We start from the raw sequence: 72,089 nt of genomic DNA on the forward strand, positions 1-72,089 counted from the left end.
AGATGGTTTGGTTTGGTTTAAAAAATGCTCAATTATTGACGGACTAAACTCATAAAATATTATGTTTATAATAAAAATACTACTTTAACATTCGACTTATGGTTGACAATACAGGTGAAACTATGACCTTAATGTCATCTTAAACAATAAGTCATATTCAATTAACTTACCAATTTTCGACGAAATCATTGTCCGGGATGGATCACTGGTAGACGTGGCATCAACTCACCTCAATATTATGTTATTATATTACAGTTTACATTTAAGTAAACACATCTGAAATCTCAATTAATTACATGTGGACACTGTGTAAAGAGGGTGAAATAGTGCCTGTGGACGTTTAAGACAGTAACAGACCAAAACACTATAATTTAAAAACATCCTTTCTAATTTATCTCTTCTTACAAACCTGATAGGTAGTAACTATGCATTAGAACCCACTGATACAAGCCTACTAGCATTACATTTTACCGAGATCCTGTTTAATCTTATTCTCAGCATATGATTTAGCGTGCTTTTTTTTAGATGGCCCAACGGTAGGACCCACTACAACGACGCCACAGACACAATCTTCTTATTCGGAATCAGGTTATAACTTTACGATTTTATACAGTATAAAGTATGAACACATTACGTACCGAACATCTTCAAAACGTTTGATACACTATTAAGAGTAAATATCACGTTCAGCTCTTCAATCAATATATAACACGAACTCCGTTATTAAAATAAATATATGCTTTCCGCTGGTTTGTAGAGATTTACCTGTAAGTCAAAATTTATATTTTACTGTTTGAAAAAGTGAAGATATCAATTTGATATTGTTCACTGGTTTGAAATTATAACGTTTTCTAGTCTAAATCAACTCTAATGCACATAGGGCTGGGACACATGTTTAACAGCGTCATATCCGAAATGAGGTTATGTCCGCATGTAATTTGGTGCTATTTCTATAAAACTACGAATTCATGTTATTTTATATCCTTTTAAAGCATATACGAGAATTGTTTATTTCAGTGTAAGGTTGCAAAATAGTTCACCTCGTGAACACCAAAAATGAATATTCTCGTGAAATATAACTTTTGGTGCTCATTCGATGATATATATTGCAATCTTACACTGAAACAAAAAATATCATATTAATTATAAAACCAAAATAAGGATTAAACGTTTGATTTTGCTGGAATAGTCTCAATCAAGCAGAAACATGAAATAAAATTGTTTACAAGTAGTGATACATTTTCTGACCAATAGAAAAAGAGCAATGTTATATTCCATATGTGTAATACTAAGACATACGTGATAGTTATATTAAAGCGGAAACAAGGTTTAACATATGATAAAATCTTACCTGTGATAACAAAACTATTTTAAAGTATAAATGCAATGTTAACTACATGATTCAAACCAAGTAACCTTACATTTAATCAAGATCCAACTTAGAGGGACAAGAATACAGGCCAAGTTTTTACACAGTATATGATTCCAAACTGATGCAATTTATGTTATTTTTGTACCAATTTATTATAAATAAATCACAACACCCGTCAATATATATAAATTATTTTGAAGTCATATGTAGAGCAAGCAAGTATTTTTTAAAATGGACATGTCTTCGCCGAGTTAAAAATAAGTCAGTGGTTTTGTTAATACGGCCGAGATTCTTAATTAACTATATATCATGATACATTTGAAGTATAATGGACGCCCTAAGAATTCACATATGGGAAATTGTTATACATTTTTTATATAAACAATGCAATGTATATACAGAAACAATAGTCATACTTTAAACTATTCTTATGCAACAAATTTAAACGAAACATTTAGTGTGGTGTTTTTTTCAAAACTCGAAATGTTAAGGTAAAAAGGATTTTTGAGCGTTACATTCGATCACTTTACTTAACGAAGTTATTCCAAAAGCAATGGTTAAGTTTGTACAACAATTAAACGGCATTTAAATACCTAGTAAAGTGTCCAGCAATGAGAGGCAATACATATATGTCGGCTTTGTATAGGTCCATTAAAACGCCTCCGAAAATCATTGACAACACAATTGAATACGGGGCGCGATATACCATTCTGTAACAGGCATTCAATCTGTATGACATTTTAAATGTATTATTAACTTTTGAATTTTTCTATCTAAGACGCTTTAGCACGTTAGAAAAGCAATTGAATTGGGTGAATTCAAGTGAGTGTTTTGAATATCAAAATCTGAGTTCACGAATATGTATAAAAATAATGTTCTAAAATATAAATAAAAGAGAAACAACCGACATGTGAAACAAAAGATATGCTAGATTCATGAGCACTCCGCATTTGCTGAGTCTACTTTTGGTATGAATCGAATGTATATTGAGCTAATCACACATCAAGCATTTTGAATGCATCATTATTATTTTTGAATACAACTCTATATTTATATATTGTTTCCTAAAACCAACAATAAAGAAACAAAAGGAGCAAAAAGAAAATATGGTATTTTAAATTTGAGTTGATTGTGCACGATTTAACTCGCACACTTGCAATCACAAATGATTGTGATAACATAAACGCCCAAAGATATTTTATATTTAACAGGATCAATGGCAGGTCTTGCTGCTGGTTTGTCCGTATCTCTGGTAGTGCTTGTTGTTGTGACGATCATTGTGCTGGTGTTCTTGAAACGAAGGTAGGTTTATTTAGTATATTTGTAAATATATATATATATTTTAACCAGATGAATTAAAACGCGAAAGTTTAAAATATTGTTTCAAAACACCACGGATTATAGCTCAAGACTTCTCTACAGTTAAAGCGACATGTCTTTATCTTGCTGCTTATATGTTTTAAAGGTCCTAATCCCTTGCACTTTTCTAAATGTTGCACTAGGAAGAACGTAAACATCTTTCTCTTAGTTGGCACACGGTTATAATTGAATGAACAATTTTTTTAAACATAATGCAATGAACATGGATTTAAATCTTGTTAAATGATCCAACGTATATTTGTTTAATTTCCATGCTATAGGCAAATTATTTCCCTCGTTTAATTTTCGAAGAAAAAGACGTGTCTTAAGTATCTTTGATGTCGTCGTCCGCAGCCGCGTTGTTATCGTAACCTTCGGTCATAACTCAAAAAGAGACTAGAAGTCGTCAGATGTCATGAAATAGTCTATATGATTGCTAAAATAAATTTATGTATCCGACTGATACCATATACAATCATAAATGATAAGTAAATGCTGACTTCGTTTGACTTTAAAGGGGACTTCTAACAAAGTGCTACACACCAAAGGATGAAAAAGACAACCACAACGAAGACACAAGAACAGAAATTTCATTCGTGTCAACACCGACATTTGAATCTACTACAAACACAATGAATGAATTAACAGACTCAATTCATTCTTATTTTGTGCTTGAAAAAACATTTAATAGGGAAACCAAGGAGGAGACCGAACACTATGCAGAGCCACATGCGACCGATGTTGACCATTATGATTTGACCGAAATGTCGCAGAAAGATAGTAATAATGATTACGACACAACCGATGGCAAAAAGGGACCAGCCAAGTCTGGAATGGCTAAGCCAAATAACAATTATAACAAAGTCACGTTATATCAGACTAATGAGTACGATCATATTAGTGGAAGACCGCCAAAGTCGGACAGACAAACTGAAAATGAATACGACATATCGAATAACCTGATCGACGGAAAACGGAATGATAATTTCGGAGATGACAGTGATACATACAACCACCTGAACAAACATGAATCGGAGAGCTCTGGCACCGATAACGTCTATGGAAAGTCACTAACGGATGGAGATAGTGGATATGATACTTCCAGTGCTCTAAAACCTAGTAGGAATAAAGATGCAAACGATCAGCAAGCTGATTATGCCGTGATAAAAAAGAAATGGTAGAATTATGTGCCAGTTAAAAGCTATGTATGTACATGACATAATCAGATTACATGAAATATGAAAGAAATCAACATTGTCAACTTAACCAGAACATATGTTTCCGACATATACTAACCAAAATGGGCTCCTAATGCCTGTTTGGAACGAAGAGACAGTCAATTTTTATCGCCTTAATAACAGCTTCAGGCATTCAGTTTCAACTCTTCAAAGCGTTTCGTTTTATACCACGCGGATATTGTGAGCGTATTTTAACGTTTCGGTTAAACTATTGGCCTGAAGTAAAACCAATGCAACATGGTCATGTATGGACACCTTATGTTGTAATGAGTCGTTTCTTTAGTTGTAGATTCCGCGTTATAGGTAACAGAGTATGCCAAATTGCTGACGGCGGCAGCCACTGTTTATTTGATGTTGATAAACATGCCGTATATGTTGCACTTGTATAGAAGTTCACATCCTGATTTTCGGCGGAGATAAATTTGCGATCATTTAATGCTTTAGACGTTCTAAGTTTATTTGTAAAGAGTATTGCATCGCTTTTACATAATTGAGATTAATGCTTTATCATTTTATCCAATTTTGCATTTGTGTTTTTTATCGCATGTGTGCATTCTGTGTTTTAATAACTGTTTCTTATAGCCATAAACACTTACGTCAATTAATAGCAAATAAAGTAATAAAATTGTTTGTTGGATTTAACCATGTTGCTGCCAAGTTAAAACCATCAACGATGAACCCATTCGTCACCATCTTTGTATAAGGTTTTAATGTGAATGACTTATTGGTGTCATTTCTGATAAATATACGAATTAGATTTCTTTCTTTGGTCACCGTACATATTTAAGTGACACTCTTATTCAAAATCATTACATACACATGTATTACGAACATAAATTTTAACTTATAACCCTTTAACTATTTACTAAATAATGCAGTTATGGAAAATATTAATTACTGATAACAAGATTGTAACCGTGTATTCAATAGCAGACAGCGCAAATATATTAAATGATTGGTGAATGCTAAAAGATTTACTGTGGTCTACTGTAGTCCCATAAGATAGTAATTCTGTGTTTGCTCATTTCTTTCAAATTAAACTCGATATCCGTCATAAGAACCATTGATATTTGACATTGATTCATCCTTTTTGGAATATTAAAAGAATATTATTCATTGTGGTAAATCTTATTTGGGAGTAAGTGTTCATCTCTAACTATTAGCGCCTATGTAACTATGCCAAAACGAAATGTCCTGGCCCTGTTTCTATAAGTTACCTTAATCATATACCTTACTCTGCTTTAGCGTGCTCGGGAACACCCGTTACGTTACAGGTAGATTCTACACGATGACTGTTTTATTGAAACGCAGTTTACGCCAAAAACGGGTTGCGTCTAGAAATTTGCGATCTTAAACCATATGATCTACGTACTACAGGTCATGATCGTAATGTCCTCATTCTGATTGGAAACAGGCATAATTAGATGGAGAGCGGCCGGACGGAGTTTAAAAAAAACAAATGTTAGTTTCTTATTGATATTCCGTTATCAGTTTGCTTTGTATTATTAACTTTATTATTCATTGTTTTCAAGTCGATGTTGTCTCTGATAAGGCATATAACATTGAAATATGGATAAATAGAGAATACTAGGTTAATGCCTTGGATGGAGGAAGTTTATCTGGCAAGGCAGAAGAATTTACATTACATTACAATGCGCTTCTAAAAGGTTTTTTTTTATTATTATTTTTCGACTATCTGGATTATCCCTGTATCATTGTATTATTAAGTTGGGCAGAACATATTAACAGGAGTCATCCTAATTGGGTCTAAGCACTTTAAAAACAAAAAATAATATCATGAACTGGATAATCCATGTGACCTAGATTAAAGGGCTAGGAAAAACTCTGCCTACCAATAATTTAAGGATTGACATATAATGTTTAGATAGCCTAAAAATATTTTCCTTAAGAGCCTTCATAAACACAACTGTTTCAGATGAATGGGTTACCATTACCTCAAGACTCAATAACCTCCAACGTACTAGGTATTCATATTGTGTCAGATTTAAGATGATGAACAAACTGAATTTAATGTCCAAAAATTGTCTTTATTTTTTTTATCTACATTGCAAAGTATTAGATATAGGAAAAAAACTGATAATCATCCGTATGAACCGATCGGCGCTATTTCGGATTTTCTTTTTTTCATTTCATTGCTCCATTCTTATTGGACAAGCTCGAAATAATTCGGCAAATGGTAAACAATCCACTATCAGTCTAAGCCAGAGATAGTGGCGTGATTTCCACAACGCCGAGGAGGCCCTGTATCTGAAGTTATTTGCCAAACATATTTGCATTCTTGGTTTCGACATGACCGTTTGGAAGGATATATATTTTTTGCTGATAAAAAAAAAACTGCAGCACAAGAACAATCCCAATCAAATCCTTAAGCACAGTTTAATCGAAGTTTCAACGGCTGTTTTATAAAAAAAAGGCACATTAGAGTTCATCTTGTCCCACGAAATAATACTTTAAAGAAGAAATGATTTTTTTTCTGGGTATTCCTGTATAAACAAACAACCAAAATGGCGTCGTAGATTTGTCTAAGAAACGTGACGATCCTTTGTTGTGCTGACGGCGAATGTTTGGTTGGCACTGAAGACGATATCTGCGTTATATTGTACTCGTTGTTAAGAGAGTAATCAGAGGTTAAATTGCGGCAACCAGAAGGGGATTGTGTATTCGTGGGCAGGAAAAATAACTCGGGGCGTAGGATCAAGCGTCGGTAACTTTGCAGTGCTGGCTGGTGGTGATAAAGGGTTCTGAGCGACATTGTCTTTTGATGTTGGCAGTTGGCACACACGAGTAGATACAGTTATGTGCTTCGAAGACGCATTTTCACGCTCAATCTTTGAACGCGGTGATTTGTGAACAGTGACGTATAATCAAAGATTTTCTTCTGTTACGCAGAGGAACGCAACCAGACCGATCAGCCCTGGCGACATAGTCATCAGACTGACGTTCTACTGTGATGATATCTGTCTTGTCCTATTTAAGTGGGTGGGGGACAACATTCTTCTAGATACGTAAATAGTCCCCAACACAGGGAAAAGAGCCGTTTTGTGTGTTCAGACAAGCGTTCAGACTTTCTTATGTGACGATGTCGTATTGCTTCTTCACAATCTGCCATTGTTTTCCAAAATTTAAGTATCGTGACGAATTCCTTTAAGGACAACATGTCTCTTACGTAACAAACACACTTACTATTTAAAAATGAATTTAATTAATTGAGTACATTGTAGCACTCGGACGTTGACTTATACATATATGTCGATTTACAATACTGTTTATCATTAATAATATTCAAACATCATATTAAATAAATATATGAGTTAATAAACGTCAACATGTTCTTCCATGAATATTATTCTGTGACATAATCAATTCAAGAAGCAAGTAAAATTTGCTTATACTAATTGACACACACGTTCACAAAAACGATAATTTTAAATAATACATTTTGCTGACACAGACAATATACAATATCGAAATTACTACAACAGTATAATTTATAAAATTATATCATAAATTTCGACCCATTCAGTCAAACATTCTGACACTGAATGACTATTTAGCGCCTAAAACCACCCGTGTAGAACCAATTATGAAAAATACATTATATTCTATGAAAATGATAAAGGAGACGCCTTGACGGACACCGTACTGAGATTCAAAGACTGCAATTTGTATTGGTGTTTAACTCTTGAATACACATTTTTATACGAAACCTTTATTACTGAAAAAATCTCTTAATCTTTATCTATACAGTTTATTCCACATATTGTCTGGTACTATAAAGCCAAACGTTTTTTTGTAAAATCAACAAAACACAAAATAACAGCTTGTTTTCATTAAGAACATGGTAAATTAAATTTTGCAATACAAAACTATTATATTATCACGGTAACATTTTAGCTCTGAATCCAGCTAGTGCCTCGATATATATATATATGGTCATATCCGGCCAAAGTTAAAATCCGACTATTAATTATAGTTATGAATAGTTTTCCAACAACACTTAATAATATGATTACTCGGAAATTCCCAACTTCATTTAATATATAACCCTCGGTCCACTTTTCCGGAATAAACCCGGTTATCAATGCTGAAACTAAAGCTAATTTACAAACTCCAATAATCAGATAATTGAAGTTTTCCATGATCCCGTCAGAGAGAGTAGTATGTGTTGGTTCTATGTCTTGTAAAAAAATAAACGGATGCTGTAGTTTTTAATTCATGAAAATGAGATATTTTAACCATCTTCCACCATTATATCTGTATTTATCTATTTTGTATAAAGGTTTCAATTCCCTTGTTTGTGTTCAACTTTTAGCAAAGAATAACCGCTGTGTGTTGATTAAAGTTTGTCTGATATAGAAGTAGTTATTTTTATGTTTCAGAACAAAGCCACCAGCTCATTATACGATGATGTCATAAACCGAAACGCATAAACTAACGCGTTGTTAAAAACTGCATCTTTTTGGGGTCGTATAAAGACGATTGCGTAATTTTCTGCTAGTTGTATTTCGATTTTCAAAAATAAACATTATATTCCTATCCTTTCTTCATTTTTAGCCAAAAATATTATCGCATTTGATACATGCATATTCATATTAGGTTCCGTACTTAATGTTAAACAATATAGTGCCATGTATAGGTGATTTAGATTCATCATTAAAGTAAAATGTTTTTCCTCTATTATTGTATTAAAATATATTCATAGTGCGTATTAAGATTTTCTGAAACGATCTATATGTTCCATATATAGAAGTTTCAGAATAAACAGATTCCTACTGAAATTGAGAGAACGATCTGGTCCAGAACGACCATTTCTTATATTCTAGTCAACCTGGTCCAGACCCCACAGAAGCACCATTTTACATAGTACATGCATAAATCAAAAAATGAAACTCATACTTAAACCAAACATTGCATTTACGGTATAATTGCATTCGCCTACTGATACATGCACAAACGAACTATACTTGACTGATTTCAGCTTGCTTATTAGCCATAGTTAATGCAATGTGCAAACAAATCGTTATTCCTTATACATGTGATTATACGAAACAAATTAGGCACAAACAAAAACTAACTTGAATTAAATACAGAAAGATCTATGCAAAAATACAAATGTAACAGCAAAAAAGCAATTAAGCACCCAAAAAGCACCGCTAGCGGATGCCAACGCTCGTCTTTTTTCCTCATTTTTTGAAATATATTTGGGAGTTGTGGCTGGAAAAAGATACATGAAATCATAAACAAAGTACAAAAAGATCAAAAACGTACACAGACGAGTAAAATTAGAATATAAATATATATTCCCTCATCATTTGATAATAACATCAATGTTTTGACCACAACTTATACCTGAACAGACCGTTTGAAACGTTGAAGTACAAGGCCTTGCTGATCGGGTAAGTCTTGAACTTTTGATGCAAAAACATATTTATTTTGTATAAAGACACTTCCGAAAAACATGTAAATGCTTTTGGGTTGAAAATCTTTCATAAAAGGTGCTCAACTCATTATTACATCTTCACATGCTGCAACGGAAGTGCGAATATTACGCTTGCTTAATAAGGGACTTCAAAACTAAATTAAAACGAAATTTTAAAACTTTTATGTTTTGGTCCTTCGAACTTTTGCACTGTGGAGGCCACTTAAATTGCTAACAAAGTAATGTGGAAGAATGAATTAAATTCCAGTTAAGTTACCACATTTGATGCACAGAAACATCTTCAAGTGACACTTAACAAACAAACAAAGATTCGCTTGAAGCCCTCGATGTCACGTCGATGTATACAACATGACTACTCTAGTATTTAACGTGCTCACAAACACGGAAGTTTTCAACAACAAGTCAATTTATATTAGTTTTCTCTGACATTGCGATACAGCTTTTCATCTTTAAGAGGTTATAAGTGGTATGAAAGAAAACAAAATGAATCCATTGAATTTTGTAATTGTGACAATTTTGTATTGTTTTGGAGAGATTTGCAAAGGTACTGTGCTATTTAATATATAAATAACAATATAAACTCTTTCAAAAGAAGTATCAAATGTATAAATATATAAATATCCATTTATATATTTATATTTTGATGTATTTTAAATATTAAAACATAAACATACAAAAATGTATGCATGAAGGTCGTTTTATGATTATGACTGTTAAAGAGAAAAAAACGTTCTTAATATATGAAACTCATTAGATATAAGTCCATATAGCTAATATTTAAATTGCCATCACGGTCTATAATTGACTATGATTATTAAAATATGAAAGCATACATAAAAGACCATTTAAACACGACATGTTGTTAAATGTTTACAAAAGGCAATAGTTATTGCATGACTGAAAACTCAAATATAAAGATACATTTTTTTTAGAATTTCAAAGTTTGTTGCTAAATTTGTTTCTAAATGTGATACAGACCATCAGAATTTCTAATTTTATGAACCTTCAAATATCGATGAGTACCATATACATTATTGAAATCAATAAATGAATCAGTGCTGGAAAATGCATTGCTTCTCAAAATAATTATATTGATTAAAAAGGAATGTTCTAAAGTGTCATACAAATGTGACGTCGATATTGTAATTACTCAAATAAAAATATGCAGTCTATATCAAATAAGCATTGGCCAGATGAACAAAGGGCTTAACATTGAAATAAGTTTGACTGTTTCGTAACTCTTAGTTTAGAGTTTCCAATCAGGCATTTTCGAATGATAAACATAATCGGTAAGATTTATCGAAAATTCTTTACATTCGGTAGAAAACTTCCTTCAAATATAGTATATCATTGGGTGATATAGGTAGATCCATAGTATAGATCGGCTGATGTAATGACTTCGTTTCATGCTATAGGGCGCATTCTCGTATTTCATTTTTTTCAAAAACTTTTAGTGGTGTTGATAATTCGAAAGATATTTCTGAACGAGGTTACATCATAGAAAAGAAATACGCATTCTATTTATGTTTCTATGTTTGGTAAAGAAATATTCTAGCGGTGCTAACAAAGTTTTAAGTACTATTTATAAAACACAATATTTACAATAAGTTTGAGCCCTTGAATTGTACTTCTGAACAGGTTGTTCTAGCTTACGAATTAAAAAATCTCTAAAAACGCATGGGCTAGACCAATAATATTTATTATACTGTCTCATGCTGTGGTCCTTTACAAACTTTGTCTCTGTAGTCAAAAGAGGTCTCACCCCAGGGGTTACAAGTTTTCTATGACCTCATGTAGTGGTCCTTCATCAAAATTGTAAAACATGACTACCTAAACAAACAATGACTTCCTTCTAAATCAATCATTATAATTATCTATAATAAAGTTAATATGATGGAAAGGTTATTGATTATTAAAGGAATTCTAAATATTATTTTTTTTAAACAGAAGTACATTTAAAATTGATTTTTGTCTTAGATAAGGAGAACGAGATCAATTTAAAGTGTCTTTACCTTAGTTATATGTGTATGAACTCCCAGCATCAGTTAAGAAGGCAATTATTTACTCTGTAAGTAAGGTTTACTCAGCCGAACTTTTAGCACACTCATTTTATTTCCATTAAACACGTATAATTGTTTAAGGAGGGGGTATGCACTATGTTTATAAATTTGGATCAGTTTGGTGATCTGGCGAGCGGATGTGCATAAACATGGTTGAATAAACAAAGGTTTTCTTCGTCAGTTTGGTAATATTGTGCAAAAGTATACAAACTGTTTATTCATATATTTTTACTCCCTTGGTTGAAAGCATAAACTTGTCAGGCTTTTTAAAATTGTTTTAAATGAAACAGATCTATTTATATTAGATATAGATCTATATGCTTAACCTTGTGGAATGTTCAGGTAAGGGAGAGTTTGTTTCGCAAGATGAAACGAAATGGGACGAGTCTAGATGCACCATGGCAGAACCAAGGGTAGTCTGCAGGGATAATGGCTCATGCATTGTTAACAATAGTTTGGAATTTCTTACAAATGTAGAAGATCAAGACAATGGATTTTGGATTGGATTTGCCAAAACATGGATTAGTTTTGCTTATGTTGGTAAGTAATTGCATGTATTTATGTATATATATATATATATATATATATACATACATGTATACTAAAAACAAGTCCGAATGAATAAGTTCGGTGTTATGTACAAGACAGATAAGGGTTTGAAACAGTTTAAAGAACAACATAATAGCTTTAATATACTTGGTATTATTTTAATATTTGAGTTAACGCCTATGAGCTGAAACACGAACTTCCTCGTGTTTTAACGAGTTCATATGCACGCAACCTCTCATTTGCCACAACAATTATCAATAACGAAATTAAAAGAAGGTCCAAGTCAAAGTGTCCATCAACTAGCATGACAATGTTGAATAAAATGAATACAATTAATTATTAACTGATACAGTCATACAAACACTAGATAAAGACGTCGTATTCAAACAAGTGAATCAAGTTGAATGAACAGTAATATTTCTTCGAATGTACGATTCAGCAATTAAACACAGCTTTTCGACATGGTTAGCCTTTGTAAACTCGACAGTTCAGTATATAATGAGGACGATCGTTACAAATCACAAACATCAAATCGTATTATAAGTTGTTTGAAAATACTCAACCACCAGATAGATAAAGTTTTATCTTAACCAACGGCAGCTTTAATATATAAGTAAAAGCAATGTAGTTGGACATGAAATGAGCACAGTTTCTGGAACATTAAATCGCACATTTGACTGGTAATGATTTTGTTGCAAACTCTTTTTTTTAGCGTCAAGCCTTTGCACGTTCAAGCAATTTAGCTTGGTGGATAGAATGGACTATAAACAACATTGTTCTAATTTTATGCAAACTAAACAGGGCGTAAATAGTAACAGAACTGCCGGTTTCTATCTTATTCGTTTTTAAAATACTGTTTTGGCATTATGAATATGATATATATATCAATAAATAAATATTACCTGCCAACTTTAGGTTCTTTGTTTCGCTATTGTTGGAGTCAGCAAACTGCTAACTAAAAGATTTACTAAAAAGTATTATTCATTACGATGGATTGATTTGTCAGAAATAACTTCCATTAGCAAATGCCTTTGTTTTGAAGGATGTGAGAAATTAAATGGTGGTGCCGAGTATTCTGTTTCAACTCTGGGCGAATGTAGACGTACAAAAGGATGCAAAACATTCGGTATTCAAAAATCAACAGCGGTGAGTAGTTCTGGGACGAGTAAATATTCAAACCGATGACTGAATAACGAATTCTGCGTTTAAGAAGCTTGATATGTATTGTAATCAATGGACTGACGCAACTATTTCAAAAAAGTAAATTTATGTAATGCTCACTTATCAACTACAACCATTGAAATTTCAGTCCTACAGCGTTTTTGTTTTATGAAATGTTTATTGTCTCGTAGCATTCCGTCTTTTCTGTGCGTTTTATATGGCTTTAACTTGTGCCACTTAGCACGAAATTGGTAAGAGTTTTAGGTATGTCCTTTAAGATAACATTGTGACATCATTTCTAGTCCGAACTATGGGAATAAAACATATAATTAGCCTTGCAAAACGAATGTTTGCACTTAAAACCTTCAATGTGTTTATTTTATATGAAGTTTCTCTAACTATAAATGTCAGAGTTATCGCTTTGAGGAAATTTTGTTCTTAACGTTATAATAAAGAGTAATATTAAACATGTGGCTAAAAATTGCACTTATCTAACTTAATAAGCAATACTTATTTGGTTTGTCGATAAAATATCATTGGAAAGTGAAATTAGTGATATTGTATTGGAAGGACCCTCAAGGAAAAGTCACACAAACGTCTTTAATTACATTTATAGGAACAAGAAATATTCGCAAAATTAGATATTAGAAATGTTTTGTCATCTCTGTAAGCTTCTATTAAGATTATTTGACTTAATTGTAACTTCACAACAGAAGTAATTTCTGTCCGTTCATGGTCAATTATATGTGTCAATTATATATTCATATGTGTGTTCGCAATCGGCATTGTTATATTTAGCTCTTTCAATTTAAAACTTTTTTTGTGTAAATTGTTCTAAGGACATATATTTCTGATGATTTTGATGTTTTTCCGATTTCAATAAAATTTACTGGTTCCTATTGAAAAGATGTTTTCAAGCTTGTGCCTCTGACTACTCAAAGAGGCCTCTTCTTTTAAATCATTTGCATTAATTTAAATAATAAGTATTCTTTGTTTTGGTTTTTGCAATTTTGGTGAAAATTAATATTCTATTAATATGATTAATATAGTACATATATACTCATCTTAAATGGGTAATTAATGATAATTATTACTGTTAATGTCAGTATTTGAAATAGTATTAACATTATGTTGCATTTAGCTTTAAATTCTTACTCTAAAGCAGTTGAACATGTAACATTCAAATTGTATTCCGTTGCTTTAAATCTTAAATTGCACGTATAGTTTGTTTTTCATTAAACTGTGTCAAACAATGAAATTTTAATGTTTTGTTATCAACAAGACCTTATTTATATTTTGAAGAAATACTGGCCTCTTTTTGACATGTATGTCTTGCTGTTTAAACTAACTGATGAGGTAATGAGGTATAACCTATATGGCATTTCCACAATGGCCAATGTAGCTCAAAAATAGGTATTTAAGTATAAATACTATTTTAGGGTTTGCGATGTAAATGTGCCGGTAATAACGCCGCGCGGGAGAAGACGTGTAAAGAAAATGTGAAGAAGCTTTTCAATATCCATGTGGTGACACAACTGACATGGACGTGTTCTCAATGTACACAGTAGAAAATGGTACTAAAACATTTATTTATTATGTTTACCTCCAGGTAAAACAAACAAATGGTTGCTTGCATTAAAAGAATATTCAACGGAAATCAGCACAGGAAAGTCTGTCAGTTTACAGAATAAGCTATTTACATCCTGGTAGAAGGTCCCTTTTCCCTCAAAAGGCGCAAATGAAATAGGGTTTTGATAGTTATCAATAAAATATATCTTGATATTTCATTTAAAATAAGATTATGCACATGGTGTACTGCGAACGTGGCTGATACATCAACCTTTATATTTCAGTTCCTCCTAGCGAACATTCACAAGACATTCACAGAAACTGCCTACTGTTCTTCTATAATTACAGTCCTGGATATAATTATTATTGGAATTCATGCAGTGCCACTTTTAATTCCAACCCAGCGCTATTATGCAGCAACAAATATATTTCAGGTAATTACTTATATTTTGTATACCAAAGCATGACAATTTTTAGCATCCACTCAACAAATGGGTTTATTGGAGTCACTTAAGGTTGGTCGGCAGGTAAGATAGTTTAAACTGGATGATTATTAAACTGGGTATATAATTCGGTGCGATAATGCCCAAGGGAACCTCGCGAAAATGAATAATTAAAAAGGTACGATTCCTTTTTGCATTAACCCCATGGTTTTATGAACTTAAAGTGTACCTATTAGTAAACAACTGTCGTTTAAGAGTTGTGTACACTATAACATTTGTTTTTGTGTAAACGGCATGTGATTTGAGGAGCGAACTAGCTCCTTTATTCGAGTGGTATTGCTTTTAAATGTTAGTATTGTTGCAATAAAGTGTGAAAAGTCCCTTGGTATGAAGTAAGGCACCAACCATATTTCATCCAATATTGAAAGGATTTCGGCTAATAACATAAGATTTTGTGTTTCGAATACTTATATTTATTAGACCATATCTGACGGTGCACTTATCCATCCTTAAAAGATGTATAATAATGCTTTTATTATTGATCATTGCTGGAATTACAGCCTCAAGCATAGTGACAATCCATGCATTATAAATCAACCGTTTGAAAATCTATATCATCAAATGTTTTATACGTTTGCAAAAGTTCACTGTGCAACATTGTGGACATATCAATATAATTGAAGTACTGTAAGTAATGATGTAGTTGAGTTTTGACTGATTGAGCTCATTAGCAGCCAATTAACGAAGACCCAATGAGGCACAAGGCTTACGCCTCATGTACATAAAACGAGAACGACAACGTGCACGACAACACATTGAAATAGCTCTGAAGCGATCCCCGTGAAACTTTCTCCGTCGGTGTTAGTTGATATTCTGTCATTGATTCGAGGGCAATGTCCGTTTTCTGTTAGTGGCGAAGTAGAAGTAGCAGTATTAGTAGTAGAAGTAGTAGTAGTAATAGTAGTAGAAGAAGTAGGAGTAGTAGTAGTAGCAGTAGAAGTAGAATCAGCAGTAGTAGTAGCAATAGTAGTAGTAGTAGTAGAAGCAGTAGTAGTAGTAGTAGTAGTAGTAGTAGTAGTAGTAGTAGTAGTAGTAATAGTAGTAGTAGTAGTAGTAGTAGTAGTAGTAGTAGTAGTAGTAGTAGTAGTAGTAGTAGTAGTAGTAGTAGTAGTAGTAGTAGTAGTAGTAGTAGTAGTAGTAGAAGTAGTAGAAGTAATAGTAGTAGAAGAAGTAGGAGTAGTAGTAGTAGTAGTAGTAGCAGTAGAAGTAGAATCAGCAGTAGTGGTAGTAGTAATAATGGTAGTTATAGTGGAAGTAGTAGTAGTAGTAGTAGTAGTAGTAGTAGTAGTAGTAGTAGTAGTAGTAGTAGTAGAAGTAGTAGTAGTAGTAGTAGTAGTAGTAGTAGTAGTAGTAGTAGTATTAGTAGTAGTAGTAGTAGTAGTAGTAGTAGTAATAGTAGTAGTAGTAGTAGTAGAAGTAGTAGCAGTAGCAGTAGTTGTTCATGTTGTTGATGTTGTTGTTGTTGTTGTTGTAGTTGTTGTTATTGCTGTTGTTGTTTTTGTTGTTGTTGTTATTGTTGTGGTAATGGTAATAGAAGTTGTATATACGCCGTATATCACGCTGTAGACCAGTGGGTAAAACCGAATCGAACATCTCAATGTTTACTTAAGTGTGATTTGTTCGTAAATTATTCTCTTATAGAAGATAATCCGGTGGCGAAAATACACAATCGATCTGATGTTATTTGGGCCCAGGCTGTTGAAAACTGCATCGTTGCAAGAAAATTCCCTGCATCGATACAAAGTATCGAAAATGGGAATTTTACAAACCAGCACGAGCAGGACCACTGGACAGGAATAATTAGAAAAGAATCTATTATATCTTTGAACGATATGCTTGGTATGTACATTAGTCTTAATGGGTTAACCGTCTTATATTTTCACAATATTAAAACGAGTTCACGTGTTTGTAGATGCAACTATTTACTTAAGTGTTTGTCATAGGCTTACCAGTTAAACGAATGTCATGGTTCATATTTTGTGTATTTTTATGTCAAGTAGATCAACCTATGGTATACATATTGTACACCAATGTTCTCTGTAGGTGTTAACAAATGTTACCAACAACTGCTTTTTAATAAAGGATCTTTTGAATGGAAACCATTTGACATAACTATCGCTTTAAACACATACAAAAATGTGTGTTTCATTTTAAACATGAATACAGTACGCTTTAAACCTGTAGTTTACTTTCAACCATGGGTATATGTTTAAGGAACAGAATCGTGGCTTTTGAGGTAAATATTTTATATCAAAATATTTGAATACGTTAACCAGATCGTATTCACAATTTCAAATCGCTAACAAACGAGCAACACAGTTAATATATACATAATACAAACATAATAACGGAAAAAGTAACGAACTTGATGCTTAAACATGTTTTTCGCGAAAAAGGGGTTCCTTTGATGGAATAACAATGGTTCAACCTTCAAACACGTTCTTTTCTAACACGAAGGAAATCTTTAGTAACCAAACTTGTCGTACCTTACATGATTTGTTTAATCCTGAATTGTGTACAAACCTCTAGTGGCACATTATGTACGATTTTTTGTTGAAACAATTATCATTCATCAACTAATAAACTAGCTATTTTATAAATACATGTATTGTCGTTTCTTCTCTTCTTCGTTTCATTAGATACTACCCTACAAGTACATGTTATATTCTAATAACAAAACCCACTTCAATGTCCGTGTCCGCCGTGGTCAGGCTCTCACAAATACGTTATAACAGGACTGTACTTACAAATAAATTAAAATCATGTTTAAAAAAAAATATGATATGACTTTCAACATCAGCAAGCCACAGTATATTACTATACATGAGATAAACGTAATTATCGTGCCTTAAATATTTTCTATAGTGACAAAGTATTATTGAGATTCTGTACCGTATCACAAATACAGGTATAAAAACCACAAACAGACCATTTACACATCAAAGTAACTATACCGATTTATGATGTCATATAGATCTAAGGATTCTGTAACTGCCTTTTTGGGAAAACGATTTTAAACCTTGTGAACTGTACATCAAATAGTGTAAAAACTGATTATTTGTAAATATCCGTCAAATATTCAACAAGATACTATTTTTTCTATTTTTGTTTAACTGTAATAGATTTAAAATTATAACCGAACAATTATAATCCAGACCCAAACAGTTTTCATAACAGAATCAAGCTAAGGACCCTATTTTTTTTTTTAAATAATTCGTGTTGTCTTCTCATTTTAAAGTGTTCTTGACTTTTGTTATTGTTTCTTTAATAAAAATGTTTTCGCACCTTGATAATAGGGGGTCTAGCTGTTGTTGAAAGTGATATCATGTTTCAAAGCGCCATATTTAAGTTGTTGAATACGTTTGAAAGTCGAGTTTATTTAAGGAATGAATTGCGAGGTTGATGCCATTATCGGGGTATGAACGCACTTGGGCTGGTCAAAGTGTGTGGAGTCCGAAGGTAACCAGAAACATGTTTTCAAATGACGTCACAATAACGCGGGAAAAGAACAACCACTTGAAATCACTTTTAAAAGTAAAAATAAAACACCAACAATACATTCAAAATATAATAAATTAACACTTTCTAAAATGTTGATTTATGTTTTACGGGACCTGCTGACACAATACAAACAATAACAAGATCAATAGTTTTCATATCTATTGTTATGCGATGAATTGCGACCCGAACAATTCCGAAGATGTTGCGTTCATCGATTGATAAACGCAATTGCCGAAAGTCAGTTCATTTAAGGAATAAAAGTTGAGGTGTAAATATTAGACAGTAAGAATAAATTTTGATCAACTCATCGCATTTCTTTTTCGTTTTGTTTCCATTACGACCCAAAATTAAGGTTAAATTTCAAAAAATTAAATCAATAAATGAAGACAAAGATTTTTTTATACAGAATAAATTAAAGTCACAATAAGATGTTCAAGAAAGTTAATGTCTTTTTTCGGTAATTCGTTCAATTGTTATTCAAACACTTGATAACTATGCCTTGGATAAATATTGCCTGTTAAGAAGTACTTTATTTATCGTTACACAACCACTGCAAAATATGTTGATATCGAGCAAATTTTATTTTATGCAGAGTAATAATAGAAAAATGATGCCTATGAGCAGGTTTCACTATGTTTCTTAACGTATTCGATGCTTGCTAGAGTTTCATTTAATTAAACCATCATAACAATATAATACATGGTTGAAATGCAAGAGTATTTATCATAGCTAAATGTTATATCTTAACACATTCTTATTCAACATGTTGATGTTTTGGTAGAAGTAATACCGTTAATATTCGTTCTTCATTTATTTCCTAATCAATAACAACATTGCTGCATCCGTCCGTTCGTTCAAAACGATAGTGAGGTGTTGACTAACATATTTCCCCTTCGACGTGGTGTTCGATGTTACTGTTTTGGCCTATTGAGTTTGTAGTTAATCGTGAGCATACCCAGGAAGTTGAAGAAAGCACTCTAGTTTTTTTCCTTTCATTTTATAAGTAGATTGCGTGTTAGGATTTCGGAAAAAGAATGGCAAGAAAATACATCTGAGCATTTAGCATTAAAACTGCTTTAGATTGCACACAAGTGAGAACGCCGATGGCATACGCGAAATCAGGCTACTGTTTACATTGTTTATTTGTGTTATTTACTTGAATTATCTAGATAACTACTTAAATAGTAATTATCAATATATGTGGACAGTTATACATCCCATTTATTTTATCCCCAACGTTATTTTACCACATCAGCTGTTATACTGTGGAAATCTGTTATTTCCAAATTCTATAATCCACCAACTTCTGTAATCTCCAAATGGTGGATTTCAATAATAGAAATTGACTGTGGAATTTGCCAGTAGAATAATCTCAAAATGGACAGCCATTTGGACAAAATAAAAAAAAGTTTTTTTTACTTTAATGATGTCTATTAAACTACTACTAAAAATATAAAAAGAAATATCATTTTCTGCTTCAAATTGAAATATTTGATTATGGCCAACGGAAGAAATCAATTTTGGAAAGTAAAGTTTCATACTTCTTTAAAAAATGGAAGTTTACTTAAAAAAATTCAAATTTGACAGGCAAACTTTCTATGCGCCGCTTTTCAAGTTGATATCTTAAATACTAAAAAAAACATTGCAAATAAACCGGATTGGCAAACTTATACCGGATACTGTTGTTTGCTAACAACGGTTTTAAGAACAACTCGGAAAGGAAACAATGACTGAAAGTTAAATTGAACATTTCCTGGAGTTGTAGACCTGAAATTTGTCTGGAGCAAAGACTCGGTACTTCTCGAAAACTAAATTCGATATGGCGACTGTTTTACCAAATCGATGATAAAAGACACAACGCGCTATATCATATTTAACACGTTGATTTGTAATATTAATATGGGATGAATTAATACATTTTAATTATCTAATTTCCGTAACTTAGTAAATTTTACTATGCAATGTTTTCTAGTTACTTTTGATAATACTTTAAGGACCTTTAAAATTGTTTACGTGATAGAAAATATTGTATGTGCACTTCATGTGTCCAAACAACTAAGACAAAAATCGAATGTATATTTCGGCATCCATGCACCATGACAACAATGCGAATATCATGTCAACAGCATCGCTTCGGCAATTTTATATAGACAACAAAGGACGGAAACATACAGTCTAGGCGGGGGATAAAACGAAACAATGTTTTTAAATATATTCCTTTAAAATGATTCACGATTATGGATTTAATACTTCACGATTTTGCTCTGCACGGTTTCCTTCTTTACATTTGTTCTTAGTCATAAAGTTAATGTATATTACAACGGCAGAATTGTTATCAAATATATCCTTTGAATATAAAGATGCGTGAAGGGGGAGACATTTATGCGGGTATATATTGATCTTTTAAAGAATGTAGAAACGTATGATTTGTTTTGTTGATATTTCAAACATATCAACAAACTTAAAACAGTTATAATTGTTTGAATCAAGAATGTGTGTAAAATTGAGAAAGTCTGTGATATAAGCACCATAGATTGTATAACATGTAGATATTCGCGTTAATGGGGAGGCATCATGTTTAGTATAAAAATCAATTCTTTGAAAGAATACAGAATTGTTTGATTTGTTATGATGATATTTTAAACAATGTATCTATGTGTTTACATATTTTTAAAATTATAATTGTTTTAAATGAAAGAGTATATGTGCAAACTTGAGAAAGTATATGATAGTTTTATCAAACGTCGTTTGAAATACACTGATCCATTACCTTACAGACAAAAGCACCAATCCACCTTTGAAGTATGCATATGTGGAGCTTATAAACCGGACTTCGTACGTCAGATTTGCTCACGAAGGTGAATCGAGAAAAAGCTTGTGCATAGGAGGTAAATACAATTTGAGCATGAATATCATTTGTACGTACTTAATGTTTTGTTAAGTGTAAGCTTTCATTACAATTGTTTAACAACTCTGCATGCCTAAACTATGTTAAAAAGGTTAAACTGGAATTATTTCCTGTTTTTCTCTATTGCAAACAAACAGTTTTTTAGATAGTCAAATCCAGACGATCTACACTGCATTTATGCTTGATTCTGTGCGCTATGGTAAACTAGATGATACTCTACGTAGAAGACATTTTGAATTGCTTAAACATGCCGATGTTTTTGGTAATATTGTGGTCAATAATTTTGTATACATTTTGATGATGGAGTTTCTGGCCCCCTTACCTTTTTTCCAAAAAATAATTGATTTATTATTTAGTTTTCATATGGTTTCATGTCATGGTTTGGATCGTGTGTGTGTAGAATAATGCTCAATTATTGATGGGACAGACTCTTAACATATTATGTTTATACTAAAATCATTCTTTTACTTTCGACGAAGTTTCACTTTCGGTTGACAATACAAGTAAAACCATGACTTTAATGTCATTTCAATAAATCATATTTAATTAACTTATCACGTTTTCGACGATATCATTCAGCGTTGTAGTTTGTCTAAGATATATCACTAGTAACCTATATACGTTTGTGACAGTAACATACCAGAAATATTATGATATACATTTTAAAATATCTTATCTGTGATAACAAAACTGATAAGAAATAACTATACAGTAGAAACTACAAGAACTAGCCTAACATTTTTAACAAAGATCCTGTTCAAAGGCATACGGATCAACGTCAAGTTTTAACACAGTATTTGCTTTAACGTTAATGTTTTGTTTAATATTTTTCAGATGGCCCATCGACAGGACCCACGATATCGACACGAGAGACACACTCATCTTATTCGGAATCAACCACGGCACCAGCCAAGAGTAAAAAAGGTTATTACTGTTTTTAAAGATTTTATGCCGTATAAAGTTTGAACACATTAAGTATCCAATAGCAAAAGGTTTGCTACAAAATCAACAGTAAATGTCACGTTTAGCTCGTAAAATAAGATGGAATATGAACTCCTTTATTGAAAAATATGTTAATTATAAAATTATACTTTCCGGTGGGTTGTAGAAATACCAGTAAAATGAAATTGACATTTCACCGTTTCAAACAGTGAATTTATCAATTTGATATTGTTTACTTTTTTATTTTTAGCTCTTTCACGTACAAATCAATTTTAGCGCACATTGTTCTGGGACAGAATATTTATGACGTCATTTCCGAAATGAGGTTAAATTCGCATACAATATGGCGCGATTTCTAAAAAAACGACAATTAAATGTAATTTTATATCATTTTTTAGCAAATAAGAAAAAAGAATAAAATGTTTATATCAGAGTAAGACCGCAAAATATTTCAGGTTGTGATCACCAAAAATAAATATTTCGTGAAATATAACTTTTGAACCTTTGGTGCTTATTCGATGAAATAAATTGCGACTTAACACTGAAACAAACAATTACCCTCCATATCATGAAAATAAAATAAGGTGTGATCGTATGATTTGCTGGAATGTTGCTTATCAAGGAAAAAAACAACAAGTAGTGATACATTTTCTGACCATGTTGTATTCCATATTTGTTATTTTAAAAAACGTGATTGTTATATTAAACCGTAAACAAGGTTTAGCAAATGATAAAATCTTACCTTTGATTTTAAAACTATTTTGTAGTAAGTATGCAATGTAAACTACAAGAAATTAGCCCAGTAGGCTTATATTTATCCAAGATCCAGTTTAGAGGCACTAGGATACAGGTCAAGTTTTTACACTGAATACGGCACATCGGAAAGACCCTAAGTATCGACATGAGAAACACAACTAACCTATTCTGAATCAACCACAACACCCGTCAAATATACAAAAGGTTTACCTAGAAATATAACTTTATATACTCTATTTGTTTCCCCACATAGAACCTATCACGTCTCGTCATATATATATATAGGACACATTTCTTTCAACGAGTTGAGGAAATGTGGTATTAAGCGAACCATGTTTTATATGACTACGAGTATCAGATTCTTTTTTAATTTAGTACTCGGAAGATTTTAAAACAATCTTTTATCTTAAATTCCGCTTAAAAATACAATAGATACTGAGATTAAATCTTTTCATTAAAATTGTCTTGTCTCACACGGTTAGATAACGTCTTAATTTTATACTTTGTGCATGGCGTCATCAATAAATAAATACATTAAGACGTTGAAAGGAAATGAAAATGAGATGTTTCTTTCTAGTATTTATATAGGTATTGAACTACCTTTTTTCCATTACATGAGATAGAAAGAAAAGGAATTACTGTAGCTCCACCAATTTAGCAATTGTTTTTTCCATATGCCTAGTGATATTTTTACCAATATAATTAGAGAATGTTTACAACAACCAATCGTTATGGTTGTATTAAAACCTAAACAAGGTAAACTATGTGATACAATGATACATGTAATTTACAATTAAATGGATCTCCGGTAAATTTGTTAATAGCATTGTGTGTGTACCCTTTCGTCTTTTTGATTTCAAAGTTTTAAATATAAATGGTTAAGAATCTTAAGGCATTTCAATGTTAGTTAACAGTTTCATTAAGCCAATGAAAGTGTTAAATGCGGCAATGTCTTGATTTTAACGAGTGTTTGTTTACTAAAAGTGAAAATAATATTGTGTTGAAACTTACAACTTGAAAACCTTTGGTTCAAGTAGCAACACCAGAATTTCAAATGTGTAATGATATGTAAATTTTTGACTGAGCCGATATTCATTCTTTTATAAAGATCCAATAGACACAAAAATTTAACATTGAAAGCCATTCTTCAACGTTGAAATGTTGTTGAATAAGGATTGGTCTCGAATGTGTAGACGCTTACAACATTAAATCCACTGTCAACTGTGTTACCAAAAGTTACTTAAATTTAGTCTAAGGCATACATCAAGTATAACTACTTGCAAAAAAGACTTATAATCCCTCCTGAATGAAGTAAAGCTCAAGCTTATGAACATATACCAATACAAATGCCAAGTCTCCATATCGTACTGTTATGATTATATCTTTATTATATATTATTATAATAGAATGTTAAAAAAGCAAAATATTGCATGTTTAAATGTGTAATGAAAATGTCAAAATATTAAGCATACAGTCGAACCCCGTTGGTTTGAGCTCCCAGAGACAGGCGATAGTACCTCGACCATTGAGAAATTCGAGCGAAGCAGCAATGCTAAGCTTCAGTATAAAGAAATAAGTCCTTTCATCCAGTTCAAACCAATGAGGAAATTTAGCCAAGCAAGTACTAGCCAATGGGCTTCGACTGTATTTGTTAAGGAAATTTTGTAAAATATTCTTATAGCATCTTTAGAAAAGAACATAATACAAAGTTTATAATGTCGCGACTAATACATGTTTTAATATTGTAGTTTCATCATTCGATGCTGCAACAAACAATTGTCAAGTGTATTATCAAAAGTTACTTGAACTTTAGTCTTAATCTTACATTAAGTATAACTACTTGAAAATAAGACATATAATCTCTCCTGAATGGAGTAAAGCTCTAGCATATAAACATCTTATACTTAACTAATTTCCAATCTCCAAGTCTCCATAGTATAGTGTTATGTTTGTACTGCAATATTGCAAACTTAAATGGAAAATGAAAAAGTCAAAATGTTTAACATTCAGTCGAACCCCATTGGCCCGAGCTCCAAGGGACTGGCGTAAGTACCTCAAGCATTGTGGAATTCGAGCCAAGCGGGGATGCTTAGCTTTAGTAAAAAGAAATCGGTCCTTAACATTTACTTGAGTCAATGATGAAATCAAGCCTAGGAAATTCGAACCAATGGGTTTCGACTGTATTTGTTACGGAACTTTTGTCAAAAAAGTGTTAAAGCATCTTAGGAAAGAACATAATACAAAATATACAATTTCGCCATTAGTACATATTTTAATGTTGTAGTTTCAACTTTCGATGCTGCGAGTTTAATTCTTATTATGAAATGTTGTATGTCGCTTCATCTCAACTTTCATATAACAAAAACAAAATGGCCCTATGTCGCTCACCTTATTAAAATGACCAAAATAAGTGGTTATTAAGGTTGTTTTAGCTTGCAAAAAAAGTGAGTGGTGGTCGATAAGTTTGTGAATGATATTGAATACAAAGTAAGTAAGTTGATAGTCGGTATATATCGTCTTGCTCGGGAAGGTTTAAGTTACAAGTAGTTGTTGATAAGGAAGTCATAAACAACTAAGGAAGTCACTGGTTGCTTAGAAAGTTATTGGTTGCTATAGATGTAGTTAGCACTACATAAGGCTTCGTACCAATTATCAAAGGTTTTGGCAGTTTTAGATGAGATATAACTGTATAAGTATATACAATACTTGGGATCCCTAGGTCGGTATTTATAAAATTTCTTCAATCATTTCCCTACATAAGTCATTTCAAAGTTCAGTATATTACTGGTCATGATATATTTTATCAATACCAATCCAGGGTCCCGGTCAGTTTTGAATCCAGGAGCATTTTTTAACAATTTTGGAAAGAGCCACTGCAACAGAATGGTCTGGGAAATGTAGTTTTAATAAGATTTTAATTTAAAAAATAAGTCTCTATAATTATATAGAGAACCTGGTAGCACAAGGGCAGTGCCAGTTTAGACCCCAAGAACATAATTTGAACAAACTTGGTAAAGAACCATCCTAGGACCCCCAAGGCAAGGCACACTTTGACCATAGGAACATTATTTGAACTATTTTGGTTAATAGCCACTTCATGGGGATAGATACAAATAATTAAAAGTCTTTGCCTTGTGATTTAGAGAAAGTTATTGCTAATTAAGTAAAAAGGAACCCAGGGACTGCTTTGACGGGGCCTCTTTTGACCACAGGCCAATTTATGTACAATCTTGGTGAAAGACCTCTACATGAGGCTGCATTGGTTGGTGGTCATCGAGCGGGACAAGTGAGTTGTCTACAATGTTCTCCACAACACAAAACAAGACAACTCTCACGCATACTATCATGCAAGTGAGAGTGATGAAGTATTCATTTTACATCAAAAGTCCATTTAAATACCATTAATGTCCTATTTAATGTGCATGTCCTTTAAACACGCTGTTTTTATACATGGTCTACTTTTCATTCTGTGCCATAAACAATGATAAAATTAACTCTAAACACCAAAAAAATGGAAAATAATCCAGTGAAAATCTTTCCTTCGGCCTCTCTTTTAGATTAAAAATTACGCACACTAACACGCGTGGAAATAGTGTAGAGATTTTAAATTCGAGTTACAATACACAGTACAATGAAAACTACAGGTATAATCAGACTATTAGAACCTCTGTTTTTCCTATTTCCTTAATTGACAAAGTTCAGGAAATCGAAGTAGCGTTACACCCCTGTATTGTCACTATTTGCTTTTTATAAACGTTAAATATCTCGAACTCTTGCTTTTACACACTTTTTTTCAATACATACTTCATTTCATGGACATTAACCATAGACAATTATCTAGTGACTAACAAGAGTTGCTTTGGTGTAATTGTGTACGATGATTACTCATAGTAGTTAAAAATGATATTTTTAAGACGCGATCTGTTTTACATGTTTTATTCTTTTCCATTCAAATGTCAGTTAAAGCATATCGTAAACGAGTAACCCAAACATTTAGTGATACTTTTTGTACGAATTTAGAATAAGTTGGCTTATTAGTGCATTTATTGATACATTGTGGGCTTATTAAATTTTGTTTTCTTTGCTAGTTCTCGTCAAGTTATTAAAGTACAAAATGTAAAATCAGAAACTACTCTTTCGAGCAGTTTTAACTATTACCAGTTTCTTAAATGTGTCTTAAATGTGCTTACTGACATAATTAATTACTTAATTTCCATTCATACAGTCCATGTCGGGATATTTATTTCGTATTTAATGTTTGGGATTTCCGCATAGTTTTCTCAGCGACCTACGTACGCCTAGACCACATCAGGTCCTACAACGTCAACCAATAATGTCATAACAACAGATACACATTTGACAATGATGAAGAGGGCGTGTTTATAGAGATAACTATTTTCATGAAGCGACCCTAACATTTTCATTTTAGGGGGAAACATGATTATCTTAAAGTCATATAAAGAGCAAATATCATTTTTAAGCAAAACATTTAAAAAATATAATAAAATAATCGAAGACATAAGTATGTTCCAATAAATCTTTACAATCAATACCTGAAGTGAATAACTATATGTTATGGCACTCAATTCAACGGCCGAGAATCTAAATTAACTATAAATCCTGATGCATTTAAAGTATAATAGACACCCTAAGAATTTACAAATGAGAACTCAAATTGTTATACAAAAAAGTAAAATAGTCATACTGTAAAAAATCTGACATAACACATTCTGACGAAACATATATTTTTATTTTTACATAAGTTTCGAAATTTAAAGGTATTAAGCACTTTAGAGGGTTTCATTCGACCACTTTACTTAACACAGACGTTCCGGAAGCAATTGTTAAGTGTGAATTTAATATATCTTCAACCATGAAGTGTCTCGATAATACGTAGCAAAGTGGTTAGCAAGGAGAGACAATACATATATATCTGCTTTGCATAGGTTCGTACAAAGGTCTCCGAGGAACATTGACTACACAATTGAATACCGATATACCCCTCTGTAACAGACCTCTGATCTGTGTGACATTTTAAAATGTTTAGATTTAAATTATATGTGTATCCTAAACGCTTAAGCGCGTCAGAAAAGCAATTGAATTTGGTGATTTCTAGTATTTGGAATAATTCAAAATTTGAATTTACGAATGAGTGTAATAATGATGTTCTACATTTTTTAAAGAGTAACACCCGATATATGGAATAACAGAGATGTAGATTCATTAACAGTCCACATTTTCTGAATCTAACAATATATATGAGCGACCTGTCTTTTTTGGTATGCCTGTAGTGTTTATTGAGCACAAATCAAGCCTTTCGTATAACTGTTTGAGTACAACTCGTATTTGTTTCCTACACCTAACAATTTAGAAACAAAAAGAGCAATGAACAAAAGTTGTATGTTAAATGTATATTTATTGCGGACGACTCAACTAAGACACTTGATGTCACGAATGGGTATGACCACATAATCATCCGAATGTTGTTGTTTTTATATATTTCACAGGATCAACGGCAGGTCTTGCTGTTGGTTTGTCCGTATCTATGGCATTGCTGATTATTGTGACGATCATTGTGCTTATGTTCTTGAAAAGAAAGTAAGTTTTTTAAGTATACTTGTTCAAGTGACACAATGAACTTGTCTGTTAAATTTGATTTCATTATTTACCGTGTATTTGTTTACTGACCCTTATAAAGAACAAGTATATCGCCCATTTGATATTCAAAGAAAATGCTAAGTTGTATCTTCAGTACCTTTGATGTCCTCGTTCACGTGCAGATCCGCGGTGTCCTTGTTAACTTCGGTCATAACTCAAAAAGGACTAGAAGTCTTCAGAGGTCATGCAGTAGTCTATAAGATAGCTAAAATAAATTGATGTATCCGACTAATACTATATACCACTTTAAATGATAAACAAATGCTACGTTTGTTTGACTTTAATAAAGGGGACTTCCAAAAAGGTGTTACACACGCAATGGTGAAAAGGGCAACCATAACGAAGACACAAAAACAGAAATATCATTTGTGCCAGCACCGATACTTGAATCTTCGACATACACAATGAATTACCTAACAGCCTCAAATCATTCTTATTTTGTGCTTGAAAAAACTTATAAGAGAGAGACCAGGGAGGAGACCGAAGACTATGGAGAGCCAGATACGACCGATGTTGACCATTATGATTCAATTGGAATGTCGCAGAATGATACTTTTAATAATTACGACATGTCTGCATTGGCTGAGCCTTATAACATTTATAACAAAGTCGATTTATATCAATCTGATGAGTACGATCATATTCATCAAAACGGAAAACCGCCAAAGTCGGACAGACAAACTGAAAATGAATACGATATATCCAATAACCTGATCGACGGCAAACTCAGTTATAAATTCGGAAATGACAGTGAAACATACAACCATTTGAACATACATGACATGAAGAGCTCCGGTACAGATAACGTCTATGGAAAGACAGAAACAGATGGCGATAGTGGATATGATACCTCCCATGCTCTAAACCTTCGCAGGAATAAAGATGCAAATGATCAGCAAGCTGATTATGCCGTGATAAAAAAAGATCTGGTAGAATAAAAGTGCCAACAACAGGACATATACGAACGTGATCTGATCATTTAATTTAATCATATTCCATGACATACGAAAGAAATCTACGTTGCATGCAGCGATTGTCAACTTAACCATGACACATCTTCCGATCAATCCTATTCTTGTTTATTTGCCAAATATGTAACTAATGTTTGCAAACTATGCTCATCGGTGAAGCAACACATGATCGTAATTCCATTTTAAGACCGTCAATTTATATCGCTCCAACGACAGCTTCGGGCATTCAGTTTTAACTATTCAAAGAGTTTCGTTATTTATCTTGTGGATTTTGCGATCATTTTTAACGATTTAATTATTCGCCTTAAGTGAAACCCTACGCAACATTTTCATGTATGGACACCTTATGTGATAATGAGCCCGCCTCTTTAATTGTAAGTTCCGCGTTATACGTAATACGCCAAATCTCTGATGGCAGCAGTAGGTGTTTTTTTTGAAGTGTGAAGTTGATTTACAGGCCGTGTTTGTTGCACTTAATTCAAAGTTTACTTACAAGTTTATTTGTAAAGATTAGTATATCGTTACATAATTAATTTAAGTGCTTAACCATTCTATTCAATTTTTCATTTGTGTTTTTTATCATATTGTGTACGTTTGGTGTGTTAAAATAGTTGTTCCTTAAAGCATTTAAAGTGGAGTATTTCCAGTCGACCTTAAAACAACTATCGGCCAATCGCAATCTATTGAGAACCTATCTTCATAAATTTTACATCTTACATTATCTCCAATCTGGTTTTCGTCAGAATCACAAATGTCAAACAACTCTTATACGATTAGTTGATTCTTGGTTGAAAGATATTGATTCTCGTTAAATTGTTGGAACTGTTTTTCTAGATTTTCGTAAAGCTTTCGATTTGTTGGATCACGGTATTCTTCTACATAACTTGAAACTATATCATTTCTCTGTTTCCAGCCTTAAGCTTATAACCTCATACTTACTTATGCGTCGCCAATGCGTAAAAGTAGGAGATTTGTTAAAAGTGGTGACCCACAAGGCCCCATTCTAGGACCTCTTCTCTGTTCGATTTACATCAATGATATATAGTTTCACTCAATAATTCCTGTATTGACCTATTCACGTATGATTCCACTATGCACACATCTGGTTTTAGAGTGAAAGATATTCAAAAAACATTGCAGAATGATTTGGATTCAGTAGTTTCTTCTACTTTCTACTTTAATAATAACATGTAAATTCATTCAGGAAAATCAAGACTAACTATGATAAGAAGTTATTTACTTATTTTGCTAAATCCGTATGAAATTCTATACCGATTTTTAAAACACAATTAAAAGAAAACACATTATGACAAATCAAAGATTTTAGTGAATGACTGTCTGTTAAAATTGTTTATTTAAATGCGATTTTTTTTAAATTTGAACATTGTATATGTTGTGTTTGTTATTGTTTGAATGAGAAATGTATACTTATACGTTTGTAGAATGAATTGAAGACCACATTGTAAAAAAAATACTAAGTAACTAAATGTGTTATCTTCATGAAATAAACGTTTTATTAATATTATGTTATTATTATTATTATTTTCATCATTACGTCATATTTTAGCAAATAAAGTAACATAATTGAACTTTATTGGCTTCAACCATGTTGCTGTCAAAGTAAAACCCAAACCATGAATCCATTCGCCAGCATCTTTGTTCCAGGTTATAAAGTGAATGTTTGTTGTGTAATTTCTGATAAATATATACATTATATCACTCTCTATGGTCATTGTCATAACTTATTGATTTTAAAGCCCTATAAGTATATGCCAAAGAGTCCTGGCCCTGTTTCTATAAGTTACCTTAATCATATTCCTTACTCTTCTTAAGAGTGCTCGGGGACACCTGTTACGTTATAGGTTGAATCTACATGATGACTGTTTTATTGAAACGCAGTTTACCCAAAAAAGGGGTTGCTTCTGGAAATATGCGATATCAAACCTTACGATATGAACTGAAACGGGTCCGTGATCGTTATTGGCGCATTCGGATTGCGATGAGTCATAATGCTATGGAGAGCGGCCTGATGGCGTTTGAGAGGATATTTTTTTCAAGTTGATAAGTTAAAATACTGAAGCACAAGAACAATGCTAACCCATCTCCTGCGCACAGTTAAATACAAATTACACCGACTGTTTTCTTTACAAAGGTTTTGGTGGTTGATTTCGGGGTTGTATTGCACTCGTGGCTAAAAGGAAAATAAAAGGCTATATTGCGGCGATTAGAAGGGGTCGGTTTATTCATGATGATGCGGAAAATATAACTCCAGGCGTAAAATCAGGAGATTTCTGAATTGTGAACAGTGACGTATTATCTTAGATTTGCTTCGGTTACGCAGAGTGAAAGAGAGTTACTTAGGGAGAGTGAGACAAATCGGTCATAGATGAGCATACGTAGACTTTGTCTACAAGGAAGAGTTTCGCGTCTCGTGGCGTCTTTATGGTTGCAGAGTATGTTATTAGAAGTGACCAGTCGATAAATAATATATAATATTAACTGCAAGTCTTGGAACAATGTGTTGGCTTACTCGGGTCAAAGATTCGGGCGCAGTTTTCGATTGCATATGTGATTATAGTTTTCGGTGTGATCGAACATTCGTTGAAATTCGTTAGTGTAATAGTGTATGCATTAAGCAAATCACCAATTGGCAAAAAGGGAATATGTCGTTCATTCTAATGGCTATGAAACTTGGTTAACAATATCAAAGTGGGACAGTAGATGATGTTTTTGATGTCGAGAAATTGAGGATCGAACGCAAGTAATTCTTAGAAAGGCGTACACTGTCGCTGGTTATTTCGAACCCTTCAAACTCAATTGGGTCTTTAGCGAATACAAATTCGTCTCGACTCAGTGTAATGCCGTTTCTGCAATATTTGTTTAACTGCTGGACCGCCACGTCGTCCACGCATTTTCTCTTATGGGCATTTGCAATATTAACTCCTCAAAACGACTTGTATAACTGTCACTTGATGCTAGCTAAGTTTGTAGTGCTGATGTTGCGATATCTGCTACAAGGATTAACGGAAATGGTCAGATACCTGTTTTCACGCTATGGTAAACGTTCCAGCATCCACACTGTCTTCTTCTTTACATGCAAGACCGGCCTGGTGCAATGATGAAGGTGTGTAGTGTGTATTACAGTTAGCGTCTACAATTAGGTATACCGATGTGAGCCGTTCTATAACCGCCGAAAAGTATTCTATGACACTGAGTGACCGAGGGAACCGGTTTTCTTTTGCCAGGTCTTACATTTTAAACAAACCATTCCTTCACCGCATTGCGCAAGTGAATGAGGACAGGTACTGAGGAGTGATGAACACCTTGTATCGCATCGGGTCGATAATTAATTTCATCGAGGGACCAATCATGAAATGTGCCGTTCTCTTGAGCGCCGATAAGCAGTCTGTGACACTAAGTGACCGTGTTACCCTGTGGACTGGTTTAATACCATACATAACATCTAAAACAAACTCTTCCTGTATCGCGCCAGTTAGGATGTCTACGTACTTGAGAGTGATAATCATCTGTTTTCGCATCGGGTTCCATCGGGTTTACTTCATCTGTGATCCGTCCATTAGTGGCAGTGCATGTGATAGTGATATGCACGTGTATTTAGCAGGTATTCTTTTACATGTATATGAGTATCCTGTGAAGTGGAAAGTTAGGTTTTTCGGTGGTGGTAGAGGTTGTTGTCGCCTTAAACAACCGCATTCTGTATTAGGCTAGGCCTGCAGTGACAATGTTGTGTCTGCGTGGCATAGTGGTGATTAAAACCCCTCGTGGCGCGTCGTGATTAAACCTACGGAAGTTAAGGGGTACTTTTCTGAGGAATATGTGATATATGTTTGGTTGCCACAATATTGCCCGCCTTAACTTTATCAGTCAAGCGGAAAAGTGTCGCCCCAAAGATACTGATGCCGACAAATACGGCTGTACGCATCTTCATTGTGACGAAGAAAAGGTCCGATTACAGTTTCTTGTGCTTTTAACTTTGATGCGTTTGGTGGTTGACACACCTTATTGTCCCATTAAGCCCTATTTCAATTACTATGTTCACAATTTTGAGTGACGTTATCAATTCAAACAGTGGTATGTCATGAAAATCATTAAAGGCTTCTTCGAAATTGCTGATTGGACGCAAACAGTGGATGTTTTCAATACCCTCTTATTTATGTACGTGTTCAACTACACAAACTTTCGTAAAATGTGATTTTAAATTGCATGTGTTGGTTGTTCTTTAATTTATTTATAACCACTGAAAGACCTTGTAACTGGGGCTCGTAAACATTCAGAAAAATTTACTGGACAAACAGACGTTTAAACGGACAAAGGGACGGATACAGGGATCGCCGTAATGGTTCCATCTTAGAACTTTTTTTCGTGAGATATAGCTTACAGGAAAATAAGTATCGCAAAAAGAAAACATAAGTATTGGAAGATTTGTGTGTGTAGGTTGTCATGTTAGAAGCATTATATTTAATAAAAATAAATAGACGTATATAGAACTTTTCATTTACTATTTTGTTTTGAAAACTTTTCAATTTTTCTTCTTTGAATAAGCCAATTGTGAGTTATAGTCTGGAAACCTTTGATATAAGACTGCTGACGAAAGATCAGATCGCAGTGTTCATATTTACGTTCTAAATTTTATGACTAAAAGCGTTACTAACGCTTTAAGAAAAAATACGTTTTGGGCATATAAAATAGTAGATATGAAAACCAGCGATCTGATCTTTTGTCAACAGTCTTATAACACTGGTTTTCATACATTTACGCAAATATTGCTTGATTCTAAAATATTGTGTGTGTTTTTTCATATTGAACCATTTGTGGGAGTGCAGTGTAAAAGTCAATTTTCGTCTTAGCTATGGTAAATTATAACTGTCCGAGAGATGTTTGCATTTATTTCTTTCTTGTTGAACTGAAGCTATTTTTTCTATTTTTAATACGTAATGCTTGGGTAGGAGAGTATGAACCGTAGTATAACAATACATGTATTTCACAGACTTTTGAAATAGCATTAAGATGAAACAAATCAACGCAAGACCTTCAGAAACTACAGGAGGATTTTGTGTCATGGTGCATGTGCAACAACCCTACAAGGTTTACCTTCGAATGAGGCTGCACGTACAACGACCTTATGGAATTCTACAACAGAAGTTATTTTGTGACCAAACACGTGTGTTTATTTTTATTTAAATTTATGATCGGAAACAATGAGCATCTACATAATAATCTAATATATTCATATGGTATATATAGCGATGCAATTTATTCGTCTATGCCGAAAGCATTTTTTTCATCATTGTGGTATTAAACAAAATTATACAATAACAAACAACAGGAACAACCCAATTTGCCCAACTCCCTATAATCCCTTAATGTGTTGCAAAGGATGTTTCTTCTACTCCTGTAAAAGATCGTTCCTCAAAACGTAGTAAATCATGAGCTGTTCAAACATTTTAATTTTTAGCCCACCCACTTTTTCACTGTGTAAGGTCCTTAAAACTCAACTTGCCTTAATTTTCTTTTCTTAGAGCCCTATGATATGAATGTTACTTACGTGGCTGGTGAATTTTATGAAATATTACGTATCAATAACGTAAAGGAGCTGTTTTTCGCAGGAAAAACATCTAGTGGCAGCGGTGTTATTCGTACCCACGCCTCCGAAGGGACTGGTGCCTTAAACCAGCGCCTTAGACAGCTCGGCGACGATACCTGTTATCAGACTATTATCGAATGTATGTAGTAGATATTTTCTTCACGGATGTTACAATCGCGTAGTTTTAGATACATTATCGAATAAGATAAAATTGAGTATAAATAGATAATTTGAAGGTAGCGTGGCCGAGCGGTCTAAGGCGCTGGTTTTAGGCACCAGTCTCTTCGGAAGCGTTGGTTCGAATCCCACCGCTGCCACATTTCTTTTTACACAGTCTTGCATGATAGGCCAGGATTTTAGAAGTGATCTGGATATTTTGAGGGGTTCGGATATGGGTGCGGCAATTTATTTGATTATTTCAAATATGTATTTATGAATTGAAGACTATCTAAAAATTCCGTGTACACAATTGTGTTAAATTGAGATGATGTCCATAGATACAACCATTGAAGATGAGTAAGTCTTCATTGTAATATATACAATCTATATAGCTAGCAAAGAAAAAGCTTGAAACTTCACATTTCAAAAATTAACTGGCCAGTGTGGGGGTCGAACCCACGACATTCGCGTTATTAGCACGACGCTCTAACCGACTGAGCTAACCGGCCATGTTACTTTTAATTACATTTGTAGTAATTATTGTGAATTTTCACATCTTACACTGGCCATTAAAATAGCCATGATTCTTTTGATAATAACTGTGAAAAGGGCAACGTATTTTAGCGAATGTATAGCGCTTCATTGCATTCCTGTCTAAGGGCCTGCCTCAATGCAAACGTAGCTGGGGAAGGCCAACATTTAAAATGTTTATAAAGGTAATGTTTTACTAAGTTTCAGAAACAATTTCGTTCAGGAATAGAACAAACATCCTTTGCAACACATTCTGTGTTATTAATGAGTTGACCAAATTTACGAAAGAAGATTTTGGTTCAAAAAGCATTTACATTTTTTGAAAAAGTCGGTCGACAATATAAATATATTTTTGTGTCAAAATGCTTCGGACGACCTATCAGCAATGTCTTGCGGGATCTTGATGATATATTTTAAAATAAGACAGATATTCAAATATATCATGCAAAATAGTTGATTAAATTCATTTCTGGTTACAAAAATACAATTATCTTTCTCAAAATACCTCCAATCCTAACTACTTCAAAGCTGCAAGCCATTGCTGATCGGAAAGTCCTGATGATTTAGACACATAAAAACATTAATTTGGTGTAAGGAAATTTCCGTAAAATGTAAATGCTTTTTAATTGAAATCTTATACCATTTAAGTTGCTCAACTCCTTATTACATCTACCAATTTTGCAACGGATGTATGTACTATGCTTGCTCAAATTTGAACCTCAAACCTAAATGAAAAATATCTTTTTAACATTATTTGTTTTCCTTCAAAAAAACTTTTGCACTGTGGAATGCCCTTAAAGGCACTGTGATATAAATATACTTATTTGGCTTGAAAAAGAAATGGAGCTGTGAATAAAATGTTTAGTGGCAGCGGTGGGATTCGAACCCACGCCTCCGAAGAGACTGGTGCCTTAAACCAGCGCCTTAGACCGCTCGGCCACGCTACCTGTAATCATATTAATACTATTATCGAATTTATTTAGTAGAAATTTACATTACGGGTGCTACAGTCACGTAGTTTCAGAACCTTTACCGAATAAGACAAAAAAAAACTCTTGATTGCTTAAATGTTAAGGTAGCGTGAAGAAATAGTAGTCAAATATTAGAGTATAAACCCGGTTAAGAAGCACAAGGCTACGACCCATAACAGACTGAACGAGAGGCACAAAACTTACAAACACCACAAACAGACCATACATACTTTATAATGGCTTTATCAGAAAATGAGTACCGCCGCCGATAGTCATTTAAACAAGAGTTTAATTGAACAAAGGTTCACGTGATTTGAACCAGTTTATTTGAACCCAACCTCGCACTCGTCCCATCATTTATCAATAAGTACACACATCGATGAACACCACAGATTGTTGACAGAAGTTAATGTTCTAATGTCTTGGAGCATAAAAAAACTCAATTTTCAAAACTAAAAAAGGATTTTCAGGTTGAAACTGAATCTTTTCACAATCATGTTTTGCTTATTTTACATGACGAACTTGAATTAAGTGAAAAGGTCAACTATGACATCTTAAACGACACTCTTGAAACTTTCCTTGAGAGCAACAAGTGGGCGGAGTGAATTGCATTGTTTTTTATCTTCGAATAAGAAAATAAGGTTGTTTCATAATTGTAATTAATGAAATTGATGCATGAATTATATGCCCCTTGCAAAGTTCAAATCGTATTCATTCCTAACAGATACTAATCGTTAAGCCCAATCAGCTTTATCGGTGGGATTCAACTTTTCAATGGACCTAACTTTTCACAAGCAGATTCCCGAGGAGATTTCGCGAATTACATTGCAAGATTGAAAGCTGCGCAAACACAGGTGAATGTTTTGTACTATGACTTTGATTGAGTAAGTTTCATTACGACGCATAGATAGTAGTATATATCAAAGACCATGAAACATAAGGTTGTCATATACATAATAAGGAAGTGCGCCAAGACCCATTGCCTTGAACCTTTCAGATTATAAAACAGAATTTATATATACACTTCCGCGGACACAGTTTTGAGAAATCCAACTTTTGTCCAATAGTTTACTAAAAAGTCTTCGAATCAAAAAAAAGTTTTGTCGCGAAAGTCATTGGTATATCCTTTTATTTTTCGTCCGATTCAATGTCGTCGGCGTCGTAGTGTAAAAAACACATTAACCTTGGCAATAACCAAAAAAAGTTCAATACATCTATATGAACTTGGCACACATGTTTCAAGAGGCGATACTTTAATGTAGACCAAGGGTCATAATGTGGCTTTTTAAATGGTTGGGTAATGAACCTTTTCCTCTGAAGAAAAAAACAACAACAACAAATGTTGGCGTTCTTCGCCGAGTCCTAAATATTCACAGATAATTTTATCAGTACATTAACCATAAAGTATAGCCTGACATTATGTACTCAATTACATTAGACATAAAGTATAGCCTGACAGTATTGACTCCCTTACATTAGCCATAAAACATAGCCTGACAGTTTAGACTCCATTACATTAGCCATACAGTATAGCCTGTCAGTAAAGACGCTATTACATTAGCCATAAAGTATAGTCTTACAGTATAGACTCCATTTCATAAGCCATAAAGTAAAGCCAGCAGTGCGTTCAGTCAGGCGAGCGTTTACAAAACGCTCGCAAACGTTTTGTTTTGTATCCCTGTTGCAACGCAGCGCATACACGTTAAGCGGGAAACCAAATAGCGAACGTTCGCCGCAAACATCTTTACTGAACGCGCTGCTGATATTATAGACTTCATTACATAAGCGATAAGGTATAGCCTGACAGTATAGACTCCACTACGTTAGCCTTAAAGTAAAGCCTGACAGTATAGACTCCATTACATTAGCCATAAAGTGCATCCTGACAGTATAAATGCCAATTATTTTAAGGTGGACGAAATCAAAGAACTTGGACGAAGAGCTATTGAGTTGAAAAGGACATTGGACAATATTTCACTTGCAAGAACTATAACCATTGCCTTCCGAAAATAAACAAGATAAATACTCAAAAACTATACGAATTCGGTAAATACATGTTCTTGATGGAGGTAGTTTACAATTGTAGTGTATGATTTATCAAATCATTAGATAAATGTTTTGTCTTTTTACTTTGTACGCAAAGGTCTCAGGCAAATTGATAAATTTATTTTTGATCCACCAGAAAACTCCTTATATTTTCGGATGTTTGGCTATCCTCTGTATAACAACTCGCACACTGGAAAGTAGGTAACCTAACTTGGATTTATAAGCATATTGCAACAATTGTTAAAATCAATCAAATAACTTATTCTGCATGTTTTTACATTATTGCGTTATGAAATATATGTGCATATTTTTGTTTTAGGTCTACAGTTCGTATTTAAAATTAAATAAAAAAGCAACTACAAGAGTTACGAAGATATTCAAACGGTTATGTTGTGTGGTAAATATCATACAAACCACGACACACAAACTCGCTTTGTTGTTACCCCACAATGTATGCCCCATGTAAATGAAGCATTTCTGTATTGTATCTCAATAATGCGATAGCAAATTAAGAAAATAAATTAAACTTACCTTGATTAATGTGAAGTTTAATTTCAATTCATTAAAGAATTGAGGGAAGGTTCAACTGAGATCAGGTGTTTTTACTTACGTTCATCAACCAAAGTTTTAATCTGGTTTCTCTATTCCAAACTGCTATGGGTGGGAGGGTGTGGCAGATTGTTTTTAAGGCCGTTGAATGTTTAAAATGCATTTTGCCCAAATTAACAGCCGAAAAAAATGCAACATCCGGTAAATTATATTGATGTAGAAAGTTTGTTCGTTTGAAATTAAGTGGTATGAATTTCTTGGTAATATTTCTGATTTTCTTCGAATAAAGACAGTGTTTGTATTTATCATGTGTATGGAATATAATCACAATGTAAATACTCTATCAATAGGTAGATATCATTGATTGATGCAAAAAAATACCATTTAAAATTTGAATGCATCAGTATTTTTAACTAATTTCACGTTAATTATCAAAACAAAACAGCAAACAAATGATTTGTGTACTGATGAAAAATTGCCTTTATAAATGGGGTTTTCCATTAATAGCTACGTGGTCACAAATCCCCCAATTAAGAATAACACCAAAATACCCTCGAAACATGGAGCCAGTTTGTTGCAATTTACAGTCATGTGACACGCTGGAATTTTTGCTAGCATAGAAGGCGATCTTTTGTCGTTTGTTATAACTGGGGAATCAATTCTCAGCCATTCAACCAACAGGAATGATATCGAAATGATACGCGTCTTAAAATAGTCAATAATGGCGGCGCCAATATCGAAAACGGATGTGTTTTAAGTTTTAATCGTCAAGGGACATATTTTATGTTTTAGTGAGGAGGTGTTAGCGACATTATACCGGTCCTGAAAGTTAAGTTTTAAGTTCCTTCAAAGCGTTACTAAGACACGAATCAAAATCAGGCATTACAGTACTTTGTTCACGTTATCAAATAGGTCTAGCTTTATGATAATTGTGTTAATCTCCGGCGGTCTCATCACATATATTGAAGCCTACTCGAAACTTTTCGGAGATAGCCGACTTGTTCTGTGGCCACGTCGCTATCAATCAAAACCCATGCATTAAAATTATAACGTTTTTTCTATGTATTAATCTATGTTATCCGCCTTCAAAACACAATTGATGTCCGATGGTCTGAATTATGTTAACTGCATTCTTTTACACTCAAATCCTATCAATGCAGGTTCTCATATAAACATAAAACATAATATTCAGCATGTTTTTGCATACGAATAATTTCCCAGTAATTTTGAACTTTATCTATAGAAGGATTTCACTTAAAAGCTGTCGTCATACATTTGGATAAAAGTTCTTTAAACATATTCAGATATGCTTAATTAAGCAAAACGATATAAGATAAATAAAATGCCGACAAAGTCAACAGATTGCTGTTATTTATTAAGCCTGCGCTTGTTTCAGACTTGACTTGATTCCAACACACTCATTGGCATGGCGCCGTTTTCCAATACTTGTAGATGGAACTCTTGTATGTTAAATCTTGAGCCTGAGAGTTAAAATCAAATACAGCATATAAAGTATTGCTTTAACTACAGAAATTGAGCAATTGTACCAATACACTCTAAGTTTAAACACCTCATCACGCGTAATCAAATTTTATGTAATGCTCATATTTTATAATGGAAAACGCTCACCTAATTCATCCTCTGCATATTTCCGAAGTTCTCGGATCTTTATTTCCCCAACTTTGTAAGCGCATGCCTGGCCTGGCCACGTGATGTAACGGTCGATTTCATTGGCTGCCCTATCATATGCCATTGCAGTATAGTTTTGAAGGCATTCTATTGCTTTCGCACGTGACCAACTGTTGAAATTATTATGAAACATACTTAATAATGTAATGATTCATTATGAACGTTTCTGGCTAAATACGTAATGCCTTGACTAGTATTGTCGTTTTTCTTCGCTTTAAATCTTCTCATATTCGATACAAAGGACCATTATTGTTATAAACAATGTTTTTTGAGCTTATGCAAAATTAGTAGGTGTATAAACCTATAAACCATTCTTTCAACTAACTTTTCAAAACATTTTTTGTATATTTTTATTCATTTTGTATATATTTCATGAAACATTTGCATTACAAGAATGACTCAGTAAAAATAAATTCAGTGCTTACCGGTAGTAATGAAGGCCAGTGTCCACTACAAGCCGACATGCTCGCAAAATGTCTTAACTGTATCTTCCAATCCTGGTGGGGGAAGCAGAAGGTGAGAGAACATGAACATAAAGATATTTGTTTATATATGTGTGTTATATTTTTTTCGAAAAGGGTTTGTATTGTTTATCACAGATGAAATGTTCTACTGTTGTTGATGAACGGGCATTATCATTTTATTCATATTCTGTTGTTTTCTTTCTTCAAGTTTTAATTACAATTAAGGGGATTACTCTTACATCTCGTAGTTATCTTCATACAGACCCATTTCTTCTCCAAGATATTCCGAATACAAACCCCAGCCCTGAAGAAGAAGCACGTCAGCTAGTAATACGTGGGTAAAATCTTCTACTCAATTGCAAACCTGGAATCTTTAACTTGCGTTAAAAAGTATCATGTTTAATTTACCCAAAATTGACGAACTTGAGTTCGTTTTAAAACATGTTCCAGGAACAATATTGAATTATGTTTCAAACTGCCGTAAGCATCAGATACCTGCATCTGTTTTAATCATCCGCGTTTCATAACGAAAGCCTAATTTCATTTGTTATTCAAGGGTTTTATGTTTATGTAAAAAGAGTGGTTCAGAAATGTTGTCGTTTACAACGAATCGATATCGATAAAGTGTGACTTCATATGTTTGTATTTACACAAATGCAAATAAAGACACGTTAATGGACTGTGAATGCATGGAATAATACACATTTGTGGGGCGTAAACATTTGAGGACGCCCGGAAAATGAAAGGCGTTCGTATAAATTTATGTCCGATAATCTTTGGCAAAATGGAATTCAGGCGTTAATCAAATATGGTTTGTTATAAGAAATAATATGGTTTGTATATTAATATTATATTGTGGAAGTAGTTCAAAAGTATTATAGTTTACAAAATACTGTCAAAAAGGGTAGAACAAGAGTATAATCAGCTAAATATGTCAGTCAACAGTTTCATGGAATACATGGTAGAATATTTGTCTTAATGATATCTAGGTTAAGGGCTTCTGTAGAAAATGTTCTCAGGCAAGCTACATACCTTTTTGCCTACATTACCACCTTAACAAATGTTGCATTTACGCATACATTTTTCAGAAACAAACAGGTATGGTTATTTTGACGGAATAGTTATTTTATTTATTATGTCTATTCGAAAGACGCTTGCGACAGCATAATTATATATAGAATTTAACAGATAGCATGTATTGTTATCACGAAAGAAACTAAATTACCTCTTGATATGCGAAATAATACATCGGGTCTCGTCGAAAGTCAGGTAAACCTGCTTTCATTGAATAACTATGCTGTAGTGAAAAACACATATGATTATTTGTTAATGTAAACGTTCAGGATCACAACGCATCACATGCATAATTTAATCATTCTTCTATAAATGTTTGCATATACATATTATAACTATTGTTGTGTCTTACTCGTACTAGCATCAGTTGTATTGATTGATTATGAAACGGCTTTAGTTAAGACATTATTTATTTTTACAAGGATTGTGAATCAAGTTATTGCAACTTATATTAATCAAAAGTTGGCACGATTTAGAGAGGGTGATCGTGTGCTGTGGTGGGATCCGGAGAACCCGGAGTAAACCTACTTGTCTAGCTTGGTGACCACCAATCAACCTCACAAACTCACCCAGACGCATTGCTGAGAAGCGAGTGCTTTAACCACTACGGTAGACGAACAACCAACAAATCAGTTTTGTAAGAGAAACAGGGTATTCCGTTATTATTTTACTCCTTGAATTGCCCCCGTTTTTTCGCGTATTAATAACGAGATAATTTAAATACAATGATAAATTGCAATAAAAATCTTACTTGCATGTGGTGCCCCGGGTTGGCCTCGTGTAGGGAAAATGCCATAGCCTCAAACAAAGGTCTGGTAATGTGAAGAGAATAATTAAGGAGATGATAATTCATGAGAAAATGATTTCTCGAAAATTTAAAATCAAATATGAGCATACAATACACATGTAAATATTAGTTTATGTTTATGAGTAGACATTTTGTAGTTTTGAGAATTTTTTGCAAATACATATATTATTTCTGCTTAGACATTTTATGGGCAGACATAATCCTTGATTGCAAAACATGACCAGACATAAGTTATTATGATTTTTTGGCATATATTATTAATGCTTCTAATAATTTAATAGAGGCAAATGTAACCATTTTATACTTTATGTTTTGAGATATTTCATAAAAGGTTTGTGATATTTACTCACCTGACACCATTTTTTTTATAAAATAACAACACTTTTTAAAAAAAGAAAGATATTAATTCTAAGGAATACAATGAATAAATAAGGAATAAATGAAAATCAATACGCTTGCTACTCACACTTCCCTTGGCCTGAAGAGATTAATGGTGAATCTGCCAGGAGTGGTTTTGGACGCCGATGAGTAGCCACCACCAAGTCCGTCAGAGGAAGAGGCTTCTATTCTGTTAAGAATATTTATGCAAAAAGCTACAGAAACAAGCTCAGTAGCAAAACGTTTAAACATAAACCCGGTTTAGTGGCACTGGCCAAACGCCAAAGACATAGAACACAAATCAAAAAGTGCAAACAAATACAATCACTGATGGCATAAAATTGGTGAATGAGTTCAATTTTAAACATTATATCAGTTATTTAAGACCAAATTGCCTTACTCGAGAGGAACATCTAGGATGTCTTTAAACAGTTTGCTAAGTTTAGGGTTTATCCTCTTGAAGACTGTGTCATTGTGAAACTGCAAAATGTACGTCTGCAAAAGAAACATTTAGTGCTAGTTACATGTTTCACTACAGGTGGATAAGTCTAAATCACTATAAGTTATGGCAATAAAAAATCATTGATAATCAACTAGTGCAGGACGATTTTTTATGAAATACAAACAAGTTTTATGATATTTATCTTTATTGCTTCTTTTCGTTAATATTGATTTGGCTTATAATTTAATTTCGCCAATGGGCGTATAGTTACGGGTATAGTTATGTGTTTTCATACCTGGTTGTCTGAAAAAGCTCTTGTGTCGTTTTCCAGACTCTTGAAAAACTCAGAAACTGACCCTTTAAAGTCTTGCTTGTCTAAGATCTAAGAGAAAAACGAAAAAGAGTTATATTTTCAAATGCAGTATATACATCATATTAGGAAAAGATTTATGGAGTCGGGACAACAATCATATTTCGTTACCGGTGATCCTTTATGTGTTTTGTATTAAATGGTGTGACAGGTTTATTTTAGCGCTAGGTAACGGATTTTTAACATAGTGCTAACACTGTCACTGCTCCATTGCGATAGCCCATACCCAATTGATTAACCTCTTGGGTTATGTTCAAGTCTGTAAAATAGGTTTTTACTAGCTGATTTCCTTTATTATTACAGGGTATTGTTTAGCGAAGAAGGGGTTTGCTCCTGGAGCGCGTTTTCCCTATTCCACACCCTCTAATTCGAAATCATTGATCCGCCTTAGGTAGTTATTACAATCTAGCAAGCACGCCTCGATTTGTGCAAGTATTGTTTTGTTTTTATACATAATACGCTTGTTTTTCGACTAAATAATTGATAATTATGCGGTTAAAAAGTCTCACATTGGCTTGTCTCAGCAATGACATTCGCATCATTTAATTAGTTTTAGTTCCTTCGACATTATTTTAATGACAACATTGCCCCAAGCAATACCATAAGCAATGTTCTATTTTCAAGAAGCATCAATTTGTATCCAATGATCTGACTTCTCAAGAAGAACCAACTACACCTTGGACGACGAGACTGCTATAGCACCACAAACGTAAGGTAAAGGCTTCTACAGAGTTTCGGAAATGTACTAAATAAACTATTTCTTACCTTATGCATAGCCGACATAATTTTGTCGAGTTCCTTAATGCCAAGGTTATAAACTTCTTCGGGGGACATCTCAATCGAGAGATGCCATTTGACATGCCCTGTAGTAGTCATTACTGGAGTCCCAGGCATACACTCCCCATTGCGAGCGAGCGGCAGGCATATACTCCTATTCGTAAAGGCAACGCGTTAGACATAGTGCGATAATTGGCGAAATATAAATAAACAATTATTTTTGTTTTAGTTTTGAACTGCGAATTTAAACAAATGTAGTACTTAGCAATCCGTTATGTAGAAAAGCATTACATATTATCCGAAAAATACCGAATGTGTTATATTGCATTGGTGGAATTGGCCTTTTGACAATGCACAGAAGTACATTCAGTTGTGTTATTATACTTATTAAATATTTAGATGTAAAACTGTATTACATTTGATATGAAGGTTTTCAGGTCCCTCATTGCATCCATGTAAGCTACCACTGCTTTACTTTCTCGACTTCTTATTTCATCTCTGCAAAATAAACACTTTTCGTGTAATATAGATCATATTCTTATTCTGATGCGTTTTAAACATAATTTTTGGAGTGATTTGGTAAATTGAAGTTAAGACAATTTTGAAATTAAACAAGGAATTCATATAATGTTATCTAAATACATGTGTCAACAAAGACAGGCTTGTCTATCAGTAATTTGCATGTATGCAATAGCAAAGCCTTGGATATGCTCATCATTGTAGGCATCATCAAAACATGTTTGTGCATACATGTATCACAAAAGACATGCTTGTCAATGCATAGTTCACCAAAGGCAGGTTCACTTGTTAAAACTCCATGAAATGCTGTTTTGCTGGCCATTCCAGGGTGGTCAGCCCTAATTCATATATATATCTATTATTAATGTGTTGTCTGACTGTGTCGTTTTGTACGTTGTATTTTTTCTCATTTAGCGTCTTATTGGTCTAAGCTTTGTGCTCTAAGCAGGGTATTAATTGAGTACTTAACTGCTAGGCTTTTCTCTGTAGTATCCGTTGTAATTATAATGCATGAACGTATCACTAAGTGCTGTTATATCAATGCGTGTATCAGCAAAGGCATCGTTGTCAATGCCTTGCAAAACATGTATTTTGTGATGCATGGCTTGCAAAACATGCCTTAAGTGATGCATCCCTTTCCATGCATGCCTTTAGGGAAACTTGCCTTGACAAGTATGCTTTTAGTGATATATGTGTTGACAAACATGCCTTTAGTGATATATGCCTTGACACACATGCCTTTAGTGAATTTTGCCTTTACAAATATGCCTTAAATGAATTTTGCCTTGACAAACATGCCTTTAGTGATATATGCGTTGCCAAAAATGCCTTAAGTGAATTTTGCGTTGACATACATGCCTTTAGTTATATATGCGTTAACAAACAAGCCCTTATTGATACATGCCGTTACCTTTATGCTTTCCGTAAACATACATTAAAGTGATTTTAGATAATAATTTTGCTTTCGATAAAACCAGTTATATTTGATATTGAAAAGATTTGTTCCTACAAGTGAGTTAATAAAAATATATTTTTGTTATGGTGTTTTGTATTTTGGAGACATGTATTGCTAAAGCCAATATGTCTACACGCCTATCAACAAAGGAGCAGTTTTTTCAATATCTTTATTCCAAATACAGGATATATGTAGAAGAATTAATATTTACTTACTTTTCAGTTTGATTTTGAATATTCGAGTTGTTATACAATTCGTCGCCAAAAATCAGGAAATATGAGGAATTTTCTGGATGATCAAATATAGGTCGATCAATTTGGCCTGGGACCTTTGCCTACAAAGGTAAGAAACGTTCCAATTTGATTAAATCATGGCTAATACATGATGTATGAATATAAATAATGCTGATAGCAGTGGTTTACGAAATACATGATAAGATTGTCTTTATGATAGTTTAAAAAGGTATTTTGTTCAGGTAAGGCTTTTCTCTAAGTCAGATATGCATGTAATATCTAGATTAAAGTGTATTTAAAGGGAGTAGACACCAGATGGTTCCAAAATCGGCAAATACGAATTTCCTCAAATCAAGCATAGAATTGTCAATACGAGCTAGAATGCATATATCTTTTCATAATTAAAATAATAGTTTGACGCTTTCTCAGCTGAGTGGCCCTTTTAAAAACAGCGCATAATGGTTTCCCAGTTTAAAGTGAGTATATTTAGCATATGAGAGTCATGTGATTAGTACAGGTGCATATACCGACGCTATTTTTATGTAAAGTTAAGAAAATATGATTTACATGGTAGACAGACGCATTAAATTTTCGAATTTGAAAAATACGCAAAAGCTTCCAAAGATACATATGTCGTTAGTTATGTTATACAACGGTAATAAAGATTCAACGCACACAACGATATCAATTTTATGTTTGTTTTTGACAATTTTCTTCTTTTCTTGCAATTGTATCTTCTGGTGTTTAGTCCCTTTAAAGTCGATTATAAACAACATAAACACCACCTGGACTGTTTTCAATATAATACTAGGTACTACCAGTTCCGTAGTTCAAAAGGCACAAACTAAACTTACTATTGAAACATTATGCAACGTCCTGTTCAACGCAATAGCTCTTCGCCCGAGTTCCTTGATTTCATTTACTTTTGAAAAGGAAAACACCGACTAAACATTTTACTCAAGACTGCGATTGAATCATCGTCAGTAAATAGTTTTAAACCCGTATTGTTGGAGTTTTAACAATCTGGTTAGACCTGCATCTGTGAAGTCAAATTTAGAAATGAAGCAAACATTCAAAATGTTGCTTGAGTGGAACCCTATAATTCACAAACATAGAACAAAAATGTCACCTGTGTTTGTACGGCGCGCAATCTGGCAATGTAATTCTCAAAATCACCACGGGAGCTCCCATAGGAGAAATATGGTCCATAGTAAAGTTGAATTCCACCAAGAAAACTGATTGGGCTTAATGCTCCATACCTGTGATATTGATATTATACACTTGGTTAATCTTATTCATTTTGGGAAACAGTACAAAAATGATACTGAAGGTAATTGAATATTTTTAAAAAAAGTCATTGTATACAGATGTGTAAATTAACATAATTGATGATTTGATATGACGTAGTCTATTAATTTGCAGTTACACAGGATGATACACCGAAGTTTGTTTGTAATATTGAATGTGAAGGAATCACTTCAAACAATAGAAAATCATCACCTGAAGTTTTACTACTCAATCCGTTTTAATTTAATATTTTAAAAAAAAATCGAAATGCGTAAGAAAAGCATGAAAGTTCGATCGGTTATCAGCTTTGATTTATAGAAAAATGTTCCACAGTTGCTGTTTGACATGTAATCTATATATACAACCAAATTTAAATATGAACACATTTGAAACATATAACATAGTTAATATGCTGTACTACGCATTTCCATGCATTACGCACAATGTATAAACTTTCGGTGCATAAGCGTCTTTACTGAACAGAGGAATATTTTTTTAATAAATTAAGAAATGCCCCAGCCGGGACTCGAGTCCACAACTCCTGCGTCAGATGCGCCTTGGTTGGTGGCATAGCACAGTAAATATATACATGTATATATAATCGTAAATAGTTTACATTCTTATTGTTATTATACTTTTGTGTTACAAGAGCTTTTTTTACATAAATATACAATGTTTATTCTTACACCAATTCAAATATATCTAAGTACATGATAAATCATCAGGAGAACGGTGTATCTACCCGAGCAACTCTAACCATGTACCAACACATATTTATTGCAATATTAAACAAGAGAAGTATGTCAATGTGTTCAAAACTGAATAGATAAAGTAAGGTTTACAATGGATCATAACTCACTCTGCCCACTTGTTTCCCTCCAGAAACGTTTCAAGGGTGTCATTTAAGATGTCATAGTTGACCTTGCCGCTTTGGTCAAGATCGATTCGTGAGACAAGGAAAAGTCGGTTTCGAAAAGCTTCGGTATCAATCTGAAAAGGAATCTTAAATTCTGATATGTTCTTTATTCAAATTCATGTTCAGTTAATTACCGTCTTATCTCCTAAATAGTAACTATTTGTTTATATCAATATAAATTATCCCTTACTATTGTTTATTGAATATGATGCAGATACGTTCACTACCTAAATGTAATATTCGAATATATGGATGGTAGTAATTGAGTATAGGAAAGAGTGCAAGGCATTTTGTTTAAGTTGCTTTGATGTGTAAGATTGAGCGATCAATTGATAATTCAAGCATGGTTGAATATGCAAATTACACACCGTTTTATTTAAGGATTCAATCAATATTACAATAGTGGTTAATCGGTAAAACATTTTACCCTCAGAGAAATACTTCGTAATTTTTTAAGCACAAGCCAAATGTTTTAATACACAGATGAACAATCAATTAAAGTGAATTTTCTCTAGGATAACACCACTCTAACGCTGACAATAACGTTTTAAAGTCAATCTTACGTAGTATAAATTCGCTTGTTTGAACAGCAGCGGTGCCGATGACGTCACTTGTTAAACGACGCCATATACATTCTCCTGAGATAATACGTCATTTACGAAGCACAAGTCGTTTTGTACTATCATAGGTCTTTTTGCACATATTATTATGTCAATCGGAATATGAATGCAATTAAAAATATATTTTTTAAACAAAGGAAGCTCTCCAGAAGTGTAAATGTTACATTCATGTAGCCATGTACGTGTCGTACTACATTGAGTCTTGAACAAGAACATCAGCAGCCGATTTTATAACACTGGTTTATTCTTTGGCTGGGTAAAAGGTTACCAAAATGTCTATTGATTGGTCGAAATAATCCAATTATTACTATCAACCAATCGAATCACTTAAATCTGCAAACTAACCAAAACATAACCAGTGGATAACTTATCAAGGTGTCAAACAATTGGCTTCAGATAAGTTATACCAAAACCTGACTGAAATATGAACGTACTCGTCTTGTTTCGAACGTTGTTATATTGTAGGATTCCATAAGATCATCGTATTTGCTAAGTCCCTGGAACGTAGACGTTGAAGGGTTGTTGCGCATGCGCCATGACCAGAAATCCTCTTCGAGTTTCTTGAGGTCTTGTTCAGCAGTTCCTGGTTAATGAGCATGCTTGATATGACATCGAATAGGTGTCGTAACATTTTTGTTGTAACTCTTGAAATACACGATTGAATCAAAGAAAAATAATTGGCTGGTGAAAAGTTATTGATATCTAAAATTTATCTGTATGTAGCAAGGTGCATATTTCAGTATTTTATCAGTTTGTGTGTTTGGTATGGTTCTATATCGTATATTGTCTTGTATTGTTTGTGTATCGTCGTGTTTAGTGTTGTGCTACGTGGTTATTGTCCTCTTTGCGTTACTGTCCGTCAATGTCCGTCTATGTCCGAGTGCGTCAGAGCGTGAATACTGGTTATGCGAGTTTGTCTATATTTATAAGAGTTATTGATTGGTTCATAATGCCTTTTCCCTTTTTTCCCGCTTCATTGCACACGCCCTTATTTATATATACACATATATCATTCCGTTCTGAATCATCATCGACGCAAGTCAAGATTGCAATTGTAACAGTTGTTACTACCAGTATATTTGCTCTAATCTTTGAGCTGAAATATTTAACTTATTTAATATTCGCTCTTATCTTTTAGCTGAAATATTCTTTCATATGAATTATTATTTAGACGTGCCTGGTAAGTTTATTACTCATAGTTCTTAGAATGTTTTATGTATTTAACCGCGAAGTCTCCCTTGATATATTTACCGATCACTGTCCATTGTCTTTGTATTTTGTGTTATTAATAATATGAATATGATTAGCATATACTTTTATATGTTTTATTATATGTTTAAGTTTCATTCGACAACGTAAATAAATATATTCGAACTCCGAAATTGAGTGGTTTTGCCTTTGTACACACATACTACATGCATCTTGTGTGTATGACATCCGAAAAAAAAGAGTATTGATTTGGTTGCCTTGAATTGGACAATATTAAACTGGGTATAATAACAAGAATAAATGGAACTTCATACTGTTTGCTGCAGCTGTGTTTAACATGTAAATGGAATGTTATATAAGCAAAGTGATAATTCTTAACTAGTTTCTTAACATAAACTCGATGCCTTACCAGGCATATCAACCCCCTAATCAAAGTACCTTCTTTTCGTTTTTTTACAGTGATACAATGTAAGCTAGCAAAGACAAATCCAGTAGGCGAAAATTCAAAAATAAATCCTGTTTAGAGGCACACGGCAAGGGGTCAAAGGTAATAAACGAGTCAACAGACACAATCCATATATACACCACTTCCACAAATACAAAACAACAGACGGATCATTTAACTATTTTGTTTGCAGGGTTCATAAAATATGAGACTTTAGAAGTTTAAAAATGATGCAGTGCACAGAGAATGACTAATTATTTGTTAAATGTAATGCAGAGTCAGCGTGAAATGAGGCGTTTGTTATTTCGCCAACATAAAGTTAACCTATATAAGTGTATGTAGGCTTAATTTAGTTAAAATACATGTCATTTTCACTTCTAATGCTGTATTTGTTAATAATTTTTAAAATATAAATTTAATGAGATCTTAACATTCTATCCAATTCATGAAAATAAATATCGGCTAAGGTTATAAAAGCTATCACTCTAACCGCGATTGCCTGTGCTGTCCGTTTGACATACATGGTGTCGATTCATGTCATTGCATGTTGATAAAGCACAAAACATATATACTGTTACATCAATTGAGGTTTAGAATATTGAAATGAAATTGTATTTACCATGAATAAACGTAGGAAGTCCGAAAACGATCAACGTAAAGTATAGTATACTCATGTCGTCCTCTTCAACCTGTCATAGAAAATAATGAAATTTCTCTTAAAAAGGGAACAAATAATCTTTTTCAGCTTAAAAGTAAGTTCGTTTCAATTTCAAATCCTATAAAAAGTACAGGAAGTAAATTAGTTCATAAAATGAAGTTAAGGAGAAAAGCGTGAGGAAATTATTAGTGTCACTTTTTTCTCTCTTTGTTTTTGTCATGGACTCTTTAGTTTATTCTAGTACAGTAAGTACAAAAACATATACAAAACGTGCAAAGTAACATTTTAAACACTGAACCAAATATCTATGATTTCAAACAAAAGAAAAAAAAGAAAGAAAATAGACATGCAAGTATATCACATAATGTCAGTAGGCTTAATGTTGAACTATTATTCTAGTTTAATTTTATTATAATGCAATTACAATAGAAAACGTTATGCATCTTAATCGTTTCTCATTATTATTGAGCGAAAACATATTATAATTTAATGTCAAATTGTCAAATAAAAGTTTTACATATGCACAGATCAGAGACGCAATTCATTAAAATATATACTCGTCACTCGCTAATATAGTATTTTTTACGTAATTACTAGTAAGGCTTATATCCGAAATTTCCCAATTAAAATATGAACCAGGAAGCTTATTCTTGAATGTATAAATGTTTGAGCGCCTGAACAAACATCAAACGATGACAATTTGTGTAATCGATTGAACGAACCTCTCGTATTCAAACCGGCAGTCTTCGCGTCATTTTGTTTGAGAGCTTAAACACTAAATCTGCTCAGACCCATTATATGAGATAATCTCTATTTGTCAGAGTTCCCAATGTCCAGAGCTAAAGCAAGTTAAATTTTCCAGTCTTTAAGAAATTGAAATTGGAAGCTTACTTTTCGTATCAATTGTTTAACGCTGGGGCTGTTTTCCGTAACTGACTTTGATTTCACTTTATTATAAGATTAAAATCCAAGTGTTCTGACTTGACTGTAAAAATGACTGGCCAATGGACTAAATGGAATCACTGAAGCGTATTAGAACGATATCGAATACGGCCCCTGACAGCTTAGTTTAAGGTATATTAAAATGAAAAGTAAGACAAATCCTATATCATAACAAATTCGGCAAGGAATTTTGTCTTGATTTCTTCAGTGTATGATAGCATATGTTTAATTTCTCAGAATACGGAAGATGCACTGTGTGTATCTCTTTTCACCTAACACCATGACGATGGTCTCATTGAAAACATCTGCAAAGATATGCATTGGAACTGGAAAGGAAAGTGAATCTTTTGAGACGAACATTGTTTTAATTTTTATCATGCGGAATAAAACAACAAAAGCCATAACGTTTTTTGCTGTTATACTTATCTAGAACATGTGAGTTGTGGCTTGTAAGGCCGCTAAGTGACGTAAACTGAAGTCGGTAGTCAACTAGTTGGCTAGATTATTGTTAATAAAACTCGTAATGTGTCTGGCATATTTACAGAGGGCCCTATATACTGATATTCCAGAGCTAGCATTGCTAGTCCCAAATATAGGCAAAATGTAAGCTCCAACGTTAACCAAGACACTTGATGGTTATCTTTCACGACCAGTACTACCCCAACCTTGACATAAAATGGTAAAATGTCAGGAAAAAACTCCCTGACGGTTATGCAAGGCTAAAATGAAATACAGTAAAACTGCAATCGCTCGAGGATGCCGGGGACCGAGCCAAGACCTCGAGGGAACCGATGTTTCGAACGACCCGAATTTCAATTTTCAAGTCTGTTATGAAATATCTTTAAGTGTATTTTAAGTCGTCAAACCGACTGTTTACTAAGACACCGATTATGTGTTGCGTTGTGGAAATCGCTCATATGTTTAAAGGCTGTCGTATACTATATGTATACTAAATGTTACATGTAAAAGAAATATCAATAAATTAATAAATAGAAATGTATATTTTTACAAAATTGCCATATTGCAAAGCAAAGTGACAAGAAGGAATTCTATTCAGAGATTCCGATGTTGGGTCGATATGGTTGTGTATATTCATATTTTTATTACTCATTTACATTTCTCAAAATTAACTTCTTGTCATTAACTTCTCATAATTATCTTCTCAAATGCCCTTATCAACTACTAGCGGTCATGCGTAAACAGTGATAAACGTTTTTTCACACTTATCAAATTGCCTTTCAACTGTCATTGCAATTTTTACAACTTAGGAAAATTTAAACACTTAGCAAATGTTTGTTTATTTTGGAACACGAAAAGGTGTGAAATTATGACCTCGAGGGAGCCATAAGGTTTTGTGCATGATATGTGTACTTGGGACCGACTATATTGCTCGACTCTTCGACATATTTAGGTTTCGATGCAGCGTAGGTATATTTTATATGAAAATAGAAGGGAAAATGTTCAGGACCAAGCTCCGACCTCGAGAGACCGCCGGTTCTCGAACGACCGCTTGTTCAAAGGACCGCAGTTGTCCTTAAACCTGACCCCTGCCTAATATTTCTGTTTACAAAATAACTTTGACAATATTAAATGATGTACTGCAAACTATATCCCTATGTATAGGACATAAAGCCGAAGCCAGCGATAGGCTGGGAAAGGCAACACATCTAGTGAACATTTATTTGTTCGATAATGCCTTTGGTATAAAATTAAATAATCTCGTTACTATTCAATACCAATAGTCAATCAACCGACCTAATTTTTAGCCGCAATGAATTTACAGGGATAAATTTATCCTCCAAATCCAATTCAATGTGCCATTGACTATAGTACGAACTATTTCAATGAATGTGTAACAAAATGTCTGAGTGAGTCTAAATAAAATTCAAGCCCGACAGTGTAGAGATAAACTCCGTTGGCCGCATAGAGCCGTTAGTACTTGGGTTTGTATCGATGTCAAGCACAGCGTTGTTTTAGTTGGCCCTTACCCGGAACCGTCCATCTCTGCTTAGGCGTTTTCTTATAGAGCTTATGTCGCTTCGGGGTATTGTGTAGTCCGCCACTTTATGCGATCTAGAATTGTTACCTATATTATGACAGCATTTCAGAAAGCCGCTCTACAGTAGCGTTTTCCATTTGGCGATTTCATTTGCTATCGCCTCCCAAAGGGCTCTCGTGAAATCATTTCCGCCTAAGAGTAGACAATAATCTTTTGAGGAGAGCATTACAGGACCTGGGATTCTACCGAATTTGTCAGTCTCGCCCAAGTGATTCCACTGACCATCTACCGAGTAATTGGTGAGGATAGTCGTAAGTTTGACATTTCCCAAGAACCTGCCTTTTTGCCGGCCCGTCGCGGTATTGAATTACCAATAACCTATATGTCTGTATGATGACAAGTAATGAGGTTTTATTGTGAAAATCCACAGTTTTTCAAATATGTTACATGCGCTTTTTTGTCTCAAATTAAGTTTATGTTCTTGTCTTATATATAGCTTGGAAGAGTCGGTCAATCAGCGCCCAATTTTTTAACTATCTCGGCTGAAACTCCATTGCTTGCAAAGTCTGTAAGGGTGGCGATGCTTGTAATTCCAAGTGTAATTTGTGGGCCATATTGGGTAGTTTTAGACCTAATAAGCCGCACAAAGACGTGGTTTGATTATCTTGAAATAGTTAAGTCGCCGCCACGAATTCGGTTACAGGCGCATGCTCGACCGCGAGCAACTAGCGAACTAACAATCCAGCCTAAACCTAAGATCGATAATAATTTTAAAGCTAAACGTTCCGAGTAGAATACAGTATGAAAGTCTAACACGCCAGTGTTTAATAAACTTTCAGTAAGGTTGCGTCTAGAATGCTTTCAGTTGCTTTTTTGAATATTTCAGTTCTTTGATATGAATCGGAAAAATGAAGAAAATATTAACTAGTAATATCAGAAAATCCCGTCTTCGTTTAATTAATTGTGAACATGTTGCTTTCTGTGAATGCCTGATAAATATATGAATAATTATGTTGAATCATAAAAAAGGCGATATTGTGACATTTTATCTAAATACATGTATATCGTTATGTTATGAATGTAATTAATAAATACATGTACTTTATATTAAAAAACAGCTGCAAAACGAATATTCTCTTTGCATTATTACGTTCCTCTTTGCATTCATGTATTTTGATATTCATGCTCGTCTGTATTTATTTCTTCGATTGAGAGATAGTTGTCAACACCTGTAGTAATGTTAAGCTTTTCGTAAGCATTTCCTTTTATGCTCTTTCCAGTGTTTTTGTCCATTTCATTGTTTACTGTGTTAACATATTCAACTCGTTGTTGATTTTCAACAGAAGTGGACACCCCTGTGTCTGGTTGTCCTGAAGACTTTGCTGTCGCGGTGTTTTTAAAGCAAGCCCTGAGCATGCCCCTGAAAATTATCATAATTATACTGTTATATACGCATGCAAAATACACTGAACTTAAATGAAAATTATTACATTTAGCATTATATATTCAACTTGCAAAAAAATCCTATTCCAGCATTCCGAACACATTTGATTGTTTCAGTAAATGTCCATTCAATTGAATGTAAGTGTATTTTATCATTTTGTTTCGAATAAACGTCAACATATGATATACCTTTGATTAGGATAAGTTCCTTTAGGGGCCAATGTTATATATTAGTGTTTACTCGATAATTATTAACAAATATAAATAAGAGCAGTGCAAAACGGACATCATAATGAGAAATTATTATAAATGACTTACCTTCTCTTAATTATAACTGCAAGTACCCCAACAACAATTAATGTTACAGCAATAACCACACCGACCACTATTTCAGTGGATGACCCTGTAACTATAATATTACCGTTATTTTATTTGCAAATTTAACTGATGTTTGGACCCAGACTAAGATTTACCAACACACACTGGAAATTACCAAAATCATTGTACCATGAACGGTTTAATGATTAAATTATAATCAAAATTGGGAATGAAATATTGCTCGAAACATGACAATAATCTATGTTAAATCTAAGTCGCCAAAGAAAGTATTTCACATAATCATCATTGTTATTATGCGAAATTATGCTACTTCAGTATCTGTGCTCCTTGTTCTGGAACATTATTTGATCATATATAACCAATATTAAGATTCCTTTCACGATCTTCAATCTGTGTTGTTTGATTGACTTTACAAAACGCTCTTCTTTTTGCCTTTCTGTTTTATTCCTTGTGACCTTTTTTGGCTTGACCTCAGGTTTAATATCATAAATATACATGAAAAAGAGCTTGTATTTAGACACAACAGCTGCTAAAGTTTAAGAACATAAACTATGAAGAACTACTCGTCTTCCAAGCGAATAAACTAGTTATCATTAGATATACCCCCTTCGTTCTTGTCTAAAAATGCTGTTGTTTCTTCGGATACCGGAAGCGATATTGGCGGTGTACTCAATGTTGGCGCTTGCGTTTGATCTGTGTATGTTGTATTACCATAAGCGGTTGATGGCAACGTATCTATAATTATGCGATAAATACAAAACATTATTTATAGAAAGATTTATGTGGTATAAAAAGAATATTATGTGTTGTAAGTAAGCACATTTGAGAAACATATTGGCCTCATATGCTGCTCGACAGTGTAATTGCCAATTTTACACCATGCTGCAACTATATCATTTACATCGAATGACAAAGAAAAATGACTATTTGATGTTTTCACCAATTAGCCCATACAATCAGCATCAGTATGAAATATCACTATTAATTTCAGAACGCTAATGTAACATTGAATTTGATCATAAATATAAACACAACAATCGGTGTGTTTCTTTTGGAACCAAACCTTTTTATCTACTGAGGGTTATATAATTAGATATTTTGTCATTTGATCATTGTGTTTTTAACCAAATTGTCAAGTAATTTGAGAACGTTTGTCGAAGGTGGATACATCCAACTACAATGGTTGAATGCTATTACGATCTGGTGAACTCAGAATTTTAAGTCAAATTTTAGTTTTGCATTCACATTAATATGCAAATAATCGAGTGTTTTGATGTGGCTTGTGCCTGATGTTTGCATTGTAGTGTTTTACTATATCAAATCTAGCATTTCAACATTGTTTATTTCAAAAGCTTTATAATTCATATGCCAATTTTATTAAGGTTTAAATCAATGTACAAACAGCAATACTAACAATAAAAATAAGATTAATCACTGATGGGACCATTCATCGTAAAAGACATTCTTTACAGTCAATATAATATGTAACTCATTGTTTTCGGTTTGATGCATTATTTAAAAATTTTGTTGTTGTACACATGTCTTTATTTCTATTGGTAAGGCAAAATCTTTGTGAACGATTTTAATACTAAAGTTAACTGCTTAAATGGTAACTATCCAGGCATTCGTTTAAATATGTGTACACCCTAAAGCACTTTAAGCCATAAACACCAATTGAATAGACAATGCATGCCGCAAACTTTTTCATGTAGACCACTTCTGCATAGTTGTTTTGTCAAAAAGGGATAAGACGGGTAAGTCATTTGTTTTTGTTTTTTACTTTTTCAAGAATGCTGTTCCTTATTTGGAGTTTGGTACGTTTTAAAAGTAGTTTAAGTATAAAAATGCGCTTGAAAAGACGATGCATGTCTGCGAACTTTCTATGTAGAACACATAAAGGCATATTTTTTCGAAAAATGTTAGGCACCCTTTACCGCCAGCATAGACAATGCATTTAACGCAAACGTTTGGTTTAGACCAATGGAGTGTATATATTTCATTAATAAATAGACAAATAAGACACCTTGAAATAGAGATATTTTTCGCAGAATTATGTTCGTTATTCAGAGTTTGGTACTTTAAGTACAAAAACGCATTTGAATACACTATTTTTTTTGTGTACGGAACTAATATAAAATAACATTATCTAGTAATATTTCTTGTTTTTATGATATTTTATGGATGCAATATGCTTTAACCTGGAATCCCGATCGGAACAACTACCCACTTTTGGTACAAAACAATTTGTATGTGAAGGATTTGCCATATTAATAATCGTTAAAAAAATTCGTCTACGTACAATTATTTGGGCTAATAATCAACTCTCACTTGAAAGTAACATGGGGATGTTGTAGTGAAGGATTTGCCATATCAAAAATCGTTAAAAAAATCCGTCAACGTACAAATATTTGGACTAGGAAATGTAGATCAGTTGGATGTACCTTCATGTCCGAAATCGATCACTTCCTGGCAGCTCATTTCTGGTTTGTCTCCATCGAAATTTAACATCTTTAGACGCATACACTGATGCTATTTTTGCTTCGACTGATGTTGAAGCAATAACACTAAATACTGGTCGGTAATTTTGTAGAGGAACGTGTTCGAAGTAACATTCAAATTCATTTCCGTATAATCGCCGCCATATTGAATGACTTTAAAAACTACACCCTATAGTACAGAATAACAATAGGCATATCGTTGACACACTGTGGTAGTTATAATCCGAATAATTAACTCAAACAAATACAATAGTTCGATTGCTATTGAAAAAAATGAATGTGTTCTTTGCCGGATAATCTTGAATGCCGGGATATGTGTGACGTCACACGGGGTGCAAACATGTGGCGTAGCTTACTATTGGTTGTAGGGTAAAATGTATATGTATGTACATGCTATATTTTCATTATTTTTTTTAATAAAACTGATCAAATTTTAAGTAAAGCTATACTAAGAGTAACACGCAATGTTTTGTCAAAACAATGCAACAATGCGTTAAATACACATAAGCAAGTACTTGACGCCCCACATTCACATAAGTAGTTCTGTTGCTACGAAGGTGGTGCGTATTAATATATGCATGTTCAATATGTCGTGTCAGACGACTAGTCGCGTTTCTGAAATACCGCTCTCTAAAGACTGTCGGCTTGCAGCCGACAGTCTAAAAATGATGAGATTACCAGCTTTAAAGGGTAAGCGGAACTCGAATTGCCTGGCACGTAAGTCTTCTAGGGGCCTTATCTAGTTATATGGCCATAACCTCACATTTGTCCAAGCATTTAACAATAATAACAAAATAAGAACCTTGGTTCAATATTCGTTCGAAATTAGATAGAAAATTTTTATCGTTGGAAAGTAACTCTCCCTTACGAACATTAGCAAAAAACAGTATCTATGATTCTGTTTCAGAGCACAATGATAAAGGCCGAACGGACACAAGATAAGAGACACAAAGCTAAAAGATAACAAACATCATTGGTAAATGATGGCGGTAAACGACTTGGCAGTGTCAGTGAAAGCCCAGTAAGAACTAACTTGGAATTTAAACCGGTTTATGCTTAATTGATATTTACCTCCTGCGCATAAACTTTTTCTCAAGTCACCTTCTTGAGCAAATCTGATGAAAAAAGTCTGGTTTATCTTCTCCACATATGCATACGTCAAAGGTGGATTGATGCTATTGTCTGTAACGTAATGGGTCAGTTAAAGTTAAACGACGTATGATTCAAACTATCATAATCTTTCTTAAGTTTGTTTAAAATACAAGCATAACAAATCATACGTTTCTATATTCTTTCAAAACGTTGCATTGTAGAATACGTGATGTCTCCCCTTCAACGCCAATAAGTGCATGTTATACGACGTATGTTGATAATAAATATCACACGTGTTCTCAATTGTACACTTATCCTTCTTTCAAACGATTACTCTTTTTTTATTTAAGAATGTTGATATGTTAAAAAATACTCACAGATGAAATCATACGTTTCTACATTCTTAAGAAAAATGTTCATTATATACCCGATAAAGTCTCCCCTTCAACGCATGTTTAACAAATATTATTAGTTTAAACATATTATATTCATAAGCGTGTACACACTTAACATTAAAACAAACAGAAAACACAGTCATGTACAGTCTAGAAAAGAATAAGAACGAAAGATAAATATCTTAAAAAGTTCTTCTCCAAACCTTAGCAAAATTACATATTTAATGACGGACATGTGTACAGCTTAAATAGTAGATGACACAATAATACTGATATTGTTGAATTGAACCAAGTGGTAGTATTTAACGTAGTTTGGTTTTATTTAACATAATTAAATATTTTAAGATTTGTTTTACAGACGACGTACACTTACAAGATAGTAGCTAAAGGTTGACATATGCTATAATAAGCTTAGTTTATTTTCACTTATTGAATACAAAAGTCGTTAATTCTGAACAGAATATAAAATTAAAGAGGATAAGAGAGAAAAAAGAGGGAAGGGTGGTTGGTTTAAATGAATTACTTCCAGTGACTATTCTTCACTGAGCCCTGATTGGTAGTGTTGAATATCACATGTTACAGAAAGGTCAGTATAAGGAGGACAGATAAGAAGACAATGATGCGTTGTTTTCTGAACTCCACACGAACAGAGGGATTAGGGAACACTATTTTTAACAAAAACGTGATGGTTCAATGAACTGCACTCGTTCCGTAAGCGAGTGTGAATGACCTGCAATCAACTTTTTCCATAATAGAACAGAGTATTTGGTTTTGAATTATTCGACTTAAGGTACGCTTTAAAACCAGAAACTGTTTCAATGTTTTGTGCTTCAGCTGGAAGACTAGTTCATGCTGAGATTGATGAAGGAAAGAATGAATTCATATAAAGTGACGTTTGTGTACGAAAGCTAGAGCTATAGGATATGTTTCGAAGTAATCTTGTTAATGCTTGACCGACTGTCTTAGGAACCAAACTTGAAAGATAATCAGGGGAGAGACCATTTTTCATTTTGTTATTGAGTATAAGCTCTAAGAGTGTTTTTCACGCCTTGTTTCCAAGCTCTCAAAGCCAGATTCAATGTGAAGCAGTCGCAGAGAAACAATGCGAGTGCAACCAGTAACAATTCGTTCACATTCGTTTTGAATTTTGTCAAGATCATTGTTTTTATACTGTGTACAATTATTCCAGATGACAGCTGTATACTCAAGATTGGCCTAATAAAAGAAAGATACATAACCTCCAGAGACCTTCTATCGAGTTGATAGCGTTAAAGTATCACGATGTTAACTCTAGACCAAGCTTTTTCTTTAATATAGTTAATGTGAGTATGCCAATTGCCTTCATTAGAAAGAAAAATACCCAGGTGTTTGTGAGATTCAACAAACAGGATATCAGTGTCAAACATGTAACCAGGCGGATAAATAGGATTGTTTCGTCTCCAAAATATGACCATTGATTCAGATTTGTTTGGTTTGAACTTAATAACTTGACAGTAAGTGACCACAAATGCCTGCGTTTTCGAGTTTATGAATTAGACCACGATGCCAATTTTTGTCAAATGCTTTACTTATATCAAAAAGACAACTCTTATTTCAAAACCATTGTCGAGAGATTGACAGAAACTATTATAGAGGTAGGTAAGATGGTTGACAGTGGAATCACCTGGCAGAAAGCCGGATTGGGATCGGGTAAAAAAAAACTTGTATCGCGAAGAAAGTTGAATACTTGATTAAATATAATTCTTTCAAAGACCTTCTCCATAGTATTCAAAGGTGAGATTTAGCGATAATTTGAATATTTCCTGTTAGACAGAACAACAAAAACGTTAACGAAGCATTGAAAAAATCACACAAGGGTTGGCGAAGTTCTGAAGAAGCTTCAAATAAATTACGATTATCAATGCCATCAGGCCTAGATGCTTTACCAACCGAGAGACTACTTATAGCATCTTTGATTTCGGAAGGTACGGTAACAATCGAATCAAGTTTGTCATCAGTATTAGTTAAATCAAGTTCAGGTCATACTTGAGTTGAATCGTCGACGTAGGTCTGAAGGACAAAGAAATCATTAAGGATTTCGGCCTTAACTTGGTTGTCTGCAATGCATTGACCATCAAATTGGTTGAGTAGTGAAGGAATGCCTCGTGATTTAACCGGAGTAATATATGGCTTATTATATTGTTTCCATAAAGCTGCCTTATCCGAGCTGTTGGCATGAAATCTGCATTGTTGTCATGGTGCTCTGGCGGCCAAAATAGATATTCGATTTTTTTCTTCATGACTGTAAAACCACGTTAAAGTCACATAAAAGATTACCCGAAAGGCAAAATATTTTAAAAGTCCTTATTTGTTAAAAGATACCATAGAGCATCACTAAGTGAAGGGTCCTTAATTAGTGAAATTGGATAATTATATTTGTATTCTTTCATCCCATTCAAATGTTTGTTATGTCTTCAATCATCGATGTGGTAAATCAGTCGCTACACCGAATATATCTCCAGGAAGTAGTTACCGAGATTTACTCAGACAAATCCTATGGAAACAATCCAGAATGCATTCGAATTTAACTGTCTGTCATCGTTTCTAAGTTGATCTAGGAGCAGTAATTTGAAGACAAGAATTATTTCAATTTCAGTACGTCGAAAATGGAGCATAACGTCGAAGGGGAGAAATATTACCCAACACCTAACTGTTATTTTAGCTATGATTAATACCCTTCCATTTCAACAATGTGTGATATTGATATGATGGTTAAAATAGAAATTCTAGCAATCATCGAATACTTTATTAAGGAAATATTAAAAATAAAATTTGCTCGACATCAATGCAATTTTAAATGTGTTGTAACGATTGAAAGAATTACCGAAAAATAAAAATGTTATTGTCTGAGCCTTTTTTGAGAATTTAATTCATTCTATAACTAAACATTTTTTTTTTCTTAATTCATTTATTGACTGATTAGTCAAATGATTAATTGATCAATTTAACCTTAATTTTGTATTTTGGTGTCATTAAGTGTCTGCTATAAAATGTATTCTTACTTCTTATAAATTCGACATTCCAAGTTGTTCAACAACTTAAACATTGCATTTCGATACATCATATAGCTTTCAACAACAGTTAGATCCACTAGAGTGCTATCAAGATGCAAAATCAAAAATGTATGATCAATAGAATAATTTTGCGAGGTAAACTTTTGTTTCCCATTTTTTTAAATAGCACAAATTGTATCAAAACATTGCGTGCTTAGCGTGACTGCTTCAAGGGACTTTAGAGAGTTCGAGCATATAGGGCCTTGATCATAACCGTTCGATTATAATTTAAAATTTCAAAATCATAATAAAAAAATGTATTTTGCTTGAATAGTTCATGTTGATTCACAATGATCACTTCTTACACTGTTTGACTTTAGTTCACTTGGTTTAAAAACATAAAATTCCATAAAAATCAGTGACAGAAACCTTCGATCTTGTGCTTTAATGTCATGGAAAAGGAGAAAATATAATTTACAGGCAGTTAAAAATCGTTTATGATTACAATTGACACTGGTACGTCTTGTCTTCCTGTCTTATGTATATATATCCCAACATAGGGCAAACTTCAACTTCCACAAAGCATTACGACTTGATATAGACTTCATCGGGTGACAGGAACTTAAAACAATGCAAGATATAAATTCATTAAAATGTGAAGACATGAGGTTTAAAAATAAGACGTTAAACCGTGGCGTACACATTCTTGCTTGAACTGCACTAACCTTTCCAAGGCGGTCATCCAGTCATTTATCGGTAATGCTAACTTAATGTGTGTATGGTCTGTTGGTGGTGTTTGTACCGGTATTTGTGGGGTTCGTAAGGAACATAATTTAAACTATACAATGGCACTAAAGAAAACGTTTTAGGCAAAAAGATGTACATTTATTTTATATTTAGAAATACACTATGTCTTGCTGATGTTGAAAGTCATATCATGCTTTTTAAACATGAGTTTTATTTCTTTCTTAGTGCAGTACTGTTCTTCCCGATTTGTGAGGGCCTGACCATGGCGGAAAGTTGCTAACCGAGACAGACATTCAAGAATGTGTTTGGTTATTAGAATAGACCATGTACTTAGAGAGTAAGAATAAAATGCTTAAAGTTTCAAGCATGGTTATTCTATCAAAGGAATCACTTTTAGCAAACAATTATTGAAGCATCAAGTTCGTTACTTTTTCCGTTACTTCTTTTGTATGGTGTATGTATTAACTCATCATCGGCACTCCAGCGTATTTATAACCTATTTGATATATAGTGGTTATGAAAACGCTGGAGTCCTTGATGATGGTATAAACTGTGTTTCTTGCTTGTTTTGGCGATTTATAATTGTGATTACGAGCGGGTTTACACATTTTAATATTCTGATTTTTTTTTTCACCTAAACGTTCACCTCAACAGTCACGATTCTTTTTTTAAGCACATACCCCGGTTGAAAGTAAACTACAGCTAAACGTACCGTATTTGTTATGTGTTGGAAAGAAAAAAGGGGGTTTTCATTCAAAGGATCGTTTTGCTAAAATTCAGTTGCAGGTGACATTTGTTTATACATGTTGTGAATTTTGGGGATCAATATGCATATCGTCGGTTGACCTGCTACAAAAACATACACACTATCTGAACCATGGTATTTAAATACATTGAAAGTCATTATTACAATCACAGAAATATATCGCTTCATCCACCAATACGTTCAAATTGTTGAAACAGTGTGAACATATTAGACGGTTAACCAAGATAGAATGATATACATACCAAGCATTTCGTTCAAAGCTATAATGGATTCTTTTTTAATTATTCCTGTCCAGTGGTCCTGGTGATCCTTTTCTGTAAAATCTCCATTTTCAATACTTTGTATCGATGCAGGGAAATTTCCTCCAACGACGCAGTTTTTAACAGCCTGGGCCCAATGTTTATAGCTTTGATCGTGCAGTTCCGCCACCGGATTATATTCTATAACAGAATAGGGCTTGCATTATGGTTAAAAACAAATAACACTTAAGTAGGCATCAGACAGTTTGATCTGGGTCATACACACCCACATAGAGAACTGATTTGAACAGCATAAGCTCAATGTTCATTACTTGGATTGTGTATTGTCGCCATCTGAACAGATAGTTCGTGCATCATGATGGCAAACAAATTACAATTTAAATGTTCGATATGCGTCACAACTACATACCTGTAGGTACCTGTAATGTGTAAGAGGCATATACTACTACTACTAGTGCAAATGCCACTGCCACTGCCACTGTAGCCGTTACTACCACTACAACTACTACTTTTACTACTGCTTCTACTACTACTACTACTACTACTACTACTACTACTACTACTACTACTACTACTACTACTACTACCTTCTACTACTACTACTTCTACTACTACTACAACTACTACTACTACTACTACTACTACTACTACTACTACTACTACTACTGCTACTACTACTACTACTACTACTACTACTACTACTACTACTACTACTACTACTACTACTAACCCTTAAACCATACTATTTAAATATACAATGCTCAAAATGTCCCCAAGGATATGGGTTCAATTTCAATTAACAGCTTGTCGATTCTCTTGAGACCTGGGCCGAGTGAAAAAGTGTTAGATGATACAAATTTCAACTCCTACATTGTGGCATCTGCATGCGAGTTGCAAATTCTATTTAATTTTAATAAATATACCTCAAAAAATATTCAATTTCGAAATCGTTGTAAAATGACCCCTGCTGCTTAAAATCGGACGACAAAAAAGTACCAATTAAACTTTTAATAGCAATATCATTTCAAAGCCTTCAAGTTGATGCTAGCTCCATTCAGGCTTATATTTATCCATTTTTCAAACATACCCATACGTTTTCTTAACCATTAGTGATTCGATTCTACTCGGTTAAATAACAATTATAAAAGTATAACGTTTAGAATATCCGTTCGATTCTTATACTAGCATAGCGGCGGCTCTGTGTCAACTATATGCATGTCACAAACGTGGACACACATATCATGGATCTCTGTTGCGGAGTGTTGACCTGCGATTATTTGAACATTTCTTTAATATTCGGCGTACATCATGTACAGTCGCATTACTGACAATCAATCGAAACAAAAGCCAAACTCCTTGACATTGATTGGTGTTAGTAAAAGACGATGAAATATCAATGACAAAGAAGGAAATTGTAACAACGACGGCAAAGGGAGCACCACTAACGAAAAAAGGCCATTGCCCTCGAATCAATGACGGAAGACCAACTAACAGCGACGGGGTAAGTATTACGGGGATCGTTTCGAAGCGGTGATCCCAATTTTTATTAATACAAATATTTCAAAGGGCGTGTGGTCTTTCTGTGTTGTCTTACGTACGCTTTATGTATCTTGTTGTGTGCATCATTGGGTCTTAGTTAATTGGTGGCTACTGAGCACAATCAATCAAAAATCATATACAGCAGTACTTTCAGTACTTCATTTATATTAATAAGACCACAATGTTGGAAAGTGAACTTTTGCGAACGTATAAAACATTTGATGTTATAGGTTTCAAAACGGATAATTTGTAATATATGAATTGTCACTATGCTTATGGTTGTAATGCCAGAAATGGTCAATAATAAAACCTGTTATGTTACAACTTTGTAGGCTGGATAAAGGCAATGAAAGATATGTTCTAATGAATATATGTATTCAAAACACAAAATGGCATGTTATTAGCGGAAATCATTTTAATATTCACTTCCTTCACTAACAAAGAAGATAGTTCGCTCAACAAACCACATATCGTTTAAATGTTAAACAAGTGTTAAAGGCTACACAACTTTTAAAAGGACATTGGCTCACGAAAAAGTACACTTAAAGATTATAAAGCAGTATTGGGGTTTATGCCAAAAGGTATTAAAATCATTTCTTTGTTCGATGTCGCTTCTGGCAGTTACGCGGCAAATTATGTACTAAGATTCAGAGTCATCCGTTTGAAATAGTTAACCTGCACACCAACCGTATAGTGACTCCAAGAAACCCATTAGTTAAGTGGGTGCTATGCAATTGTCAGGCTACGCAAACTGATTAATTTTGTTTCATATTAGGTGGCATTAAAACAATAGTTACCTGAAAAATATTTGTTGCTGCATAAAAGCTTTGGGTAGGTGTTTAAAGTGCATGACTCCCAATAATAATCATTTCCAGGTATTTGTGTATACGAGTAGTAGAACAGCAGGCAGTTCCTGCGAATGTCATGGGAATATTCACTAGGAGGTACTGAAATATAAAGGTTGATGTATCAGCCAAGTACAAAGTGTACCATGTGCATTCTTTTATTTTGATGATATATCAAGTTTTATTATAGTGTTGGTGCACCTTTCTGAGGTCGTTATCATCTGCAAAGGCCCGTTCCCTGACCGGGAACGGTGTATTATCGCTATTATTGCTAAAATACACACACTCAGTTACTTTTATGGTAAAAAAACTGTTAAATGTCATGAAAATTCAAAAAGAAATAGTTCCAAATGACCTCCTTAACAGGTACTTATGTGACGTCATAACAATACACGACAATTGCATTTTGCTTCGACACTTTTTCTTTTAAGTTGAAACGATTTCGCGGTTGCTGAAGTGAGGATTGACTTTATAAATTATTTCGGGTCTTGAATAATATTGCTTGATATTGCAGAACTTGATACACTATACCGTCGTTTTTCTGCAAAAAGTTGCATTGTTGACCCATCTTTGGCCAGAAGCATGTTGCTCAGTGTCCACTCCCACGAGGCGCGTATGTAAATCAGAATGCCGATCGTTAACGGTACGTGAATTCACTGAATAATGAACATTTTCTACCGATAACCCCACCACACACACACACGCACACACACACACACACACACGCACACACACACGCGCACGCACACACACACACACATATGCGCACTCTCTCTCACACACACACACGCACGCACGCACGCACGCACGCACCCACCCACGCACACACACGCACCCACACACACACACACACACACTTAGCATTTTCGGTAAACTGACTTTTCTGAGCTGAATTCCAATGAATATTTTCTTAATGAAAGCATACCTTTTGTAATCATATATTAAAATTTAATTCTTTTGTTAGTTCGCCTTGAGGTAAATATAATAAATCAAGGTTATTAATACCATTTTCAACAGTGTAAAATGAGAATATGTCGGTTTCGACTGTGTCACCACACGGATATTGATCAGCTTCTTCACATTTTTCTCCGCATGTTTGAGTCCGTGAAGCGGTTTTACTGGTACATTTACATCGCAAACCCTGAAATAGAATTCATACTAAAAGAACTCTTTCTGAGCTACTTTAACCATCGGAAAACAAACATATTAGTGATGCCCGCTCAGTAAGTTAAAACAAAAAAACATAAGCTTCAAAAGAGGTTATTCTTTCTTTTATAGAATTGAACACTTGTCGATATAGAGTGGAATAAAATACGATCTTAAACTGAAATAAACAAATTTTCTATTTCTTTTATGTTTATTGTCCGAGTTTTATAGAATTTTAATTAATTTTCTTAATAACACCCTTTTTTCAAAAGGGTATTATCTACGCCGCTACCCGTGGGGCGCACCTCATGCAAAATTATAGCTGACAAATTTCCATTTCCGGTTTGTTGAGAAAGAGTTCTCTGATATAATTATTATAGTTTATTATTCGCACGTGTTTTAGTGCAAGGATTGTATGAACAATTATCAATGAAGTTTCTATAGTGCATCCATGTTCCAAAAAAATAACGAAAACACTGTTATTTTAAATGTGGTATGAATACTTTACCAAATTACTACGCCGCCATTTATTGAAAATTTGTAAGGTCGAATGTGTTGGCAAAACAATTGCGGATAATCATTGGATATAAAACAGTTTTCTTAGTTTAAAAGCGTGTTTCATGGTAGTTACATGGATATTCAGTCATCTTACTGTCAGAGACCAGTCTGTTTTGCTTGAAGACAGATCGATTTCCAGGTAGTGATGAGGACCACGCTAGTTTGTTGACAAATTTTGAGGCGTAGGTGAGGTATAAAAAAATGAAAATCTGTAAATTGTTGTGTGAATTTTCCGGGAAGTTCGTACTACGTATTACAACGACAAACAGTTCAAAGTACATTTGAACGTTGATATAACATTTTTTTTTTGTTCGAACAGTTGTTTTCGTCCGTAATTTGTTTGGTATGAAAGCAAACGTTCGAACATTCATCTTCAACTAATCAAGTATCAAGAAAACGTTTAGAAAACGTTCAAATTGATATTTTCACTGTTGTTCTTTCACTAATAAAACTCCATATAGTATCGAAAAGCATATAAGAAAACAAACTTTTGACACATTTTAATGAAAAGTGAATTATATGTGTAATTTGATATTTAAAGCAACGGCATTAAATTTGAATGTTAGTGCAATGTGTTTTAAAGTTAGAATTTAAAGCTAAATGTTATACAATATTATACTATTTCAAATGATACTGAAATAAACAGTAAATATCTTTCATGAATAACTATTTTTAAAATATTCAATGTTTTACTTTACACTGAGATCCTTTGCAAAACAATACTTCTATGTTCACATTCCATGGATCTTTTATTACCAAACGAATGAAGTATTGCTTTGCTATTTAATTAGGATTTTAACGTTAAGATCACATTTCTCCTCACCTATCACTCTGACATTTATGGTTAAAGAAAAAATATATAAATAATCACATTGAAGGTTTTCAGTTCAATCATTTGTTTCGCATGGCTACTGATTATTTTATACTTAAATATAGATACAGAAATGATGACACAAATTTACCCTTTTACCCTGAAAGAGGCACAAGATTCAAAAGGATTTTACAAACCGCACACAAAATATTCAATAGTGTAAAATTTATGTTGGAGCGACATTCCAAATATTGTAGTTGTTGATAAAACGGAATTGCAAAAAAAAAAAATGTGTTTAAAATAGTTGCGTTTTTGGCTTTGATTTCAGTACATATCAACCTTATTAAGAGCAGAATTTGTCATTCAGTCATCGGTTTGCATATTTGTTTACTCGTTCCTGAACCACTTACCGCTGTTGATTTTTGTATACCGAACTTTTTGCATCCTGTTGTACGTCTACATTCGCCCAGAGTTGAAACAGAATATTCGTCTCCACCATTCAATTCCTCACATCCTTCAAAACAATGACATTTGCTGATGAACGTAATTACTTACAAATCAAACCGTACCTTTTTAGAGATATCACTGTTGTTTCGACTGGATTCTTGTGTTTGTATATGGAGTCTTTATCTTATATGTGAAGTGACAGTAACAGTGTATATTACTTGTATTCTTCATTGTCATGCTTGTTGACGTAAGCTTTATCTTGGAGTACTTTTTGCTACGTGATAACTGTTGAGGCAAAAGAGAGGCTGTATTCGCATGACTTCTTTTAAACCATAGTGAACTCGTGGTTCAGTGCCCGTTCAAAAGCGGAAACTCAAAAACGTAAACTCCTCAAATATATTGATATTATGTTGTTGTGTTTTTAAAAACCGTTTCATAAACAAATATGTCTTATAAATGGAGAGAAACGAATTAATTCGGACTTGTTTAGTTTATATGTGTATTTACATAAAAATAC

At 33.5% G+C, this 72,089-nt stretch overlaps 3 protein-coding genes and 3 non-coding genes across 7 annotated transcripts in view; 3 read left to right on the forward strand and 3 right to left on the reverse strand.

Annotated features, from left to right (window-relative positions):
* Positions 1 to 2,588: 2,588 nt before the first annotated feature.
* On the forward strand, positions 2,589 to 4,560 carry LOC128220733 (probable serine/threonine-protein kinase clkA). Its single transcript, XM_052929236.1, has 2 exons — positions 2,589 to 2,674; positions 3,249 to 4,560. Exons 1-2 carry the CDS (start codon positions 2,589 to 2,591, stop codon positions 3,910 to 3,912), a joined length of 750 nt encoding a protein of 249 aa, XP_052785196.1. The 3' UTR covers positions 3,913 to 4,560.
* A 7,337-nt stretch (positions 4,561 to 11,897) lies between these two features.
* On the forward strand, positions 11,898 to 31,522 carry LOC128220550 (uncharacterized). 2 transcript variants are annotated; one of them, XM_052928988.1, is made up of 9 exons: positions 11,898 to 12,030; positions 13,082 to 13,185; positions 14,640 to 14,774; positions 15,054 to 15,203; positions 16,914 to 17,111; positions 21,551 to 21,661; positions 22,516 to 22,605; positions 28,887 to 28,977; positions 29,327 to 31,522. In XM_052928988.1, the coding sequence occupies exons 3-9, from the start codon at positions 14,741 to 14,743 to the stop codon at positions 29,973 to 29,975; spliced, it is 1,323 nt and encodes a 440-aa protein (XP_052784948.1). In that variant the 5' UTR covers positions 11,898 to 12,030; positions 13,082 to 13,185; positions 14,640 to 14,740; the 3' UTR covers positions 29,976 to 31,522. The 2 variants fall into 2 exon arrangements, with proteins under 2 accessions (XP_052784948.1, XP_052784947.1); XM_052928987.1 differs by lacking the exon at positions 11,898 to 12,030 and having other exon boundaries at positions 13,036 to 13,185.
* A 4,326-nt stretch (positions 31,523 to 35,848) lies between these two features.
* Positions 35,849 to 35,930, forward strand: Trnal-uag (transfer RNA leucine (anticodon UAG)). Its single transcript has one exon. It is a non-coding gene; the product is annotated as a tRNA-Leu (tRNA).
* Positions 35,931 to 36,207: 277 nt separating this feature from the next.
* Positions 36,208 to 36,281, reverse strand: Trnai-aau (transfer RNA isoleucine (anticodon AAU)). Its single transcript has one exon. It is a non-coding gene; the product is annotated as a tRNA-Ile (tRNA).
* An 887-nt stretch (positions 36,282 to 37,168) lies between these two features.
* Trnal-aag (transfer RNA leucine (anticodon AAG)) lies at positions 37,169 to 37,250 on the reverse strand. The gene has a single exon. It is a non-coding gene; the product is annotated as a tRNA-Leu (tRNA).
* Positions 37,251 to 57,742: 20,492 nt separating this feature from the next.
* Positions 57,743 to 72,089, reverse strand: part of LOC128219471 (uncharacterized) — a 14,596-nt gene continuing 249 nt past the window's right edge. Inside the window, exons 2-6 of the mRNA XM_052927282.1 lie at positions 68,563 to 68,712; positions 66,209 to 66,406; positions 61,006 to 61,116; positions 58,040 to 58,171; positions 57,743 to 57,768 (exon numbers count right to left, since the gene is read on the reverse strand). Coding sequence (XP_052783242.1) covers positions 57,743 to 57,768; positions 58,040 to 58,171; positions 61,006 to 61,116; positions 66,209 to 66,406; positions 68,563 to 68,712 — 617 coding nt within the window. The remainder of the gene's footprint in view (positions 57,769 to 58,039; positions 58,172 to 61,005; positions 61,117 to 66,208; positions 66,407 to 68,562; positions 68,713 to 72,089) is intronic.

This window comes from Mya arenaria, chromosome 15 (assembly GCF_026914265.1).
Source record: "Mya arenaria isolate MELC-2E11 chromosome 15, ASM2691426v1".
NCBI lineage: Eukaryota > Metazoa > Mollusca > Bivalvia > Myida > Myidae > Mya > Mya arenaria.

Coding starts and splice junctions, on each gene's coding strand:
- LOC128220733 (XM_052929236.1), top strand. CDS start 2,589: ATGGCAGGTCTTGCTGCTGGTTTGTCCGTATCTCTGGTAGTGCTTGTT. Junction 2,675..3,248: donor CTGGTGTTCTTGAAACGAAG/GTAGGTTTATTT, acceptor TTGACTTTAAAG/GGGACTTCTAACAAAGTGCT.
- LOC128220550 (XM_052928988.1), top strand. CDS start 14,741: ATGGACGTGTTCTCAATGTACACAGTAGAAAATG. Junction 14,775..15,053: donor AATGTACACAGTAGAAAATG/GTACTAAAACAT, acceptor TTTATATTTCAG/TTCCTCCTAGCGAACATTCA. Junction 21,662..22,515: donor AAAAAGCTTGTGCATAGGAG/GTAAATACAATT, acceptor AATATTTTTCAG/ATGGCCCATCGACAGGACCC.